The 72,089-nt window shown below is 45.1% G+C and overlaps 1 protein-coding gene across 1 annotated transcript; it reads left to right on the forward strand.

The window, feature by feature from the left end:
* The first annotated feature begins 24,017 nt into the window (after positions 1-24,017).
* On the forward strand, positions 24,018-52,543 carry LOC145349436 (interleukin-5 receptor subunit alpha-like). Its single transcript, XM_080197975.1, has 10 exons — positions 24,018-24,121; positions 28,998-29,155; positions 31,385-31,532; positions 38,358-38,478; positions 38,570-38,748; positions 38,861-39,000; positions 42,423-42,564; positions 44,837-44,930; positions 48,807-48,897; positions 52,291-52,543. Exons 1-10 carry the CDS (start codon positions 24,034-24,036, stop codon positions 52,375-52,377), a joined length of 1,248 nt encoding a protein of 415 aa, XP_080054101.1. The 5' UTR covers positions 24,018-24,033; the 3' UTR covers positions 52,378-52,543.
* Positions 52,544-72,089: the final 19,546 nt, after the last annotated feature.

The raw sequence follows: 72,089 nt of genomic DNA on the forward strand, positions 1-72,089 counted from the left end.
TGGACAACTAGGAATGAGCAATAAATTCTAGCCAGCCAGCAATGCCCATGCCCCATGAATGAATAAAAAATAGTTGATGAAATATTAATAAATATTTGGAGTTCTCTACGCTAGAGGGTGATGTGTGTTCTGTCACTGCGTATATTCAAGGTGGAGATTCTTGCTCTCCTAGGGAATCAAAGAATATGGGGAATGGGTAGGAAAGGGGAGTTGAGGTGAAAGATCATCCAGATTGCATTGACGGGGGTGGGGAGATGGTTGATGTATGGCCTCGTGCGACTGGAGCTGGTTAAAGATATTGGATGGGGCAGTGGCATGATCAATTTAAACGTGTGGAAGAGAGTTCTTATTTGAGAAATATAATTGTCTGAGGAAGAAGCAGTGAGGACAATGGTGACATTGTGAGCAGGACTCTGTAGCGGATGGGATACGAGCAGCAGAGTTTTGGGGAATATGAGGATTATGCTGTATGCCAAATGGGACAGATGTATGGAGGAAGAATTCAGCAACAGAGAGGCTGAGATAGAAGTCGACAGGACAGAGAATTTTTCAATAGTATTTCCAGATTCAAATGGACCAGGCACTGAATGTAAGACCTTCCGACTCTGTGCAACTTATTATCACACTAGATGTTGTACAGGCAAACAAAGTGAACCATTTTCGATGCACCAGTTGAAGCAACAATGAGTAGTTCAATGCCATTCATAGTGTTGCGGTGTTTTTCTAAATGAATAAGAAAACTTATTTTGAGATGTTGGTTCCTATTTTAAAATGATTAGACTTAATATTCCACAAAGCTAAACAGAAGCAGAGTATAAGAGTTGGATTGTTGTGGTGAGGTTGTATAAGACATTGGTGAGGCTGAATTTAGAGTATTGTGTGCAGTTTTGGTCACCTAATTACAGGAAGGATGTTAATAAGGTTGAAAGAGTGCAGAGAAGATTTACAAGGTTGCTGCCAGGACTTGAGAAACTGAGTTACAGAGAAAGATCGAATAGGTTAGGACCTTATTCCCTGGAGCACAGGAGAATGAGGGGAGATTTGATAGAGGTGTACAAAATGATGATGGGTATAGATAGACTGAATGCAAGCAGAGTTTTTCCACTGAGGCTAGGGGAGAAAACAACCAGAGGACATAGGCTAAGGGTGAAGGGGGAAAAGCTTAAAGAGAATATTGGGGGTGGGGTGGGGTGGTTCTTCACACAGAGAGTGGTGGGGGTGTGAAATGAGCTGCCAGATGAAGTTGTAAATGAGAGCTCACTTCTAACGTTTAAGAAAAACTTGGACAGGTACATGGATGAGAGAAATGTGGAGGGATATGGTCCAGGTGCAGGTCAGTGGGACTAGGCAGAAAAATGGTTTGGCACAGCCAAGAAGGGCCAAAAGGCCTTTCTCTGTGCTGTAATGTTCTATGGTTCTATGGTTTAATGTATTTTAGGAAAGCAAACCTGCCATTCTTACCTGGGCTGGCACAGTGACATAATGGTTAGCACTGCTGCCTCACAGTGCTTGGGACCTGGGTTCCGGCCTCAGGTCACTATCTGAATGGAACAAACGACAAAGAAAATTACAGCACAGGAACAGGCTCTTTGGCCCTCCAAGCCTGCACTGACCATGCTGCTGACTTAACTAAAACCCCTTACCTTTCCAGGGACCATATCCCTCTATTCACATCCCATTTATGTACTTGTCAACAGGTCTGTTTAAAGTCACTACCGTATCCGCTTCCACTACCTCCCCTGGCAACAAGTTCCAGGCACCCACCACTTTCTGTGTAAAACATCTGCCTCGTACATCTCCTTTAAACCTTTCCCCTCGCACCTTAAACCTATGCCCTCTAGTAATTGACTCTTCCACCCTGGGAAAAAACTTCTATCCATTCTGTTCATGCTTCTCATAATCTTGTAGACTTCTATCAGGTCACCCCTCAACCTCCCTCGCTCCAGTGAGAACAAACCAAGTTCCTCCAACGTCTCCTCATAGCTAATGCCCTCCGTATCAGGCAACAACCTGGTAAATCTTTTCTGTACCCTCTCCAAAGCCTCCAAATCCTTCTATAGTGTGGCAACCAGAACTGAACACTATATTCCAAGTGAGTCTTAACTAAGGATCTATAAAGCTGCGTTCTCCGGTTTCCTCCCACAGTGAAAAAATGTGTGGGTTAGGCTCATTAACCATGCTAAATTGCCCCTTCATGTCCAAAGATGTGTAGGTTAGGGGGATTAGCAGGGTAAATACATGGGGTTGCGGGATAGGGGCTGGTTGGAATTGTTGTTGGTGCAGGATCGATGGGCCGAATGGCCTTCTTCTGCACAGTAGGGATTCTGTATGTGTGACTCCAGAGCCACAGCAATCCCGATTGGGCAACAAGTGCTGTCCAAAGACTGATTTTTTTTTTTAAATTCACTGAAATTGAGGTTAAATTGCACTTCTGTTTCTTTTGTCTCATTTGGATATGGCTCCCTCATACACATGCTGCTTAGAATATTGAAATGTTCCTTTTCCTACACTGAGCAGGCACTGGCCTCACAATAAGCTGCACCTCATTAGGCTAAAGGCATTCACTTTGAGGGCATCGTCATCCTTGCAATGGACTACCTTAAGTTCCAAATGTTTATTATTGAAAATCAGATCGATTAGCATGGCCCCTCTTCAGAACTCATGCCCAGATTATTAACTGATCCCCTCCGCCCTTTCAGTAAATCCTATTCTTGTTTAACATTCATGGTTTCAATTTCTTCTTTTAATTATCCTGGCCTTCTGCTTTCAAACCATTTTGGTGTGCAGGGAGGGCACGGCATGAATTAACATTATATTTCTTGAACTTGTATTTCCCTTCCTTTTGTAAAAGAAATCCAGTTATGGGATGTGGGAATCACTAGCTGGGCAAACAGTTATTACCCTGAAAATGAGTGGCTTGCTCGGCCATTTCAGAGTCAACCACATTGTTACTTTCGTTAGAGAGAAGAAGGTTAAGAGGTGACCTAATTGAGGCATACAAGATGATCAGATAGGGTGGACAGGGAGAGCCTTTTTCCTCGGATGGTGATGGCTAACACGAGGGGACATAGCTTTAAGGGGTGGTAATTATAGGACGGATGTCAGAGGTAGGTTCTTTACTCAGAGGGTAGTAAGGGCATGGAATGCCCTGCCTGCAGCAGTTGTGGACTCGCCAACTTTAAGGGCGTTCAAATGGTCATTGGATAGGCCTATGGATAATATTGGAATAGTTTAGGTTAGAGAGTCATTAGATTGGTTCCATTGGTCGGCGCCATATCGAGGGCCAAAGAGTCTGTACTGTGTTGTAATGTTCTATGTTCTACATTGCTGCCACACACAGGCAAAACCCAGGTAAGGATAACATTGGTGAACCAGATGGGTTTCTTAATGAACACCAAAGATGGATTCCTGTTTAATGTCAGATTTATTTTTAATTCTAATTTTTATTGACTCAAGTTCAGGGTGTGGTGGGATTCGAACCCAAATCCCCCAGCATTAGCTTGGCTTTCTGAATTACTCGTCCAATGATGATACCACAACAGTACTGTCTCCCCCTGTAAAGCACTTTGCATTTACTTCAGCCTTTATGGTAACTACAGATGCTCATGTATATCCAGTGCTCAAGTCATTGATTTAGATCAATCATTTTGTTGCAGTTCAGTTGGTGGTGTTTGGAATTTTGCTATATTAAAATGTAAAGCAAATGGAATATTTCAACGTCTTTGTTTTACCTGTACTTCCTCCCTCCATCCCTAATTCTTTTGAATATCCAGGTTCTTGGTGTAATGTTTCAGCCTATCCTTGGTACCTCAGCCAAAGGAACTGGGCAAATAAATGTTACCAAATGCTTTACGTTAAACAGTAAACATGGTGGGCACTTCTCGATTCTGCTTGCTATCCAATTTGATTTAATTTGGTTTATGATTGTCATATATATTGGAACACGGTGAAAAGTATTGTTTCTTGCACATTATGCAGATAAAGCTTACCATATATAGAGAACATAGGGTGAAGGAAAGAAGAAAGTGCAGGATATAATGTTACAGCCATAGCTAGGGTGTAGAGAACAATCAACTTATTGCGAGGTAGGTCCTTTCAAAAGACTGATGGCAACAGCGAAGAAGCTATTCTTGAGTCGGTTGGTACGTGACCTCCAGACTTTTGTACCTTTTTCCCAATGGAAGATGATGGAAGAGACAATGTCCGGGGTGCATGGGGTCCTTGATTATGCTTGCTGCTTTTCCCAGGCAGCTGGAAGTGCAGACAGAGTCAATGGATAGAAATTTGGTTTGTGTGATGGATTTGGCTTCATTCATGACCCTCTGTAGTTTCTTGCAGTCTTGGGCACAACAGGAGCCATACCAAGCCGTGACACAACCAGAAAGAATGCTTTGTATGATGCATCTGTAAAAGTTGGTGAGAGTCATAGCGGACATGCCAAATTTCCTTGGTCTTCTCAGAAAGTAGAGGTGTTGATGGACTTTCTTAACTGTAGTGTTGGCATGGGGGATCAGGACAGGTTGTTGGTGATCTGGACACCTAAAAACCTGAAGGTCTTGACCACTTTGTCCCCACTGATGTAGACACGGGCATGTTCTTCTTTATGCTTCCTGAAGTCAATGACAATCTCTGTCGTTTTGTTGACATTGAGAAGATTATTGTCGTCACGCCAGTTCACCAGATTCTCTATCTCATTCCTGTGCTCTGTTGTGACAATTTTTGAGATCCGACCCACTACGGTGATCTCATCAGCAAACTTGAAAATTGAATTGGAGGGGAATTTGGCCGCACAGTCGTAGGTGTGTAAGGAGTATAGTCAGGGGTTGAGGACACAGCCTTGTGGGGCACCGGTGTTGAGGATGATCGTGGAGGAGGTGTCCTTAGTGATTGTAAGGCAATGTAAGGAATGTAGGGCAAAGGGAATATTTCAACATCTTTGTCTTACCTCTATTTCCTCCGTCTATCCACAATTCTTTTTAATATCCAGGCTCCTGCTGTAATATTTCAGCCTGTCCTTGGTACCTCAGTCAAAAGAACCGGGCAAATAATTGTCACCAAATGCTTTGCATTAAACAGTAAACATGGTGGGCACTTCTTGATCTTGCTGGGTATCGATTTTTGTTTTGATTTGATTTGATTTATTATTGTCATACATTGGGATACAGTTAAAAGTATTGAAGCAAATTAATGCAGATGCTGGAATCTGAAACAAAAATAGAAAATGCTGGATAATCTCAGCAGGTCAGGTAGGATCTGTAAGGAGAGAAAAGAACTGACGTTTTGAGTCGATATGACCCTTTGTCAAAACTAAAAGGCATAGAAAGTGGGAACTACTTATACTGCAGGGTAAGGGAATGAAAGATGGGTTATTGCCACAGAAACCAGGGGATAGGCTGCTAACGGCAGTCCACAGAGAGGATAAAGGGTGTGAATGGCCAAACAGCAGAGAAGCTAAAATCAGAGGGTAAGCTGTAACAGGGCAGCACAGTGGTTAGCACTGCTGACTCACAGCGCCAGGGACCTAGATTCAATTCCAGCTTCGAATAACTGTCTGTGTGGAGTTTGCACATTCTCCTCATGTCTGCGTGGGTTTCCTTCAGGTGCTCAAGTTTCCTCCCACAGTCCAAAGATGCGTGGGTTAGGTTGATTGGCCATGCTAAATTGACCCTAGTGTCAGAGGGGGTAAATGTGTGGGGTTCCGAGAGCGGGGCCCAGGTGGGATTGTGGCTGGCGCACACGCGATGGGCTGAATGGCCTCGTTCTGCACTGTAGGGATTCTGTGACTCTACTCCATGAAACAAAGATGTGGGGGGAAGGGAGGACAATGGGTGTCACGAGTAAGCTTACATTAACGCTGCAATGAAGTTACTGTGAAAATCCCCTCCAACATCTGTTCAGGTACACTGAGACAGAATTTATCATGGCCAATGTACTTAACCAGCACATTTTGTGGACTGCTAGAAGAAACCAGAGCACCCAGAGGAAACCCACACAGACACGAGGAGAATTTGCAGACTCCACATAGACAGTGACCCAAGCCAGGAATTGAACCCAGGTTTCTGGCGCTGTGAGGCAGCAGTGTTAACCACTGTGCCACCGTGCTGCCATAAACTTAGGCCTAAGTCTCTGGCTTACTAAGCAAATGTGCTAACCTCTATACCACAAGACTAGAAGGTCCACCTGTACCAGTGAGTTCTCAATCTCTCCCCACTTAAATAATATATTGCTTTTCCTTTCCGTCTTCCAAAGTGGACAAGTTCATGGTGCCCCATATTTTACTCCATTTGCCAAAATTTAACTCACTCTCTGAATCTATCTATTGTAAGTAGTATCACAATATCAGGTTAAAGTCCAACAGGTTTGTTTGGTAGCCAAAAGAGAAAATGCTGGAAAATCTCATCAGGTCTGACAGCATCTGTAAGGTGAGAAAAGATGACCCTTTGTCAAAGCTTTTGGTTTCAGATTCCAGCACCTGCAGTAATTTGCTTTTATCTAGATTTATTTGGTAGCAGGAGCTCTCCGAGCACTGCTCCTTCATCAAGTGAGTGATCACTCATCAGATGAAGAGGCAGCGCTCCGAAAGCTCGTGCTACCAAATAAACCTGTTGGATCTGATGTTGCAAGACTAAATACTGTGCCCACCCCAATCCAACACTGGCATCTCCAATATGCCTATCTATTGTAACCTATCCCTTTGTAGACTCTTTATCTCCTCTTCACAATTTACTTTCCTAGCTATCTTGGTGTCATCGTCAAATCTAGCTACCATACTTAAGACCCCTTCATCCAAATCATTGATGTAGATTGCAAATAGTTGAGGCCCTAGCCCTGATCCCTGTGGCACCCTACTAGTTATAGCTTGTTAACTCAAGAATGATCCATTTATCTCTACTCTCTGCCTGCTGCTCGATTATCTCATGAAGTGGCCTAAGATGGATTATTTGACAATGTTCCTGTGAAATTGGGACGTTTTATGGCATTAATGCTGCTTTATTTTTTGCAAATTCTTGTTTTTAATAGACATTAATTGGATACCACCCTTGCCTCTGTCATTCCTTCTACTGCCATTTCCCAAAGAACTGTAGCTTTGAATTAGAATTCCTAGTTCAATTCGAGCTTTAGAACCTGGGCCTGCGTTCCTCTGCCTGACTCAAATTCTCACCACCACAATGAACACATCAGGGGGATAAGTCATTAGAATGCAATATGGATGACCTTTTTTTCATATCTGCACCTAATAACTTACTTGGGCAGCACGGTGGCACAGTAATTAGCACTGCTGCCTCACAGCACCAGGGACCCGGGTTCAATTCCCAGCTTAGCTCACTCTCTGCGCAGAGTTGGCATGTTTTCACCGTGTCTGTGGAGGTTTCATCTGGGTGCTCTGGTTTCCTCCCACACTCTGAAAAATGTGCTGGTTAGCTGCATTAAATAAGCTAAATTTTCCCTCATTGTCCCCAAACAGGCGCTGGATGTGGAACTAGGGAATTTTCACAATAACTTCATTGCAGTGTTAATGTAACTCTACTTGTGACACTAATAAATAAACTTTAAAATTTAAACTTGAGACTACATTGTTCATGATATGTACAGTTGCCCTTGTTTGTGATATTAATAATAATAGACAACATAGAACATTATAGCGTAGTGCAGGCCCTTCAGCCCTCAATGTTGGGCCGACCAGTGGAACCAATCTAATGACCCTCGAACCTAAACTATTCCAATATTATCTATATGCCTATCCAATGACCATTTGAATGCTCTTAAAGTTGGCGAGTCCACTACTGCTGCAGGCAGGGCATTCCAAGCCGTTACTACCCTCTGAGTAAAGAGCCTACCTCTGATATCCGTCTTATATTTAGCATCCCTCAATTTAAAGCTATGTCCCCTCGTGTTAGCCATCACCATCCGAGGAAAAAGGCTCTGACTGTCCACCCTATCTAATCCTCTGATCATCTTGTATGCCTCAATTAAGTCACCTCTTAACCTTCTTCTCTCTAAAGAAAACAACCTCAAGTCCCTCAGCCTTTCCTCATAAGACCTTCCCACCATACCAGGCAACATCCTGGTAAATCTCCTCTGCACCCTTTCCAATGCTTCCACATTTTTCTCATAATGGGGCGACCAGAACTGTACACAACACTCTAAGTGCAGCCGCACCAGAGTTTTGTACAACTGCAACATGAATAAATGTCTACTGTAATGACTAATATTTTGTGTTGCGTCTCATGTTTTGGAGATTGATAGGGTAGAGGAGTGCTTTACGTTCAGCTTCATTATATCCCACACTTCTCTGCAAATTTGGAATTTTCCAACCTTCCCCCCTTGGTAGGATCTTCTGAGATCTCCCTGTAGCAGGTTCCTCTGTGACAGGCCAGATAATCCATAAAAAGCGCTGTAGACATTGACAGGATTGGAAGGTCCCTCCAGTGGTGAATTATGAACCACCTTTGTTACTGAAAAATATGGTGGGGTGGGGGAGGGGGGTGGGGCAGGAGGAGGGAGGGTGGGGGGGTCAAAAATCCTACCCATTGCTTCTCATAGTCTGAAACTTATCTTCAATAGTTTAAGAAAATCTGCCTCCAGTCTGATATCATGAACTAAAAATAACTAGCTTGCATTTATACTCATCCCAAAGCACTGGATGGCACGGTGACACAGTGGTTAGCACAGCTGCCTCACAGCACCAGGGACCCGGGTTTAATTCCAGTCTTGGGTGACTGTCCGTGTGGAGTTTGCACGTTCTCCCCATGTCTGCATGGGTTTCCTCTGGGAGCTCCCACTTCCTCTCAAACCCTGAAGATGTGCTGGTAAGGTGGATTGACCATGCCCCTCAGTGTCAGGGGGATGAACAGGGTAAATATATGGGGTTAAGGGGATAGGGTCTGGGTGGGATTCTTGTTGGTGCAGGCTTGATGGGCTGAATGGCCCCCTTCTGCGCTGTAGGATTCTATGATTTCACAACCAATAAATTGCTTTTTAACTGCAGTCATTGGTGTTGTATGAGTAAACAGAGTGGCCATGTTTGCTTATGGCATGGGTCTGATAAGCAGCAATGCAATAAATGATCATTAATAACTTTGCTGACCTTGTTTGAAAGGTGAATTTTTGACAAACCATTGGGGTAATTTGCTATTATTCTCTAGCTAGTGTCATCAAATCATTTAAAGCCAGCTGAACAAAAAGATAGTCTTGGTTCAACATCCCATCTGAAAAGTAATGACTCTAACATTGTAGTAATCCTCCTGTAATGCACAGAAAATCCGAATGATTTCCCCACACAATTTTTGGCATGCAGGAATCTTGACTTGGTCTGTACCCAATGGCTTGGAGATTGGTATCTCATCAATTTAGCTTTGCCTTCTCATTTACCCATAGATAGTATTGGGCTGTGTACTCCTACCCTGCAGGGTGCCCCTGTGCTCAGCAGGAAGCCGAACCGTGTGTATTCATAACTTGTATTTAAAGGCTCTTAAAAAGTGGGAAGGTGATGGATTAGTGGTACTATCGTTAGACTATTAATCCAGAAACTCAGTGAATGCCTCGGTGACTTCGGTTCGAATCCCATCATGGCAGATGGTGGAATTTGAATCCAATGAAAAAAAATCTGGAATTAAGAATTTACTGATGGACATGAAACCATTGTCGATTGTCGTAAAAACCCATCGGGCAATCATAGAATCCCTACAGTGCAGAAGGAGGCCATTTGGCCCATTGAGCCTGCGCCAAACACAAACACACGCAGGCCCTATCCCTGTAATCCATATATTTACACTGCTAATCCCCCTGACACTAGAGTCAATTTAGTATGGCCAATCAACCTAACCCGGCACTGTGGCACACTGCTGCCTCACAGTGCCAGGGACACAGATTCGATTCCCAGCTTGGAGCGTGGAGTTTGCACATTCTCCCCATGTCTGCATGGGTTTCCTCCCACCATCCAAAGATAGTTGGATTGGCCATGCTAAATTTCCTCTTAGTATCAGGGGGACTAACTAGGCTAAATGCATGGGGTCAGGGGGATAGGGCCTGGGTGGGGTTGTGGTCAGATCAGACTCGCTGGGCCAAATGGCCTCCTCCTGCACTGTAGGATTCTATGATTCTATCTTTGAAAACCGGAGCACCCGGAGGAAACCCATGCAGACACGGGGAGAATGTGCAAATTCCACATTGACAGTGGTTTACTGATGTCCTTTGGAGAAAGAAATTTGCAGTCCTCACCTTGTCTTTCCTCCATGTGACTCCAGAGCCACAGCAATGTGGATGACTTTCAACTGCTTTTGGGCAACTACAGATGGGCAATAAATGCTGGCCAGTCAGCGATGCCCACGTGCCACGAATGAATAAAAAAGTGAAGCTGAACTGAATCTGCTGCTGAATATTATTACTGCAACCCTAAATGAGGAAAATGAAATACTAAGGCAGAGAGAGAGAGAGAGAGACAGAGAGAGAGAGGGAGAGAGGGTCACAGATGAAGTTCTGGGAGCCTTTGTAGTGAAGGGGGTCTGAGGGATATGTTTCTTCAGGATTCAGGAGATGCCCAAGGACTATCCTCAGAAGGGATTGGGAAGAGATAGTCATGGAGGTAAATTCCCAATTTCTGGATCTGAGCATCTTCCAGCACTGCCACTTGAAGTCTAATGAACTCACGTGGTCATGCTCAATGAATGTATCTTCGCATGACATCTCCTACACATATCACCACTGGTCTCCCATGTTGCCTGATGAACTACATCGCTATCACCCAGCTATCACCAGCACTGGCAGCTAGGCCTCAGGCCCTATTTTCAGGCATTCCACTTCACTTTCGCATGCTTACCAATGCTGCCAGTTTCACGCCAGCTTATCCATACTTTCACCTTTTCTGATATGCAGCTTTCCAAGGCAAAGTGTACATTGGCAGAAGGAAGTTTGGCTCTGTCCTGCCTTTTCCACTGGCAGTATGAATTTCACATTCAAAATAATTGGCTTAACCATGAAGTTTTTTTGGACCACAGATAGCGATCAACTCATTTTAAAAATAATCTATGTTAGCCAGACTTTGGGCTGAATGGCCTCCTTCTGTTGCACTGTAACTTTTTTTATTCATTCTTAGGACATGTGCATTGCTGTCTGACCAGCATTTAGTGCCCATCCCTAACCACCCTTGTTCAGAGAGCAGTTGAGAGTCAACCGCACTGCTGTGACTCTGGAGCAGGTCAGGCAAGGTAAGGATGGCAGATTTCATTCTCTAAAGGACATTAATGAATCACGTGGGTTTTTCTGACAATCATAGAATCTTACAGTGCACAAGGAGGCCATTCGGCCCATCAAATCTTAGCTGACCAAAATCCCATCCAGGCCCCATCCCCATAACTCCATGCACTTACCCTATTAAGGGACAATTTAGCCAAGCCAATCCACCTAACCGACACATCTTTTGACTGTGGGAGGAAACTGGAACACCTGGAGGAAACCCATGCAGACATGGGGAGAATGTGCAGACTCCACACAGGCAGTCACCGGGAATCAAACCCATGTTCCTGGCGCTTTGAAGTAGCAGTGCTAACCACTGTGCCATCATGCTACCCCAGTCTCATCTGACAATGGCTTCATGGTCATCAGTAGATTCTTAATTCCAGATATTTTTGGATAAGAACATAAGAAATAGGAGCAGGAGTCGGCCATCTAGCCCCTCGAGCCTGCCCCGCCATTCAATAAGGTCATGGTTGACCTGAAGTGGATCAGGTCCACTTTCCCGCTTTCTCCCCATAACCCTTAATTCCCTTGCCTACCAAAAACCTATCTACCCGTGACTTAAATATATTTAGCGAGGCAGCCTCCAGAGAATTCCAGAGATTCACCACCCTTTGAGTGAAGAAGTCCCTCCTCAACTCTGATCTAAACTGCACCCCCCGCCCCCCCAACCCCTTATCTTGAGGCTGTGTCCTCTAGTCCTATTTTCTAATTTGGTTTTCTATTTGGACATAAGGCCTGTTGGCTTCTAGTCACAGGCTGATCATACAGAAACTTCTGAGAGTCAGCAAATGCAACTGTCTATGTAGTGTGATATTAATCCTTACTTTGGGTAAACATTAAGTTTGAGAGATCACAACAATTTATGTAATCTGTGGCTGTTTTCATTGGGTTTCAAAATGGTTCAGTAGGCCACAAGTTTAGCTGAAGTCTTTGAAGTATCATGTTGTTTTTTAGTGGAAGTCACCTCATCCGCGATAACAAAGGAACAGGAAGTCTAGCATTGTCTGCATTTGAAGGAAGGCATCACATGCGCACAAGACTCTACTGCTGTTCTCATCATCATCCAGTGTAGCGCAGATCGGAGATGCCTGTGGCAGGGGTCAGGTTTCAGTCATGGTGAACTTTTAGCATGGAAGCTTTTCCTTAACTCCAGGCAGCACATCCACTCTATATCAGAGTTTATTCAAAAGCACAGTCAAAACCTGATAACGTCACCTTGTCATTAAAAAGACCAATTCTGCATCAGATCAAGAAACAGCACAGGAACAGGCCCATCAGCTCACAGTGTTGTGTCGAACATAACACCAAATTAACATAATCCCTTCTGCCTGCCTTTGGTCAATATCCCTCTATTCCTTGCATTTTCATGTTTTGATTTGACTTGTTATTGTCACATGGATTGGTGTACAGTGAAAAGTATTGTTTCTTGTACGTTATACAGATAAAGCATGCTGTACATAGAGAAGGAAACGTGAGTATGCAGAATGTTGTGTTATAGTCATAGTTAGAATGTAGAGAAAGATCAATTTAATGTGAGGTAGGTCCATTCAAAAGTCTGATCTAAAATCCCCTTAAGCACCCTGATTGTATCTGCCTGAAACACCACCACTGGCAGTGTGTTCCAGACACCTACCACTCTCTGTGTAAAAACCTACCCCTCATAGCTCCTTTGAACTTTCCCCTCTCACCCTAAGTGCATGCCCTCTAGTATTAGACATTTCAACTCTGGGAAAAAGATTCTGACTGTCAACCCCGATCTCTGCCTCTCATAATTTTATAGACTTCTGTCAGGTTTCTCCTCAGCCTCCACCACTCAGAGAAAACAACCCTAGTTTGTTCAGCCTCTCCTTATAGCTCATACCCTCTAATCCAGGCAGCATTCTGGTAAACCTCTTCTGCACCTTCTCCAAAGACTCCACATCCTGCTGGTAATGTGGCAACTGGAATTGAACGCAATACTCAAAGTTTTATAAAGCTGCAACACGACATCTTGACTCTTGTACTCAAAACCTCAACCAATAAAGCCAAGCAAGCCATATGCCTTCTTTACCACCCTATCTATTTGTGTGGCTACTTTCAGGGAGCTATGCAAGATCCCTCTGTACATCAGTGCTGCTCAGGGTCCTGCCATTAACTGTATACTTACCCTGAACATTTAATCTCTGAAAGTGCATCATCTCCCATATGCTCAGATTAAACTCCATCTGCCATCTCTCTGCCCATGATCATTATGTCAACTTTAACTACAAAGACAGGTCAGGGGCTAGGAATTCTGTGGTGAATGGCACACCTCCTGACTCCCCAGGCCTGTCCACCATCTACATGGCAAAAGGGGTGGCACAGTAGCACGGTGGTTAGCACTGCTGCTTCACAGCTCCAGGGACCTGGGTCACTGTTGGTATGAAGTTTGCACATTTTCCTTGTGTCTGCGTGGGTTTCCTCTGGGTGCTCCAGTTTCCTCCCACAGTCCAAAGATGTGCGGGTTAGGGTGATTGGCCATGCTAAAATTGCCCCTTAGTGTCCTGAGATGCGTAGGTTAGAGGGATTAGCAGGTAAATATGTTGGGATAGGATCTGGGTGGGATTGTGTTTGGTGCAGACTTGATGGGCCAAATGGCCTCCTTCTGCACTGTAGGGTTTCTATGATTTCTATGAAGTCAGGACTGTACTGGAATACTCATCACTTGCCTGAATGAGTGAAGCTTCAAACCACTAGGACAAAGCAGCCCACTTGATTGACACCCCATCCACAAACATTACCACTAATACACAGTTGGCAGCAGTGTGTACCATCTACAAGACATGTAGCAAGGCTCCTGAGACAGTACCTTCCAAACCCACGACCACCGCTATCTAGAAGGACAAAAGCAGCGGACACGTGGGAACACCACCACTTTGAATTTTCCCTCCAAATTACTCACCTCCCTGACTTGGAAATATATCACCATTCCTTCACTGAAAATCCTGGAATTCCCTCCTCTTGGAACACTGTTTCACTGGAAAGACTGAGGCTGAGGGGAGACTCAATAGAGGTCTCCAAAATTATGAGAGGGGCGGACAAGATGGATAGTCAGCGGTTTTTCCCAGGGTAGAGGTGAAAATTACAAGGGGGCACAGGTTCAAGGCGAAAGGGGGAATGTTTAAGGGAGGTGTGCGGGGGAAGTTTTTCACCCAGAGAGTGGGGAGTGCCTGGAACGCGCTACCAGACAAGGTGGTGGAAGAAGGCACTTTAGTAATGTTTGAGAGGCAGCTGAATGGGCACATGAATAGGGAGAGAATAGAGGGATATGGCCTGAGTAAGGGCAGAAGGCTTTTAGATTAGTTGGGGCATTTTGATCAGCACAGACTTGGAGGCCCGAAGTCCCTGTTCCTGTGCTGTACTTTTCATTGTTCTTCTTTGTTCTAACAGCACTGTGGATGCACCTACACTTTAGGGCATGCAGCGGTTCAAGAAGGCAGTTCACTACCATCTTCTCAAGGGCAGCTAGGAATGGGCAATAAATGCTGGTCTTAGCCACATCTGTGAATGAATCAAAAAAAAAATCCTTTCGTTATCTCGGTCTCTTGAATATTTTATAAAGCAGTAATTACATTGTCAAAGAGTTACTGAGACTGACAGAAAATGTGACCTGAATGTCATCACTGGCGATAGTTATTAACCCAAACAACATGGCATAGTTGCATTGAAATTATTGTTAGCAATATTTGAGGATGAATACATTTTAGTGACATTTTGCTGTCTATTTTCACAGATGTGGATGTGCCGGCGTTGGACTGGGGTAAACACAGTAAAAAGTCTGACAACACCAGGTTTTCGGTCGGACTAAAACCTGGTGTTGTCAGACATTTTACTGTATTTTCACAGAGCCAGACTAACAACTGCTTTACAAATGATTAACCAAAGATTGTTGTGCGGGAGCATTAGAACTTCATTAATTAACAGTAATTTCTTCTTTTTAACCAGCAACTGCCTGCATTTATATAGCACCTTTGACATAATAAAACATTATAACACAAAATTTGATGCTATGCCACACAAGAAGGCAGTGGTCTAGAGGTATTATCACTAGACTATTAATCCAGAAACTCAGCTAATGTTCTGGGGGGCCTGGGTTCGAATCCTGCCATGGCAGGTGGTGGAATTTGAATTTAATAAAAAATATCTGGAATTAAGAATCTACCGATGACCATGAAACCATTGTCAATGGTCGGAAAAACTCATCTGGTTCGCTAATGTGCTTTTGAGGAGGAAATCTGCTGTCCTCACCTGGTCTGGCCTACGTATGACTCCAGAGCCACAGCAATGTGGCTGACTTTCAACTGCCTGCAGTTAACAAGGGATGGGCCATCAATGCTGGCCAGCCAGTGATGCCCATGTCCCACAAATTAATAAAAAGAGATAACCGGACAGAAACCGTAAGACTTGTAGATTTAAAATAACTTGAATAACTTTTTTGTTTCTGTCTTCACGGAGGAGGACGTGAATTATTTGCCAGGTGTTAGCGATGGAAAGGTGGTAGGACTGGAGGGTCTTAATGACGTTACTGTTACTAGAGAGGCAGTGCTCGACAGACTGGAGGGGCTGATTGTGGAGAAGTCCCCAGGACCGGATGGAATGTATCCGAGGGTTCTGAAAGAAATGGCGGAGGTGATAGTGGATGCCTTGGTGGTTATTTTCCAGACGTCGCTGGATTCCGGGGAAGTGCCGGAAGATTGGAAAACGGCTAATGTTACGCCGTTGTTTAAGAAGGGTGCCAGGCAAAAGGCGGGGAATTATAGGCCGGTTAGTTTAATGTCTGTAGTAGGTAAAATGTTAGAATCCGTCATTAAGGAGGAAATTGCGAGGCATCTTGAAGGGAATTGCTTGATAGGGCAGACGCAACACGGTTTCATTAAAGGGAAGTCGTGTCTGACAAATTTACTGGAGTTCTATGAGGATGTGTTTAGGGCGGTGGATAGAGGAGAGCCGGTGGATGTGGTCTTTCTGGATTTTCAGAAGACGTTTGACAAAGTACCTCACAAGAGGTTATTGCAGAAGGTCGGGGGACATGGAGTTGGGGGTAGGGTGTTAGCGTGGATAGAGGATTGGTTGTCAAATAGGAGGCAGAAAGTGGGGGTCAATGGGTGCTATTCGGATTGGCGGATGGTGACTAGTGGAGTGCCCCAGGGGTCGGTGCTGGGACCTCAGCTTTTTACCATTTATATAGATGATCTGGAGGAGGGAACCGAGTGTAGGGTGTCGAAATTTGCTGATGACACCAAGATTGGTGGAACGGCAAATTGTGCGGAGGGTGTGGAGAGTCTGCAGAAGGATCTAGATAGGCTGGGCAAATGGGCCAGGAAATGGCAAATGGAATTTAATGTTGGCAAGTGTGAGGTGGTCCACTTTGGTAGGAATAATGGTAGGAAGGACTATTACTTACGGGGCGAAAAACTGCAGCAGGCGACGGTGCAGAGGGACCTCGGGGTCCTTGTGCATGAGTCGCAAAAACCCAGCTTGCAGGTGCAGCAGGTGGTCAGGAAGGCGAATGGGATGCTGGCCTTCATAGCGAGGGGGATTGAATATAAAAGTAGGGAGGTCTTGCTGCAGCTGTATAGGGCATTGGTGAGGCCGCAGCTGGAGTTCTGTGTGCAGTTTTGGGTGCCGCACCTGCGCAAAGATATTTTGGCCTTGGAGGGAGTGCAGAGGAGGTTTACTAGGCTGATACCGGAGTTGAGGGGGTTGAGCTATGAGGAGAGGCTGAATAAACTAGGCTTGTACTCATTAGAGTTTAGAAGAATGAGGGGAGATCTCATTGAGACGTATAAGATGATGAATGGGATGGATAGGATAGAGGTGGAGAGACTCTTCCGGCTCAGAAAAGACAGTAGGACTAGGGGGCACAGCCTCAAGATAAAGGGGGGGGCGGTTTAGAACGGAGTTGAGGAGGAACTTCTTCACTCAAAGGGTGGTGAATCTCTGGAATTCTCTGCCCGTTGAAGTGGTGGAGGCTACCTCGCTAAATATTTTGAAGAAGCGGGTTGATGGGTTTTTGATAAGAGAGGGGATTAAGGGTTATGGGGAGAGGGCGGGAATGTGGAACTGAGCCACGACAGATCAGCCATGATCTTATTGAATGGCGGGGCAGGCTCGAAGGGCTAGATGGCCTACGTCTGCTCCTATTTCTTATGTTCTTATGTTCTTAAAATAAAAATCTCAATGGCGGAGAGAGTGGTGAAGGGGTTACAATAGGAGTTCCAAAATCTTGGGGCCTAGGCAAGAAAGAAAATATCCAAGCGTGGGCAAGAGGCCAGAATTGGAGGAGTGCCGAGATCTCAGAGTTGTAGGTCTGGAGGAGTTTACAGAGTTAGCGACGAGACCACGGAGAAATGAAAATTCTTTAACAGCAAGGTGAACCGGGTGTCACTGTAAATCTGAGGGCACAAAGGTGGTGAGTGAATCAGATTAACTTTTTAGATTAGTGCAGCTCCCTACTCTGGCTGATAATAACTTTTCAAGGAAAATATTCCTGATGGTGCCAACTTAAACAAAATGAGTAGCAAAATAAATGGAAAGGAACTGAATCAAACTGAATCAAACACGCAATGTTAATTTTTAAAGTTTATTCATTAGTGTCACAGGTAGTTTTTTTTTAATATTCATTTGTGGGTCATGGGCACCACTGGCTAGTCAGCAATTATTGTTCATCCCTAGTTGTCCTTGAGAAGGTGCCTTCTTGAATCACTGCAGATTACGTGCTGTGGATTCACTCACAATGCTGTCAGGGAGAGAATTCCAGGATTTTGACCCAGCAACTGTGAAGGAACTGTGATATATTCCCAAGTCAGGATGGTGAGTGGCTTGGAGGGGAACTTGCAGGTGGTGGTGTTCCCATGTATCTGCTGCCCTTGTCATTCTAGATAGAAGTGATAGTGGGTTTGGAAGGTGCTGTCTAAGGACCTTTGGTGAATTGCTGCAGTGCATCTTGTAGACGGTACGCACTGCTGTTACTGAGCATCAGTGGTGGAGCGGCTGGAAATTTGTAGATGTGGTGCCAATCAAGTGGGCTAATTTGTCCTGGATGGTTTGAAGCTTCTTGAGTGTTGTTGGAGCTGCACCCATCCAGTCAAGTTGGGAGTATTCCATCACACTCCTGACTTGTGCCTTGTAGATGATGCATAGGCTCTGGGGAGTTAGTAGGTGAGTTACTAGCCACAGTATTCCTAGCCTCTGATCTGCTCTTGTAACCACTATGTTTATATGGTGAGTCCAGTTGTGTTTCTGGTCAATGGTAACCCCTAGGATGTTGACAATGGGGGATTCAGAGATGGTTACACCAGTGAATGTTAAGGGGCAGTGGTTAGAGAGTCCCTTATGGTGATGGACATTGTGTGGTGTGAATGTTATTTGTCACTTGTCAGCCCAAGCCTGGATATTGTCCAGGTATTTATGTTAACACTGCAATGAAGTTACTGTGAAAATGATTCTTTTCAAGTGTACTTTATCTTTTCAAAGTGAATTGATCTTGAGGAATTCATTGGGGAGGTGATGGTCTAGTGATATTATCGCGAGATTATTAGTCAAGAAACTCAGCTAATGTCCTGGGGACCCGGGTTCACATCCTGCAATGGCAGTTAGTGGAATTTGAATTCAATAAAAAAAACTGAAATTAAGAATCTACTGACGACCATGAAACCATTGTCGATTGTCGGAAAAACCCATCTAGTTCACTAATGTCCTTTAGGGAAGGAAATCTGCCATCCTAATCTGGTCTGGCCTACACGTGATTCCAGAGCCATAACAATGTGATTAACTCTCAATTCCCTCCAAGGGTAACTAGGGATGGGCAATAAATGCTGGCCAGCCAGTGATGCCCACGTCCCATGAGCGAAGGAAAAAAAACTAGAATCATATAGTGCAGAAAAGGCCCTTCAGCCCATCAACCTTGCACTGGTATGTGAGAAAAACCTGTACTCCCACATAATCCCATTTACTAGCTCTTGGCCGATAGCCAATAAAGTGCTGTCTGCAAGTTCTTCCTTACAAATATACCATGTGGTGTTATAGATTTCATTAATATATTTGATAGCATCATTTACACTTGGCATTATTGCCATAGGGACATAGGAAATGCCCCACTGTAAAGCTCCCACTTTCCCCAGCACTGGTGCCAATGCTATGATAGTTCATTTGTGGCTAATTCCAAAACATTGAGGTTAATGCCTCTAAAAGTTTAAGTTTTAAGTTTAAGTATATTTATTAGTATCACAAGTCAGCTTACATTAACATTACAATGAACTCACTGTGAAAATTCCACCACATTCCCATGCCTGTTTGGGTAGACTGATGGAGAATTTAGCGCGGCTAGTGGACCTAACCACACGTCTTTCAGACTGTGGGAAGAAACCGGAACACTCGGCAGAAACCCACGCAGACACAGAGAGAATGTGCAGACTCTGCAAAGACAGTGACACTGTCAGAAATTGAACCTGGGTCCCTGGAGCTGCAAGGCAGCAGTGCTAACCACTGCGCCACGTTGCCACCCTTCTCAGTGGCCGGAGACCCTTCACCAGATTTTGTTTTGATTTGATTTGAATTATTATTGTTACACGTATTAACATACAGTGAAAAGTATTGTTTCGTGCACGCTATACAGACAAAGCACACCAATCACAGAGAAGGAAAGGAGAGAGTGCAGAATGTCATATTACAGTCATAACTAGGGCGTAGAGACAGATCAACTTATTGCGAGGTAGGTCCATTATAAAATCTGATAGCAGCAGGGAAGAAGCTGTTCTTGAGTCGGTTGGTTCATGACCTCAGACTTCTGAATCTTGTTCCTGACAGAAGAAGGTGGAAGAGAGAATGTCCAGGGTGTGTGGGGTCCTTAATTATGCTGGTTGCTTTTCCAAGGCAGTAGGGAGTATAGACAGAGTCAATGGATTGGAATCTGGATGGGAGATTCTCATAATTTACAAACTCTATTCCACTCCTGGAGTGATTCAGATACAAAGTCAGAATTAAAAGAGCCAGGGGACCCGACACTCCCATACTTATATATAGTTGAGATTTCCTGAGTGGACAGTCGATTATCGCTCAGTTAAGGAGCTCATACTCCAAGAGGCCAACTTCATAGGCCTCGTGAAAGTTATTACAGTATTGTGATTCTTTTTTTCCACATAGGTAATGCACTAATAACTTCTATCCTTTTCCTGTTGAGGCATATGATTTCAATTCCTGAATCCAGTAGAGCTTTTTGAGCAGCCATGTAGAAATTCCCACAACAGAGGGGGTGCTACTGAACCTAATTTTAGAGAAAGAAGATGAGCTGATGTTGCAATTATCAGAGGGGGAGCATTTTTATGGCAGTGACCATAAGTCAATAAGATTAAAGCTATGGAAAAGGACCAGGATGGAACTGAATTGGGTGGAGGCCAATATTAATATGATTAGGTACCCTCTGGCCAAAGTCAACGAGGAGCAAAGAATTGTCGGAAATTCCCACTCGGAGTCAAAACAGAAATAAAGAGTGTGCAGGGCCAACATGTTCCTGTAAAAATAAAAGGTGGGACGAAAAGCTCCTCAGAATGCTGGGAGTCAGAGGATAAGCACAGTAAAAAGTCTCCCAACAACAGGTTAAAGTCCAACAAGTTTATTTGGCAGCACAAGCTTTTGGAGTCTTCCTCCTTCAGCTGATGAAGGAGCAAGACTTGAAAGCTTGTGCTGCCAAATAAACTTGTTAGACTTTAACCTGATGTTGGGAGACTTCTTATCGCACTTACCCCAGTCCAACACCGACGTCTCCACATTATGTCAAGGGGTATATAGGGCTGGATAAGGGAAATAAAGAGTTTGTGGCAGGTATCAGGGAGTTAAAACAGTAGATGCCTAGAGGAATATGAAAAGTGCAGGAGGGTACTGAGAAAAGGAGAGTGAAGAGGGGGCATGAAAAAACATTGGCAGGTAAGATAAAGGAAAGTCCCAAGGTGCATAACGTTTATAAAGGGCAAGAGGGAAACCAGGGAAAGACCAAAGTGCCCATTTGGTGTATGGAATGGGAAGACCTAGGGGAGGTATGCACTGAGAATTTTGTCCCTGTCTTCACATTGGAAAAGGCTAATGTAAGCATGGAAAACAAGGAGACCGTGATAGAACTGAACAGATCAGCAGTGAGATGGGGGAGGTGCTATCAGTTTTAGTGGGCATAAAAATGGATGAATCCCCAGGGCTAGATGAGATATATCCTCGGCTGATGTGTGGGATAAGGGAGGAGTTTGCAGGGACTGTGCTGCTTCTGCCCTGTCACAGAGATTTCATGTTCTTAAGCAGTTTGAGGACCAAGGTAAACCTTTTAAGACTGAGGTGAGGAGAAATTTCTTCACCCAGAGAGTGGTTAATCTTTGGAATTCACTACCCAGAAAGTCGCTGTGGTCAAAACAGTTTATGATCTCAAGAAGAAATTAAATATAGCTCTTGAGACTAAAGGAATCAATGGATCAATCAGCAGACAGCAGCTGAGGGATACATCTCATCTGGGTTTGGGGATTTAAACACTTTTAAGCCCATTAAATTTGATAGTACCTTCCCCCTCTCACTGTTAATCTGTTCAATTATATCACAATCTCCTTCCTTGTTTTCATAGAAACCTACAGTGCAGAAGGAGGCCATTCAGCCCATCGAGCCTGCACCAACCACAATCCCACCCAGGCCTTATCCCCATAACTCCATGCATTTACCCTAGGTAGAGTCCCTGACACTAAGCACGGCTGACCCACCTAACACGCACATCTTTGGATTGTGGCGGGGGGAAACCGGAGCACCCAAAGGAAACCCACACAGACACGGAGAGAACCCCACATGGACAGTGACTCAAACCAGGAATTAGACTCAGGTCCCTGGTGCTGTGAGGCAGCAGTGCTAACCACTGTGCCACTGTGCTACCCATTTTCTACACCTACATTGGCCTACAAGGGAATTCCTGCAGCATTGGTGCAGTACCATCTTATGGCTCAACAATGATTGCATCTATGCCTTTTTCAGTGGCAGAGAAGTGGAAGTCTTTTTACAATAAGTAGAAGTAGATCAGATATTATGGAATAGATTTTTAACTTTAACCTGGGAGTGGGAGAGGATTAAAACTTGGAATCAACTGGGTGTTAGCTATGGCTACGTGTTTTTGTTTTTGTTTAATTCTTGTTTATTAGTGTCAAAAGTAAGCTTTCATTAACACTGCAATGAAGTTACTGTGAAAATCCCCTAGTCGCTATAGTCCAGCACTTGTTTGGGAACACTGAGGAAGAAATTAGCGTGGCCAATGCACCTAACCAGCATGCTTTTCAGACTGTGGGAGGAAACCGGAGCATCCAGAGGAAACCCACGCAGACATGGGGAGAAGGTGCAGACTCCACGCAGACAGTGACCCAAGCTGGGAATCAAACCCATTGTCCTTGGTGGTGTGAGGCAGCAGGGCTAACCACTGTGCCACCATGCTGGCTGCCTTAGTTCTGAGTCTCAAGGTCATGGATTGAGGTTGCCTCACTTCTAGAGTTTTGAGCACAAACTGTATAGGCTGACATTAGTACAGTACTGAGGGAACGCGTGCAATGGTTGGAAATGCCACATCTGCGATTGTATAGGGGGTGCGAGAGGCCAAGGGCAACCAATTATTGGCCACTCAAAGGATGCTTCCTGCCCTGGCCTCAACTTGAGGCTGGTAGGTGGTGTTCGGTGCAGGGGAAATGGGATGAAACCCAACAGGCCACAATGACCTAGCCCCTGGTAGGGTGGGGAGGGGTAGGGGGGTGTGGGGGGCGATTGTTAGCAATGGAGTGGGGGGAAGTGGTGGTGGTAAGGGCTGTCTCTCTTTCTCCCTTTCTCTCTTTTTTCAAGATCCCCCTTTCTCCACACATCCCAATCCAAATCCCCCTTCCCCCCACCCCTCTGCCTATAAGGTCTGGCACTGTGGGTGCTCCCTCTGTTCGACCCATCCTCTCTGTTAAGACCCTTCCCCTAGTCTCCCCCCACCTCCCCCCCGCCACCACAACCCCAAGCCTGGCTTCAAATTTCCACATCACCTTGAGAATCCACCTGCCTCCCCAGTCACCTCCACCGCCATCTTTTATCCAGCTTGTTCCAACATTCAGCTGTGCACGTAGCCACCTCTGATCTACTCCTAGGTCGGTGGACTCGAAACCATTCCCCACATTGCCACCACATCCCCCTCAACCCCATCACTCCCCCATCACTCCCCGACCCCTCCAGCAACCCCAAAGAGAAGATTGCACCTTTCAGGATACTTGGCATTTTCTATTGCGTTCAAACAAGGTGGGGGGAGTGACACAGAAAATTTCCTGACTTGACCTATGTCTCTCGTAGGCAAAAATACCAGCCTACCTTTTGCACTGCATGTATTGGCTTCAGGTGACCACTGCCTTAAGTAGTTTGGTTGTTTCCGTATTTATTTTTGTTTGTAGCTTCTTCGCCTTTTTTATGTGTTAAGTCACTTGGTCAGTGTGGTTCAGCCGGTGACATTCTCATCTGTGAGTTTGTGAGATGAACTGATAATCCAGTGCAATACTGATCTGCACTATCGCAAATGCTGTCCTGCATTTCACTGCACTTAACTCCCTCGTTAGCTGTGAGTTAATGTTTTGCAAAAGGTGGAAAAAGATCATTTATTGCAAAAAATGTGCCCAAATTTACTTCCATTTTTATAAGGTGGTATTATTTTCCTTTCTTCTTTTTTCAGGGAGTTTTATCGTCTGGCATCTGAGTTTTATTTCTGAGTAGGCAGAATTTCTACTGAAGATTTCTACTATGTTCTTACTGGCAGTTTGCTTGGTGATCTCCTTTGTGTTACGAACTGCGTTAAGTGATGGAAACCCAAACTTCCGAGATAACCTGAGTAAGTACTAAGATTTCCCTTGCTACAGAGTCTGTTTCCCCATTTCCTCTTAACAATGGCAGCTCCAAGTTTTCAATCCCACTTCCATGTTCCTAAATGCCCTTCCTTCCCAAGACAGTTCCTATCTCATTTTCAAATTGTTCACTTTGCACTACCATGTTTCTACATTAATGATGTCCAAGTGCATCTTATAAGTTTCCTATTAACTAATAAGAAAATTAATGATAATAACCAATAATGAGCCAAATTGAGCTATAACTTTTATTAAGTCTCAATGACCTGAGTGACTCGATGGCACAATGTTTAGCACTGCTGCCTCACAACACCCAAGTTCGATTCTAGGCTTTGGTCACAGTCTGTGTGGAGTCTGCACATTCTCCTTGCGCCTGTGTGGGTTAGCTCCGGGTGCCCTGGTTTTCTCCCACAGTCTAAAGTTGTGCTGGTTAGGCACATTGGTCATGCTAAATTTTCAAATAGGCACCAGAGTGTGGTGACTGGGGGATTTTCACAGTAACTTTATTGCAGTGCTCATATAAACCTACTTAAACTTAAAATGACCCAAAGTGGTTTGCAGATGTTATCAAACAAAATTTAATATAGAACCATTTAAGGATATATTAGGTGAGGTGACTCAAAGTTTGGTCAAAGGATATGTTTCAAGTATCATCCGAAAAGAGGAAATCAATATAAAGAGGTGGAAAAGTTTAGGGATCAAAATGGCACTAATTATTTAAGTTGCAAAAATGTGTGCAATTTGCAGAGGTATGTAAAAACAATAAAGGGTAATAATATTAGGTGATATCATCCTCCCCAATATTAGATATAAAGTCAAGTGCATATATTCCAGAGAAGGAGGTATTGTCAGTCTTAAAGCACACCAAGGTAGATAAATCCCTGGGACCTGATGAGGTGTATCCCAGGACGTTGTGGGAGGCTAGGGAAGAAATTGCGGGTCCCCTTGCCAAGATATTTGAATCATCAATAGTCACAGGTGAGGTGCCTGAAGATTGGAAAGTGGCAAATGTTGTGCCTTTGTTTAAGAAGGGCTGCAGGGAAAAGCCTGGGAACTACAGGCCAGTGAGCCTCACATCTGTGGTGAGCAAGTTGTTGGAAGGTATTTTGAGAAATAGGGTTTACAGACATTTAGAGACACAAGGACTGATTAGGAACAGTCAGCATGGCTTTGTGAGTGGAAAATCATGTTTCACAAATTTGATTGAGTTTTTTGAAGGGCCCTCATCTACCAAGAAGATAGATGAGGGCGGTGCAGTTGATGTTGTCTACATGGACTTTAGCAAGGCCTTTGACAAGATAACACATGATAAGTTGTTGCATAAGGTTAAATCTCATGGGATCCAGGGTGAGGTATCTAAATGGATACAAAATTGGCTTCTTGATAGAAGCCAGAGGATGATTGTAGAGAGTTGATTTTTAAACTGAAGGTCTGAAACCAGTGGTGTACTTTAGGGATTAGTGCTGGGTCCACTGTTATTTGTCATTTATATTAATGATTTGGGTGAGAATATAGGAGGTGTGGTTAGTAAGTTTGCAGATGACACTAAAATTGGTGGCATTGTGAGAAAAGTTATCTCCAAATGCAACTGGATCTTGATCAATTGGACCAGTGGGCTGACAAATAGCAGATGGAGTTTAATTTAGACAAATGCGAGGTGATGCAATTTGGTAGATTGAACCAGGGCAGGACTTACTCAGTTCATAGCTCCTTGAAAGTGGAGTCACAGGTGGACAGAATAGTGAAGAAGGCATTTGGCATGCTTGGTTTCATTGGTCAGAACATTAAATACAGGTATTAGAACATATTGTTAAAGTTGTACAAGACATTAGTAAGGCCACACTTGGAATATTGCGTGCAATTCTGATCACCCTATTATAGAAAGAATGTTATTAAACTAGGAAGAGTGCAGAAAAGATTTACTAGGATGTTACTGGGGCTTGATGGATTGAGTTATAAGGAGAGGCTGGATAGACAGGGACTTTTTTCTCTAGTGCCTAGGAGGCTGAGGAGTGATCTTATAGAGGGCTATAAAGTAATGAAGGGTACAGATCAGCTAGATAGTCAACATCTTTTCCCAAAGGTAGGGGAGTCTAAAGCTAGAGAGCATAGGTTTAAGGTGAGAGGGGTGAAATATAGAATTATCCAGAGGGGCAATTTTTTTCACACAGAGGGTGGTGAGTGCCTGGAATAAGTTGCCAAAGGCAGTAGTAGAGGTGGGTACAATTTTGTCTTTCAAAGAGCATTTAGATAGCTATATGGATACAATAGGTATAGGGGGATATGTGCCAAATGCGGGCAATTGGGATTAGCTCCAGGGTTTAAAAAAAAGGCAGCATGGACAAGTTGGGCCGAAAAGCCTGTTTCCATGCTGTAAACCTCTATGACTGTGACTCTGTGGAATGGATTTCTTGAAATATGTATAGGATAATTTTTTAGGGCAATATTTGGAGGGTCCAATGAGGGAGGGAGTTGTGCTGATCCTAATTCTGGGGAGTGAATCTGGGCAGGTGGTTGAGGTGGTGATGGGAGAGCATTTTAGTGATAGTGATCACAACATGGTACAATTTAAGCTTGTTAAAGACAAAGAAATAGACAGGCATTTTGGAATGCAGGGGGAGCAGCTTTTACTAAAATAGGGCACAGTAAGAAGTCTTGTAACACCAGGTTAAAGTCCAACAGGTTTATGTGGTATCACAAGCTTTCTGAGCGCTGCACCTTCATCAGGTCCAACATGTTCCCTCTTGGGTGATAGGAAGGAGTAACAAGCCCAGAGAACCATGAATGACTAGAGATATTCATGATATGATAAAAAGGAAAAGAAAGGTGTTCAGCAGGAACAACAGTAGCAAATCAACAGACACATTAGTGGAGTACAGAAAGTGCAGGGTGGAGCTTAAGAAGCAATTAGGAGAGTAAAGTGGGGATATGAGAAAGCTCTGGCTAGTAAAACAAAAGGGAAAATCCCCAGACGGTGCAGACTCAATGGGCTGAATGGCCTCCTTCTGCACTGTAGGATCCTATGATCCTATGATTCTGTGATATTCTGCATCTATATCAATGGGAGGAGGATAATCAAGAAAAGGGTGGGGCCCCCTATTATTCCTCATTTATATAAACTACATAGATGTTTATGTGAGGGGGTAGCATTAGTAAGTTTGCAGATGACACAAAGATTGGGCGGGTGGTTAACAGTGAGGTGGAGTGTCATGGGCTACAGGAAGATAATAGATGGAATGGTCAAATAAGCGGCAGATGGAATTTAACCCTGAAAAGTGAAGTGATACACTTTGGAAAGAGCAATTTGACGAGGAAGTATTCAATGACATTAGAAAATTCTGGGGAACAAAGGGACTCTGCCGTGTTTGTCCATAGATCGCTGAAGGTGGATGGGCATGTTTATGCGGTGGTGAAAAAAGGCAGCTGGGATTCTTGCCTTTATCAATTGAGGCATAGATTGCAAAAACAGGGAAGTCACGTTGGAATTGTATAGAATTATGATGAGACCACAGCTAGAGTACTGTATGCAGTTCTGGGGTCGCCACATTATATTAAGAGTGTGCTTTCACTGGAGGGGGTGTAGCAGAGATTAACCAGGATGCTCCCTGGGATGGAACATGTAAGACATGAAGACTGGATGAATAGACTTGGACTGCTGCAGCAGAGAAGATGAAGAGGCGACCTGACTGAGATGTGTAAGATTATGAGGGACATGGATGGAGTGGATAGGGAGCAACTATTCCCCTTAGTTGAACAGTCAACCATGAGAGGACACAAGTTCAAGATAAAGGGGGAAGAGGTTTGCGAGGGGGTGGATGGGTGTGAGAGAAAACATTTTTACCCAGAGGTTGGCGAAGGTCCGGAATGCGCTGCCTGGGTGGATGGTGGAGGCAAATTGCCTTTGAAAAGTACTCAGATGAGCACTTGGCATCTCATAGCATTAAAGGCAGTGGGCCAAGTGTTGGTAGATGGGATTAGGTGGGTAGGTCGGTTAGGTAATTATCACAGGTCGATGAAAATTCGATGGGCTGAAGAGCTTCTACTGCACTGCATGGCAGAATTTCACGGGAAGTGCCCAACTAGCATGAAAATAGGAGAGCTCCTGATCTGTTTCATGGGTGAGTTTTCATGCCCAATCTAATGCACTTAGTCACTGAAAAAATGGTGTAGACTCTTTCTAGCTGCTGCAGGCAGTGGGCTGAGCTTAACTTGCCAGCCAGCCTGCAGGCGGAGCTACTGCGCGTGTACAGACCTCAGATGTAGCAGGGAAGTCACAATGGAATTGTGTAGAATTCTAATGAGGCCACAGCTAGAGTACGATATGCAGTTCTGGTCGCCACATTATAGAAAGGGTGTGCTTGCACTGGAGGGGGTGCAGAGGAGATTAACCAGGATGCTCCCTAGGATGGAGCATTTAAGATATGAAGACTGGATGAATAGACTTGCACTGTTGCAGCAGAGAAGACTAAGAGGCGACCTGATTGATGAATGTAAGATTATGAGGGGCATGGATGGAGTGGATAAGGAGCAACTGTCCCCCTTAGTTGAAGGGTCAGCCATGAGAGGACACAAGTTCAAGGTGAGGGGGAGGAGATTTGTGGGGGGGGGTGGATGAGTGTGAGAGAGGTTAAAATCAAGATGGGTAGAGTGGGAAGTCATGCAAGAATTAAGGAGAAAGATGACGCTGACAAAGTGGATAGGCTTTTCCTGCCTTGCTTTTCCTAAGAGTTATACAGAGTTCCTAGATGTACATTTTCTCTCATTGTCTGCTAGTGTCGAACCGCAGCCTGAATGTGAATTCAACTTATACATTTACAGCTTCTTTTTTCGCTCATTAATGTTTGTTTACTACCTTTAAAACAGCGGAACTTAATCCACCGACCAACATTACGATTGTAGATATACAGCTCGGAGAACTGACATTTACTTGGAATGGTGGCCTCAGTGAAGACATAAAGGAGGCGGTTGATGTTAGATATCAGTTTGAATATAAGTACCTCGATTCTGACACTTGGAAAAAAGTAAGATTTTATTCTTTTCTCTCTGCCATGTTAAAACCTAATACCAATATGTTGTCAATCATCTTAAATAGGTTCTCCACCTTTCCACCATTGAGAACAGCTTCTCTCTCCATTCACATGTCTTGCACCCCCACCACTCCCCCACCCACCACCCCCCACAGTAAGTTTGAACATGCAGGTGGGATCTCAATTTAACATCACATTCAAAGGATGGCACCTCAAATCAGGCAGGCTGACCCAGCTGGAGAGGAGGAAGGCCATTGAGGTCCCCCCAAGGATGTCAGTAGTAAGGGGGGATGCCCCTTGGTCACTGCCAACCTGGTCAGTGCCAGCCAGGCACCCTGAGACTCCTCAAAAGGAAAACTGCCCACTCGGCTTCGGGCAGTGCCAAAGAGGGCAGGGCCTTTGGAGGGGGCAGGACCAAATTGGGCCTGATCACTGGTGCCACTCTGCATTGGGAACACAGGCAGAGGGAAGGAAGAGGGCAATCGGGGTTGGCCATCCGGGTGGAGGGCAGTTCGGGACAGTCAGGGAGTGGGGGGGCGGATGCGGTCAGGGAGATCTGGGCTGGCTGGGGTGGCGGGACGAGCAAGTGGAACATAGGGGCTGGCCCGCAGAGGTCCAGGCTGTCACCGCTCGGGGGGTGGGGGAGTCAGTGGGCTAGCGATGGGGGATTGCCCGGTAGGCCAGCGATCTGCAATGAGGGGCCACTGCGCATTCGCCGATCTCTGCTCTGACAATTCGGCACATGTGCAGTAACCCACTCAGCACTGTGCTGCCAGCCTCTCAGGCAGGAATATGCCCCGAACCCAGGCTTAGTCAAGCTACAGCACTCTGTGTTGCACAGTGTGTTGGAGATTCATTCTGGAAATCACCCTAAAAAAAATTGGATTTTTTAAATTTCCCATTCATTGGGAAATTAGAATTTTTTGGGGAAAATCTTTACATTAATGCCAAAATAGGAAAATGTTTGACTCTAGTCTGGCTTCATAATCTATCTTGGGGTTTCTGATCTTAACATCCGTAAGGGCTTTTCATTATTTAGCAAAAATACATAAAAGGCACCATAAGAATCATAGAACCCTTACAGTGCAGAAGGAGGCCATTCTGCTCATCATGTCTGCTCCAAACACAATCCCACCCAGGCCCTATCTCTACAACTCCATGCATTTATCCTAGCTAACCCCCTGACACCAAGTGGCAATTTAGCATGGCCAATCCACCTAACGGCACATCTTTGGATTGTGCATGGAAACTGGAGCTCATGGAGGAAACCCACACAGAGACAGGGAGAACGTGCAAACTCCACGCAGAAATTGACTCAAGCCAGGAATCGAACCTGGTTTCCTGGCGCTGTGGCGCCGTACTTAAATAGTAAGAGGGATTACTATTTAAAGGGCGAAAAGCTGCAGCATGCTACGGTGCAGAGGGACCTAGGGGTCCTTGTGCATGAGTCACAAAAACCCAGCCTGCAGGTGCAGCAGGTGGTCAGGAAGGCGAATGGGATGCTGGCCTTCATAGCGAGGGGGATAGAACATAAAAGCAGGGAGGTCTTGCTGCAACTGTACAGGGCACTGGTGAGGCCACAGCTGGAGTACAGTTTTGGTTGCCGCACTTACGCAAGGATATTTTGGCCTTGGAGGGAGTGCAGAGGAGGTTCACTAGGCTGATACCGGAGACGAGGGGGTTGAACTATGAAGAGAGGCTGAATAGACTGGGTTTGTACTCGCTGGAGTTTAGAAGGATGAGGGGGGATCTTATAGAGACGTATAAGATAATGAAGGGGATGGATAGGGTAGAGGTAGAGAGATTCTTCCTGCTCAGAAAGGACAGCAGGACTAGAGGGCACAGCCTCAAGATAAGGGGGGCGCAGTTTAGAACGGAGTTGAGGAGGAACTTCTTCACTCAAAGGGTGGTGAATCTCTGGAATTCCCTGCCCGTTGAAGTGGTGGAGGCTGCCTCGCTAAATATATTTAAGACACGGGTAGATAGGTTTTTGGTAGGCAAGGGAATTAAGGGTTATGGGGAGAAAGAAGGAAAGTGGAACTGAGCCACTTCAGATCAGCCATGATCTTATTGAATGGCGGGGCAGGCTCGAAGGGCTAGATGGCCTACTCCTGCTCCTATTTCTTATGTTCTTATGTGAGGCAGCAGTGCTGATTGCTGTGTGACCGTGCCTTCCTTTTTGAATTGTTTTCAAAACATCAATTGTTTTACTATTTAATACAGGATTCCAGGCTTTTGGAACCAGAATATATGACAGTATTTGAATTACACAGGGGTGTTTCCGTACGAGTTAAAAATGTGCCCGTTGGTATGCAAAATGTAATTTTTAAAGAAAGTAACTGGACTGTGAAAGATATTCAACCACCACCAGGTATGGCAGCTGTATATATCATTATAATTAATGTCTAAATACGTGTACGTAGGTGTGTGTATATTATATATATTGGTTATAAACAAATCTATACATTACATAATGAGCAGACTCCTGAACATGCACAATCTTTTCTTTATATATTATGTATTCATTTGTGGGTCATGGGTGCCGCTGGCTGGCCAGCATTTATTGCCCATTCCAAGTTGCCCGAGGGCATTTAAGAGTCAATATGGTTTTGTACGAGGGAGGTCCTGCCTCACAAATTTGGCTGAGTCTTTTGAGGAGGTGACAAAAACGATTGACGAGGGACGTCGTCTACGTGGATTTTAGTAAAGCATTTGATAAGGTCCCTCATGGCAAGCTGGTGCAAAAGGTTAAATCTCACGGGATCAGAGGTGAACTGACTAGCTGGGTACAGAACTGGCTTGGCTATAGAAGACAGAGGGTAGCAGTGGAGGGGTCTTTTTCTGATGGAGGTCTGTGACTAGTGGTGTTCCACAGGGCTCTGTACTGGGACCCCTGCTGTTTGTAATATATATAAATGATTTGGAAGAAGATGTAGCTGGTCTGATTAATAAGTTAGCCGACGACACAAAGATTGCTGGAGTTGCAAATAGTGATGAACATTGTTAGAGAATACAGCAGGATATAGATAGGCTAGAAAACTGGGCGGAGAAATGGCACTTGGAACTTAATCCAGATAAATGCGAAGTGATGCATTTTGGTAGGTCTAATGCAGCGGGGAGCTATACAATAAATGGCAAAACCATTAGGAGTACAGACACACAGAGGGATCTGGGTGTGCAAGTCCACAGATCCTTAAAAGTGGCAACACAGGCGGAAAAGGTGGTGAAGAAGGCACATGGCATGCTTGCCTTTATTGGACGGGGCATAGAGTATAAAAGTTGGCATATGATGTTGCAGTTATACAGAATGTTGGTAAGGCCACATCTGGAATACTGCGTCTACTTCTGATCACCACACTATCAGAATGACGTGGAGGCTTTAGAGAGAGTGCAGAAAAGGTTTACCAGGAGGTTGCCTGGTATGCCTTAGCTATGAGGTGAGATTGAGTAAACTAGGGCTGTTCTCCCTGGAAAGATGGAGGTTGAGGGGCGACCTAATAGAATTTTATAAAATTATGAAGGGCGTAGATAGGGTGAACAGTTGGAAGCTTTTTCCCAGGTCGGAAATGACAAACACAAGAGGTCACAAGTTCAAGGTAAGGTGGGCAAGTTCAACACAGATATGCGAGAGACTTATTTTACACAAGGGCTGGTGGGGACCTGGATTGCAATATCTAGCAAGATGGTTGAGGCAGACACGTTAGGATCATTTAAAACTTATCTAGATAGCCACATGAACAAACTGGGAATAGAGGGATACAAACAAATGGTGTAGTTAGGAACACATGATCGGTGCAGGCTTGGAGGGCCGAAGGGCCTGTTCTTTGTTCAACCACATTGTTGTAGCTCTGGCTAGAACGCCTCTCACCTAATGGAGGAATGGAGCTCTGAAAGCTCTTGATACCAAATTAAACTGTTGGATTTTAACCTGGTATTGTGAGACTACTTACTGTGCCCACCCCAATCCAATGCCAACATCTCCACATCGTTGAACAGCTAGATAGTCAATGACTTAGAACTTAGCATTTGGAATATAGTGTTCGATTCTGGTTGCCACACTACCAGAAGGATGTGGAGGCTTTGGAGAGGGTACAGAAAAGATTTACTAGGATGTTGCCGAGAATGGAGGGCATTAGCTATGAAGAGAGGTTGGAGAAATCAGTTTGTTCTCACTAGAACGACGGAGGTTGAGGGTTGACTTGGTAAAAGCCTATAAGATGATGAGGGGCATGGACAGAATGGATAGTCAGGGCTTTTTCCCAAGGTGGAAGGGTCAATTTCTAGGGAGCATAGGTTTAAAGGAGATGCACAAGGCAAGTTTTTTACACAGAGGATGGTGGGTGCCTGGAACTCACTGCCGGGGAAGGTAGTGGAAGCAGATACGATAGTCAGTTTTAAGGGGCAAATAGATGAATAGGATGGGAATGGGGGGTTACGGTCCCCGGCAGGGTAGGGAGTTTTAGTTAAGTCAGGCAGCATGGTTCATGTAGTCTTGGAGGGCCTATAATTTTCTTTGATCTTTGTTCTATCTTTTCTCAAAGGTAAGGGAGTCCAAAATTAGAGAGAATAGTTTAAGGTGGGAGGGGAGAGATACAAAAGGGGCCAAAGGCGCAGTTTTTTCACACAGAGGGTGGTGAGTCTGGAAAAATGAGAGAGTGCAGAATGTAGTGTTACAGTCTTAGCTAGGGTGTAGAGAAAGATCAACTTAATGCAAGTCCACTCAAAAGTCTGACAGCAGCAGGGAAAGAGCTGTTCTTGAATCAGTTGGTACGTGACCTCAGAACTTTGTATCTTTTTCCCAAGGTGGAAGAGGGAATGCCTGGGGTATATAGGGTCTTTAGTTATGATGGTTGCTTTACCCAGCAGCAAGAAATGTTGACAGAGTCAATGGATGGGAGATTGGTTTGCGTGATGGATTGGGCTACATTCATGATGTTGTGTAGTTCCTTGCAGTCTTGGGCAGAGCAGGAGCCATACCAAGATGTGATAAAACCTTAGTCTGAGAAAGTAGAGGCGTTGGTGGGCTTTCTTAACTATAGCGTCAGCATGGGGGGACCAGGACAGGTTGTTGGTGATCTGGACACCTAAAAACCTGAAGCTCTCAACCTTTTCTACTTTGCCCCCATTGATGTAGACAAAGTTTACCCTATCTTATGATCATATGGTCTAACATAGGACTATAAGGGGGCATGTTCTCCTTTACGCTTCCTGAAGTAGATGACAATCCTTCACTTTGTTGACATTGAAGGAGAGATTATTGTCGCTGGATCAGTTCACCAGACACTCTCTCATTCCTGTACTCTGTCTCACCATTGTCTGAGATCCAAGCCACTACGGTGGTGTCGCCATCAAACTTGAAAATCGAATCGGAGGGGAATTTGGCCACACAGTCATTGGTGTATAAGGAGTATAGTAGGGAGCTGAGAACACAGCTTTTTGGGGCATCAGCATTGAGGACATTCATGGAGGAGGTGTTGTTGCCTACCCTTTCTGACTGTGGTCTGTGAGTTAGGAAATTCAAGATCCAGTTGCAGAGGGAAGTGCCGAGGCCCAGGCCACGGAGTTTGGAGATGTGTTTTGTGGGAATAATAATGTTGAAAGCTGAGCTACAGTCAGTAAGTAGGAGCCTGACATAGGTGAACTTATTATTTAGGTGTTGCAGGGTTGAGTGCAGGGCCAGGGAAATGGCATCTGCTGTGGACCTGTTGACAAACCGTAGTGGATCTAGGTAATCCGGGATGTTGGAGTTGATTTGCGCTGTGACTAGCCTTTCGAAGCACTTCATAATGATGGATATCAGAGCCGCCAGCCAATAGCCATTAAGGGACGCTGCTTGGTTTCTCTTAGGTACCGGGATGAAGGTGAATTGGGTTCCGTTGTTGCATATTATTCTTTCAGGAATCCCTAGCTCAATGAACAGAGCTCGTACTGCTGAGATCTTCCACTGTGCGGATAAAAAGGAATGTTGAGTGGTTGTCTGCAGTTCCGAGCTGTTGCATTCTTGATTGTGTGTCGATAATTCAGTTTCCACAGTATGCCCTTGTTTGGGTGGTACTTCAGTAACTATCAGTTCCTCTTTCTGCTGTGTGTACTCGCAACAAATTGAATATAGAAATCCTGTGATGCTTTTGTTGAAGGTTATCCAGCTTGCGGCTGATCTGGCCCTGAGCAAACACTTTTCGATTCCTGTGTGGTATTCACAGAATCATAGAGGCTTACATCATGGAACAAAGCCCTTTGACCTTACTTGTCCATGCTGCCCTTTTTCTTAACCACCATGCTAGCCGAATTACACCCATTTGGCCCATATTCCCCTATACCCGTCTTACCCACGTAACTGTCTAAATGCTTTTTAAAAGACAATATTGTACCCGCCTCTACTATTACTTCTGGCAGCTTGTTCCAGAACTATGTGTATTATGTAAGACCATAAGACCATTAGATGTGGAAGCAGAATTAGGCAAATCACCCATCGAATCTGCTCCGCCAATCAATCATGGCTGATATTTTTCTCATCGTAAGAAGTCTCACAACACCAGGTTAAAGTCCAACAGGTTTATTTGGTAGCAAAAGCCACTAGCTTTTGGGGCTCTGCCCCTTCGTCAGGTGAGTGGGGAGTTCTGATCACAAACAGGGTATATAAAGACACACACACAGTTTACAGAATACTGATTAGAACGTGATTCTTTACAGCTTATCAAGTCTTAAAGGTACAGACAATGTGAGTGGAGATAGCATTAAGCACAGGTTAAAGGGATGTGTATTATCTCCAGACAGGACAGTAAGTGAGATGTTGCAAGCCCAGGCAAGTCATGGGGGTTACAGATAGTGTGACATTATCCCAAGATCCCAGTTGAGGCCGTCCTCATGTGTGCGAAACTTGGCTATCAATCTCTGCTCAGCGACCCTGCACTGTCGTGTGTCGTGAAGACCGCCTTGATGAAGATGAACATCTTGCCAAGGCTATCCCCACACTCCCACTTCTTGCTTTCAAACAACCGCACAACCTCAACAAACCATTGTCTGCCTCCAGGAGAACAGTGACCAAGACACCACACAATCCTGTCACAGCAACCTCTACAAGACATGCCAGATCACCAATATGGATGCCATCATCTCATGTGAGAACACCATCCATCAGGTACACGGTACATACTCTTGCAATTCGGCCAATGTTGTCTACCTGATACACTGCAGGAAAGGGTGTCCCGAGGCATGGTACACTGGGAAGACCATGCAGAGGCTACGACAACAGATGAATAAACACCACTCGACAATCGCCAGGCAAGAGTGTCCCCTTCCTGTTGACGAACACTTCAGCGGTCCTGGGCATTAGGCCTCTGATCTTCGGGTAAGTATTCTCCAAAGCGGCCTTCATGACACACGACAATGCAGAGTCGCTGAGCAGAGACTGATAGCCAAGTTCAGCACACGTGAGGACGGCCTCAACCAGATCTTGGGTTCATGTCACACTATTTGTAACCCCCATGACTTGCCTGAACTTGCAACATCTCACTTACTGTCCTGTCTGGGGACAATACACATCTGTTTAACTTATGCTTAATGCTCTCTCCACTCACATTGTCTGCACCTTTAAAACTTGATTAGCTGTAAAGACTCGCATTCTAATCTGTATTTTGTAAACTGAGTGTGTGTCTTTATGTGCCCTGTTTGTGATCAGAACTCCCCACTCACTTGACGAAGGGGCAGCTACCCGAAAGCTAGTGGCTTTTGCTACCAAATAAACCTGTTGGACTTTAACCTGGTGTTGTGAGACTTCTTCCTGTGTTTACGCCAGTTCAACTCTGGCATCTCCACATCATTTTTCTCATCCCCATTCTCCTGCCTTTACCTCATAACCCCAGTCCTCTTATTAATCAAGAACCTATCTATCTCTGTCTTAAAGACACTCACTGATCTGGCCTCCACAGCCTTCTGTGGCACAGAGTTTCACAGATCCACCACTCTCTGGCTGAAGAAGTTCCTCCTCTGTTTTACAGGATATCTGTTTTAAAATCTCTGTTTTACAGGATTGTCCCTTTATCCTGAGGTTGTGCCCTCTGATTCTAGTTTTTCCTAAAACATTCTCTCCACGTCCACTCTATTCAGGCCTTGCAGTATCTTGTAAGTTTCAATAAGAACTTCCCCCCTCATCCTCCTAAACTTCAACGAGTATAGACTCAGAGCCCTCAACAGTTCCTCATACGACAAGCTCTTCATTCCAGGGATCTTTCTTGTGAACTTCCTTTGGAGCTTTCCAAGGCCAGCACATTCTTCCTTAGACATGGGGCCCAAAACTGCTCACAATATTCCAAATGGGGTCTGACCAGACCCTTGTACAGCCTCAGAAGTACATCCTTTCTCTTGTATTCTAACCCTCTCGACACGAATACTAACATTACATTTGCCTTCCTAACTGCCGACTGAACCTGCATGTTAACCTTACTGTGTGTGGCCTTCCCAAAGCTTTATATGGATTCAGCATTTTGTACACAACATGCACCCAAGTTATCCTGCCACCTTCAAAGATCTATAAAGACGCACACACAGATGCACTTGTTCAAAAAGAAGGTTCGGCACAACCTTCTCAATTGCAATAAACATTACCCTTGCCCATGGCACCAATATCCCAAGAATCATATTAAAGCGAACCATAAATTGTTAAAGCAAGGATCTGGGGAAATTCTTATTTGTTCTCCCACACTATTTAAAATTTTGGACCAGCACTTTTTGTTTTATATTAATCATAGAATCCTTACGGTACAGAAGGAGGCCATTTGGTCCATCAAACTTCCCACTGACAACAATCCCACACAGGCCCCATCCCTGTAGCCCAACATATTTACCCTGCTAAACCACACCCCCAATACTATAAGGTAATTTAGCATGGCCAATCCAACTAACCTGCACATCTTTGGACTGTGGGAGGAAACCGGAGCACGCGGAGGAAACCCTCAGGGAGAACGTATGAACTCCACACAGACAGTCACCCGAGGCTGGAATCGAACCTGGGTCCCTGGCACTGTGAGGCAGCAGTGCTACCCACTGTGCCACCGCGCTGCCCAGAGTTAATTTTCTGAGCGAAAATGTTTTTGGTATAATTTCTTTCAATTACATCAGAACAAAAATTATTGTTAATTTGCCACACTCATCACAATAACTTTTAATTAAAATCCTGCTTATTTTGTTAACACAGGTGATCAACAAACATTGATTTCCAACTTTTTGTGCATTTTGTATAATCATTCATCCATGAATTGTACATGGAGAAGGGGTAGCAAAACACCACTAGACACCAAGTATGTAATGTATTACAGGTAAGTGTCAAAATGTGGGTCCATAATAAGCTAAAACAACTCCAAATTTTCTGGGGTTTTTTGTACTAATTTAAAATTTTTTCCCTTTAAGGCAGAGCGAGACCACCCGGCGATGTATTCATTATTTTACAGATGTGAACGGGAGATATGGCTGTCAAGTTAATCAAGCCATATATGATGTCGAGGAGACAATTCTAATACGTGTCAATGGATCAAGTAATACCAGAACGATTCGACCATATTACACAAGCATCGACCCATGGGAATATGGTATGATATAACTATTTTCCTAATGCATTTATATCTTTTGGATTGCTGTGTTTCTCATAACATTAAGAGTTCAATTAAACGTGAATGGTTTTTTGGTGCCCTTAACTTTCAGAGATATACAACCCACCAGTAAACCTTAAGGTTTTACCAAATCTGACTGTGAAATGGGACATGCCTCCAGGTTATAACATCAATACTGACTGCTTTGCATTTGAACTGAAAGTCACAGATTTGGAAGAGGGTTGTACTGAGGTAAAGTTTATGTGTTCATCTCTTCATTCCCTCGTGCGTCCCTAACAATTGATACATTTTTATATCAACCATTATGTTTGTGGACCATTTAAGTAGAGATCAGTGTGGCAGAGTGGTTAGCACTGCTGCCTGTCAGCTCCAGGGACCCAGGATCGACTCCTGGCTTGGGTTACTGTCTGTGCACAGTCTGCACATTTTCACTGTGTCTGCGTGGGTTTCCTCCAGGTGCTCCGATTTCCTCCCACAGTCCGAAAAATGTGCTGGTTGGGTGTATTGACCATGCTAAATTCTTCCTCAGTGAACCCAAAAAGGCACGGGAGTGTGGCGACTAAGGGATTTTCACAGTAACTTCATTGCAGTGTTGATGTAAGCCTACTTGTGACATGAATAAATAAACTTAGTACTTAAATGTATTCAAAATCCTGGAACATTGATGGCCTGGCAGCTCTATGCTTCATATAATCTTGAACCATCCCAACCTCAGCTCATCCTCTAAGCCTTGACATTCATTACTTTATCCCTCATGCAATTATCCATCATTACCATCGATGCATCTTAGTTGTTCTCCCAACTGTAGGTCTGGTGAAAATTTCCCCTGAAATGCTTGTTAACAGCCGTTTATTCCATTTCCTGACAACTTTGTTCTTCCCTCAACTGGGGTTCTGTCAGGAGTTGGGTAGAAGTTCTATAGGATTTCAGAGGCAACTAATTATCACCATCAAGTAAGAGTCAGGGAAGGCCTATGAAATGGAGATTCCACGATAGACAACACAGTAGGAGGCCATTTGGCCCACGGTACCTGAACTGGCTCTTTGAATAAGTTATAGAGTCATAGAGGTTTGCAGCATGGAAACAAGCCCTTCAGTCCAACTTGTCCATGCCGCACTTTTTTTATATAACCACTAAACTAGTCCCAATTGCCCACATTTGGCCCATATCTCTCTATACCCATCTTACCCATGTAACTATCTAAACTGTCATTTTAAAAGACAAAATTGTACCCACCTCTACCACCACCTCTGATAGCTTGTTCCAGACACTCACTGCCATCTATATGAAAAAAATGCCCCTCTGGACCCTTCTGTTTCTCTCCCCTCTCACCTTAAACCTATGCCTTCTAGTTTTAGACTCCTCTAAAATTGGGAAAAGATGTTGATTATCTAGTTGATCTATGCCCCTCATTATTTTATAGATCTTTATAAGATCACCCCTCAGTCTTCTACGTTCCAGAGAAAAAAACCTCAGTCTTTTCCAGCCTCTCCTTATAACTCAAACCATCGAGTCCCGGCAGCATTCTATTAAATCTTTTCTGCACTCTTTCCAGTTTAATAATATCCTTTCTGTAGTAGAGTGACCAGAACTGTACATAGTATTCCAAGTGTGGCCTTACCAATGTCTTGTACAACTTCAACAAGATGGCCCAATTCCTGTATTCAAGCCACCTGATTGATGTTTAAAGTGTATTTATTAGCATTGCAAGTAGGCTTACATTAACAGTGCAAGTAAATTACTGTGAAAATCCCCTTGTCCCACACTCCGACACCTGGTCAGGTAAATAAAGAAACAAAGAGTAGTACAGCACAGGAACAGGCCCTTCGGCCCACCAAGTCTATGCCGGTACAGATGACTCTCTAAGCTAATATTTTCTTGTGACAATGTGGTCCATATCCCTCTATTCCCTGCCTCTTGAATGTTGTTATGGAATCTGTTTCCATCACTTTCCTCGGCAACGCATTCCAGGCTGCATGAAAAGCTTGCCCCTTACATCTCTTTTATATTTTTCGCTTCTCACTTTCAACCTATGCGCCTAAGTACTGTACCTTTCAACCCTGAGAAAAAGACCCTGACTATCCACTCTATCCAAGCCTGTCATAATCTTGTAAACCTCTATCAGTTTCCCCTACATCCTTCAATGCTCCAATAAAACAACCCAAGTTTGTTCAACCTTTCTTCACACTCCATTTCCTCCAATCCTGGTATAACTTTTCTGTATCAACATTGTACACTGAGGGAGAATTTAGCAATGCAAATGTACCTAACCAGCATGCCTTTCAGCTTGTGGGAGGGAAACTGGAACATGCAGAGTAAAGCAAAGCAGACAAGGGGAGAATGTGCAAACACCACACCGACTGTAATCCAAGCCCGGAATTCCTTGGCGCTGTGAGGCAACAGTGCTAACCACTGTGCTACCCGGGCCCTGTTCCCTTGTTCTTTCCCCATAGCCTTGCAAAAGTTTTATTTTTCAAATGTGCTTCCAATTCTCTTTTGAAAGTTACTGTTGAATTTGCTTCCTGACTCCTTTCAGGTAAAACATTCCCAATCATCCTAACTCGGTGCGTAGAAAAGAAAAATGTTTCTCAACTCTGCTTTCTTCATAGGCTGTTGTATTGCACAAAGTCCAATTTGATTTGATTTGATTTATTATTGTCACGTGTATTAACATACAGACAAAGGATGCTATACAGACAAAGCATACCGTTCACAGAGAAGGAAAGGAGAGAGCACAGAATGTAGTGTTACAATCATAGTTAGGATGTAGAGAAAAATCAACTTAGTGCGAGGTAGGCCCATTCAAAAGTCGGACAGCAGCTGGGAAGAAGCTGTTCTTGAGTTGGTTGGTACGTGTCTTCAGACTTTTGTATTTTTTTCCCAACAGGAGAAGGTGGAAGAGAAGAAGTCTGGGGTGGGTGAGATCCTTGATTATGCTGGCTGCATTTCCGAGGCAACGGGAAGGGTAGACAGTGGCAATGGATGGGAGGATGGTTTGAGTGATGGACTGGGCTTCGTTCATGACCCTTTGTAGTTTCTTGCGGTCTTGGGCAGCGTAGGAGAAATACCAAGCTGTGATACATCCAGAGATGATGTGGACATGCCGGCGTTGGACTGGGGTAAACACAGTAAAAAGTCTGACAGCACCAGGTTTCAGTCCAACCGATTTATTTGATAGTAAATTCACTAGCTTTCGGGTTAGCCCCTTCGTCAGGTGAATGGAGAGTTCTGGCCTCAGACAGAGCGTATAAAGCACAGACAGTTTACAGATTACTGATTAGAATGCGAATCTTTACACCTAACCTGCTGTACAAGTCTTGTGTATTGTCTCCAGACATCTCTTTAACCTGTGATCAGTGTTCCTTCCACACACATTGTTAGCCACTTTAAGACTTGTACAGCAAGTTAGGTGTAAAGATTCGCATTCTAATCAGTAATCTGTAAACTGTCTGTGCTTTATACGCTCTGTCTGAGGCCAGAACTCTCCATTCACCTGACGAAGGGGCTAACCCGAAAGCTAGTGAATTTACTATCAAATAAATCGGTTGGACTGAAACCTGGTGTTGTCAGACTTTTTACTGTGTATACATCCAGAGAGAATACTTCTTATGTCCCTAATTGTTTTGTCTTCATGCCTAACTGTTTTGCTTTAGCATTTAAACATCCAAGGTGAAACAGAGTATGTTCTTGTCAACCTCAACCCAACAAAACGGCACTCTGTGAAAGTAAGGATGAAATTACAACATTGCAAAGAAACTCGGTTCTGGAGTGAGTGGAGCAATGAGGATTTTATTGGTAAGCTTTGTCTTTCCTTGAACCATTGTTATGCCTGTTGAGGGTTTCTCATCCTTTCTGTTGCTGCAATGGGTTAAATAATTCTGAAACCTGTACATTTTCATCACTGATGCCAGCGAGAATGCGGCCTAGTTTTTATTATTTGCCCTTTATTTGTTTTTCAGCTTGAACATGGCATTAGCGAGAAAAAAAACCCAATCAATAAACTTATCTTCGACTTTCCCTCTACCCCTCCCACTCCTGAAGACAGCCTGAAATGATTTGTGAGAAGGCCATGTCTCTCTCTCATAGAGTCATAGAGGTTTACAGTATGGAAACAGGCCCTTCGGCCCAACTTGTCCATGCTGCCCCTTTTTTAAACCCCTCAGCTAATCCCAACTGCCTGCATTTGGCCCACATCCTTCCATACCCATTGTACCCATGTAACTATCTAAATGCTTTTTAGAAGATAAAATTGTACCCGCCTCTATTACTACCTCTGGTAGCTTGTTCCAGACACTCACCACCCTGTGTGAAAAAAATTGCCCCTCTGGACACTTTTGTATCTCTCCCCTCTCACTTTAAACCTATGCCCTCTATTTTATACTCCCCTACCTTTGGGAAAAGATATTATCTATCTTGTCTATGCCCCTCATTATTTTATAGACATCGATAAGGTCACCCCTCAGCGTCCTACACCCCAGGGGAAAAAATCCCAGTCTATCCAGCCTCTTCCTATAACTCAATCCCATCAATTCCCAGTACCATCTCCCAGGGGCTTTACTCATCTATATACATCCCAGGAGGGACCCCAACAACAGGATCACATCATCCGGGTAAACCTGGTGTAAACCTCACCAAGATAATGTGACGTCAGCAAAATCTGAAAGGACGAAATCTGGTGGGGAGGTGGGGTGGGGGAGCTGTTAATCATACTAAAATAAATGCAAATTCGTTAATAGTAGGTTCTTGTCCTTTGATGGCCTGAACCTCCCATTGAGAGGGGCGGGGAAAATCACGGAACATGATCTCTCTGTAGAGAATTGATTTTCCCAAATCCCTCTTAATTTGATTTTCGTTTCACTCTTTGACCACTAACTCAGGCAGAAAATCACTCCCCATATGTCTGAACATACTCGAACTAATAAATATCACTCTCTGTCGCATTGCAACTCCTTCTGAGGCGACTTTCACATCTTTTGAAACAATGAATATCATTTGATTTGATTAGATTTAATTTATTATTGTCGCATGGATAAGTATACAGTGAAAAGTATTGTTTCTTGCAAACTATACAAGCATACAGTACATAAGGAAGTGGGAGGCACGGTGGCACAGTGTTTAGCACTGCTGCCTCACAGCTCCAGGGACCTGGGTTTGACTCCTGGCTCGGGTCACTGTCTCTGTGGAGTTTGCACATTCTCCCCATGTCTGCATGGGTTTCCTTCAGGTGTTCCAGTTCCCTTCCACAGCCCTAAGGTATGTGGGTTAGGTGCATTGGCCATGCTCAATTGTCCCTTTGTGAACTGGGATGTGTAGGTGAGAGGGATTAGGTGGGTAAGTATGAGGGGAGATCTCATTGAGATGTATAAGATGATGAATGGGATGGATAGGATAGAGGTGGAGAGACTCTTTCTGCTCAGAAAGGACAGTAGGACTAGGGGGCACAGCCTCAAGATAAAGGGGGGGCGGTTTAGAACGGAGTTGAGGAAGAATTTCTTCACTCAAAGGGTGGTGAATCTCTGGAATTCTCTGCCCGTTGAAGTGGTGGAGGCTGCCTCGCTAAATATTTTTAAGACACGGGTTGATGGGTTTTTGATAAGCGAGGGGATTAAGGGTTATGGGGAGAGGGCGGGAAAGTGGAACTGAGCCACGACAGATCAGCCATGATCATATTGAATGGCGGGGCAGGCTCGAAGGGCTTGATGGCCTACTCCTGTTCCTATTTCTTATGTTCTTATATTCTTATGTGGGACTGCTGGGTGGGATTGTTGTTGGTGTAGTCTCGATGGGCTGAATGGCCTCCTTCTGCACTGTAGAGTTTCTATGATTCTATGAAGGGAGAGAGTGCACAATGTAGGATTACATTCATAGCTAGGCTGTAGAGAAAGATCAAACTCATGCATTGGAGAGATTAAAAATGTTAGGATAAAGATTAGTAAGCATAGAACAAGAGTAAAAGATAGAATTAGAACGTATGCTGAGCACAGCTTGCAAGAAGTCATCACACTGCAGAATCATCTTGGATGGATCATTATTTGTGATTGATAATAACTGGCTTGTTTATTTGCAGAACCTCTCCATTTGCCTATTGCAAGATGGGTGTTGCTAACTCTGGCCATAAGCACAATAATGATAGTGCTGCTTCTGCTGTTTGCATTCAGATGGTAAGTTTCCATCCAGTTATTGGGTTCTAATCAGGATCAAGATTCGCCCACTACCTGTCCTGATGGCACTGACTGGCATCAGAATTCAGCTCCAACGGGTTTCAGCTCCCTGCCCTCTCTTGTTTAAAGTCAGGACTATTAAAATTCAGCAGGGTTTCTCCCAATCTCCCACCACAACGTGGGACCAGCTGAACCATGGCACAGTGGCACAGTGGTTAGCACTGCTGCCTCACAGCGCCAGGGGCTTGTGTTCATCTCTCGGCTTGGGTCACTGTCTGTGCGGAGACTGCATGTTGTCCTCCTGTCTGCGTGGGTTTCCTCCAGGTGCTCCGGTTTCCCTGTGCGGGTTAGGTGTATTGACCATGCTAAATTACCCCTTAGTGTCAGGGGGACTAGCTAGGGTAAATACATGGGGTTATGGGGATAGGGCCTGGGTGGGATTGAGTAGGGAATAGGCTCGATAGGCCACCGTGGGATTCTATGATTTTATGATTCTATGAAATAAGAAGCAGTTTAACTGAAAGCTCGTGTGGAAGTTGGGGTGGGTGGTATGCACTAAACTCCTGTTAAATCATGGTGGGAAGTCCATTCATTTCTTTTTATTTGATTTATTATTGTCACATGTATACAGTATACAGTGAAAAATATTATTTCTTGCATGCTATACAAACACGGTGCAGAAGGTAGTATTACAGTCACAGAGTGTAGAGAAAGATCAACTGTATTAGCCTAATTCTGCCCCTGTATGCACAGGGTGCCGTAATGGTTAGCACACTGCTGCCTCACAAACCCAGGGATTTGGGTTTGATTCCCAGTTTGGGTCATTGTCTGTGTGGAGTTTGCAAGTTCTCCCTGTGTCTGTGTGGGTTTCCTCTGCGTGCTCCAGTTTCCTCCCACAGTCTGAAAGACGTGTTGGTTAGGTGCATTGGCCATGCTAAATTCTTCCTTAGTGTACACGAACAGGCACTGGAATGTGGCGACTCGGGGATTTTCACAGTAACTTCATTGCACTGTTAATGTATACCTATCTGTGACTAATAAATAATAAAAAAAAGAAGGTGGGTTCAAAAGTCTGATGGCAGCAGGGAAAACTGTGTTTTTGAGTCAGACGGTCTGTGACCTCAGTTTTTTGTATCTTTTTCCTGACAGAAGAAGGCGGAAGAGAGAATGTCCAGGGTGCGTGGGGTGCTTGATTATGTTGAATGCCTTCCTGAGGCAGCGGGAAGTGTAGGCATTGTCAATGGATGGAAGGCTGGTTTGTGTGGTGGACTGAGCTGTGTTCACAATCATTTTAGTTCCTTGCGGTCTTGGTCAGAGCAGGAGCCACACCAAGCTGTGATGCAACCAGAAAGGATGCTTTCTATGGTGCATCCGTAGAAGTTGGTGAGAGAATTAGCAGAATTTCCTTAGCCTCCTGAGAAAGTAGAGGCGTTGGTGGGCTTTCTTAACTATAGTGTCAGCGTGGGGGGAACCAAGACAGGTTGTTGGTATTCTGGGCACCTAGAAACTTGAAGCTGTCAACCATTTCTAATGTGTCCCCATTAATGTAGACAGGGGCATGTTCTTCTCTATGTGAAGCCAACTCAGGAGGATGGGACAAGGGCACAGCTCACCCCTGATCTTATTAAATGGTGGAACAGGCTTGAGAGGCTGAATGGCCTCCTGTTGCCTAATTCCAGTAGATTTCTTTCCCTTTGCCAACTTTCACCTTCACCTCCTCTTCTGAATATGCCCACTTGTCCCTGTTGCCAGGGTTAAATGACCATGAAGTAGACAAAGGATTTTGGCAGACCACCGTGACAATATCAGTCATTGGTATATGATGAAGAATAATACAGCTACTTGTCTTTACCTTTAGCAAGTTCATTGGAGCTACAAACTGCTTGTGGTTTCCCCCACCCCAGCTGTTCCAATTCTACTGAGTCGTTCTGGACATCTGGACAAACATATGAATAAGATGGGAATAGATGGATTGCAATCCTTGGAAGGGCAGGGGGCTTTAGTTCAGATGGGCAGCATGGTCGGTGTAGGCTTAGAGAGCCAAAGGGCCTATTCCTGTGCTCTAATTCTCTTTGATCTTTGTTCTTTGAAATTAGTAACCATTTCAATCAAAGGGACAAAAGAAAAAGGGGTGTTCCTTTAAAAAGATACTGCCTTAAACAGAAATAAATCACAAATGAAGCTTAAAATGTCAAAATGAAATATGATTAAAGGGATCATACAGGCACCCCAGCCCCTACGGTTCCCACCGAGAATCGAAGACCTTAACAATGCCGACGGACACCTCTTCCTGGGACACCTGGCTATGAATGTCACCACTGTAAATAAATGAAATGTTGCCACAGTCCCAGAGGTCACTCTCCCTTTGAAAGGGAGAGCTGACTGATGGTGTTTTAATCAGAGGTTCACCACACCTCGGATAAAGGGCAAGGGTCAAGAGTTGGGGTCTTCATGAATAATGTTGGCTGCCATGGGAGTGAGCCTGCAATTTTGGCATTCTCCACATCACAAACCAGTCATCCAGCCAACTGAGCTAACTAACCTCCTACCTTAACTATTCCAGCATCTGCCCATTAATATTCCTTCAGAGATAATGCCAATAACTATCATCCGCCTTTAATAAGGCAATTAGCTTAACAATGTTTTTTCTTACTCATTTGTGGGACACAGGCATCGCTGGCTGGCCAGCATTTATTATTCCGTTTATAGTTGGCCAAGGGGAGTTGAGAGTCAACCACAGTGCTGTGTCTCTGAAGTCACATGTAGGCCAGACCAGGTAAGGCCAGCAGATTTCCTTCCCTAAAGGACATTAATGAACGACAAGGCTTTTTCCGACAATTGGCAATAGTTTCATGGTCATCAGGTTCTTAACGCCAGATTTTTTTTTATTGAATTCAAACACCACCATCTGCCGTGGTGGGATTCGAACCTGGGTCCCCCAAAACGTTAGTTGCATTTGTGGGTTGAAGAGTCTAGCAATAATGCCACTAGTCCATCATCTCCCCTAATGTAATTGCCAAAGTATGCACTTACTCATACAGTGACATGTTACACTGTGAGGCATCATCCTGGAGCCCAGCTAACACCTCCAAATGTACAATTTGCTGGACCTGTCATTGCCCTGTTGCTGATTGTGATTGGTGTTCCATTCCCTGACTTCAGGTCACTGTGACTAATAGCAATAGTGCAAAAAAAGTCTGAATCAAGGCTCCATTCAGAAAAATATGCTCTTGTTTAAAAGAAACACTATAGAATCAGTGGTTATGCTAATATGACGTAATTTCCTATGGGGTGATGTATCAATCATATTAACTGGCTTTTAAGATTCATTTTAACACCAAAAGGTAGATTTTGAGTTTGCGTGATAGTGTAAAATGGGTGATAATGAATTGCAGCTCATTTTATGCTTTCCAATTGATTGGAGATAGTTTAAAAGTTTATTTATTAGTCAGCTTACATTAACACTGCAATGAAGTTACTCGGAAAATCCCCTGGCTGCCACACTCCAGCACCTGTTTGGATACACCGAGGGAGAATTTAGCACAGCCAATGCACCTAACCAGCACACCTTCGAGACAGCGGGAGGAAACCAGAGCACCCGGAGGAAACCCCACACAGACACAGGGAGAGCATGCAGACTCCGCACAGTCACCCAAGCTGGGAATTGAACCTGGGTCCCTGGCGCTGGGAAGCAGCAGTGCTAACCACTGTGCCACCTATGAAATGAGGTCAGGCCAGTGCCAGACTGCTGACCAGGTATCAGGCATTTTTCACAATTACATAAAGCCATTATCTACCCCAAATAGTCTTCTATATTTATAGGTAAGAAAATATCAAGCTTATGTGGGTTTAATTAATGTGTTTGACATTGTTTAGGTACAAAATGTTGGAAATTGTATTCAAACCAATCCCTGACCCTCAAAAGAAGTTCAAAGAATTGTTTGAGGAATATAACGGTGATTTCCAGGTAGGCAGGCACTAAATAAATGCCATTGCCACAATTCTCCAATCCCACTGCGGGGGTTCGGTAATGATCTGCAGAATTCGCGCGAGAGTTTGCGCCCCGCTAACATCTCCCAGCACTGGATTTCTGGTGTGGTCTGCTCCACGCTGGAAATCGGCGGGGTAACATTTAAATTATATTTTAAATGTCATTTAAGTGCTATTAGTGGGCCCAGAACTGAATTCTCCAGACCCACTGACCCCTCCCATTCTGTGGAGATGTCAGCATTGGACTGGGGTAGACACAGTAAGAAGTCTCACAACACCAGGTTAAAATCCAACAGGTTTATTTGGTAGCAAAAGCCACTAGCTTTCGGAGCACTACCCCTTCGTCAGGTGAGTGGGAGTTCTATTCACAAACGGGGCATATAAAGACACAAACTCAATTTACAAAATAATGATTGGAATGCGAGTCTTTACAGGTAATCAAGTCTTAAAGGTACAGACAATATGAGTGGAGAGAGTGTTAAGCACAGGTTAAAGAGATGTGTATTGTTTCCAGACAGGACAGTTAGTGAGATTTGGCAAGTCTAGGCAAGCCATGGGGGTTACAGATAGTGTGATATGAACCCAAGATCCCGGTTGAGGCCGTCTTCATGTGTGCGGAATGTGGCTAACAGTCTCTGCTCAGCGAGTCTGTGCTGTCGTATGTCATGAAGGCCGCCTTGGAAAACGCTTATCCGGTGATCAGCGGCTGAACGCCTGTGACTGCTGAAGTTTTTCCCGACAGGAGGAGAAGAGTCTTGCTTGGTGATTGTTGAGTGGTGTTCCTTCATCCGTTGTCATAGCGCCTGCATTGTTTCCCCAATGTACCATGCCTCGGGACATCCCTTTCTGCAGTGTATTTTCGTTGGCGGAGTTGCAGGAGTATGTACTGTGTACCTGGTGGATGGTGTTCTCACGTGAGATAATGGCATCCATGTTGATGATCCGGCACATCTTGCAGAGGTTGCTGTGGCAGGGCTATGTGGTGCCGTGTTCACTGTTCTCCTGAAGGCTGGGTAGTTTGCTGTGGACAATGGTCTGTTTCAGGTTGTGCAGTTGTTTGAAGGCAAGAAATGGGGGTGTGGGGACGGCCTTGGTGAGATGTTCGTCTTCATCAATGACATGTTGAAGGCTCTGGAGAAGATGTCGTAACTTTTCCACTCCAGGGAAGTACTGGACGATGGAGGATTCTCTGCCCACTGTGTCCCATGTATGTCTTCTGAGGAGGTCGGTGCGGCTTTTTGTTATGGCGCATCGGAACTGTCGGTCAATGAGTCACGTGTCATATCCTCATCTTATGAGGGCATCTTTTAGCATCTGGAGGTGTCTATTGCGATCTTCCTCATCTGAGCAGATCCTGTGTATACGGAAGCCTTGTCCCTAGGGGATGGTTTCTTTAACATGTTTAGGGTGGAAGCTGGAGAAGTGGAGCATCGTGAGGTTATCTGTGGGCTTGCAATACAGCGAGGTGCTAAGGTGACTGTTCTTAATGGAGATGCGTGTGTCTAAGAATGCAACCGATTCCAGAGGGTATTCCATGGTGAGTCTGATGGTGGGATGGAACTTGTTGATATCATCATAGAGATGTTTTGGTGATTGTTCACCATGAGTCCAAAGGGTGAAATTGTATCTAGTGTATACAATCAGTTGAAAGTCCTGTGCAGTGAAGAAGTCTTGTTCGAACCTATGCATGAAGAAGTTGGCATACTGAGATGCAAATTTGGCCTTCATGGCTGTTCTGTGTGTCTGGATGAAGAACTGCTTGTTGAAGGTGAAGACATTGTGGTCCAGGATGAAGTGGATGAGTTGCAAATTTGCGTCTGGAAACAGGCAGTTGTCAGCGTTGAGTCCTGTGACAGTTGCAGCAATGCTATCATTGTAGAGGATGCTGGTGTAGAAAGCCGAGACCTCTATTGTGACGAGGAGTGCTCTGGGTTCAACTGCTCCATGCGTGCTGAGTTTCTGCAGGACTTCTGTGGGAGTTTCTGTCGGACACTCACAGAACTATGAGTGTCGCAACAAAGGCGTACAATGGATTTCAGGATGCCCTCGACCTAGCCGAAGAGGTTCGCGCACAGGGTCCCATTGTTCGATACGATGGAACGGCCAGGTGTGTTTGCTTTGTGTATCTTCGGGAGGCAGTAGAGATCTCCAACACAGGGAGTATGTGGGATGAGAGCACGGAGGATGCTCTGAAAGTCCAGATCAAAGGCCTTGATCAGTCTGTTGCGTTGACAAGTATGTTCTTTGGTTCGATCTGCGGGTAACTGTCGGTAGTGTTTCCCAGGCAAGAGTGTTCACTTCCTGTTGGTCACAGGCATTCGGCCTCTGATCTTTGGGTAAGCGTTCTCCAAGGCAGCCTTCATGAAACACGACAGTGCAGAGTCGCTGAGCAGAGACTGATAGCCACGTTCTGCACACATCAGGATGGCCTCAACTGGCATCTTGGGTTCATGTCACACTATCTGTAGCCCCCACAACTTGTCTGGACTTGCAAAATCTCACTAACTGTCCTGTCTGGAGATAATACACATCTCTTTAACCTGTGCTTAACGTTCTCTCCACTCGCATTGTCTGTACATTTAAGACTTGATTACCTGTAAAGACTCACATCCCAATCGTTATTCTGTAAATTGAGTTTGTGTCTATATATGTCCTGTATGTGATCAGAACTCCCACTCGCCTGACAAAGGGGCGGCATTCCAAAAGCAAGTGGCTTTTGCTACCATATAAACCTGTTGGACTTAAACCTGGTGTTGTGAGATTTCTTACTGTATCTCTCCCATTCTGCCAGAGTGTTTCACTCCAGTGGGCATTACAGTAGCTCCCCATTTTCGGGGAATTTGCGGCTTGAACCCACTGGAGTGAGGGGAGGAATCGGGGCCACCTGAGGGGTCAGGCAATGGGGGGTGGTGCCCCTGGGGCATGGGCACCTGGGCAGTGCCAGCCTGTTCCCCTGGCACTGTCCAAGGGGCAAAATGCCAACGTCCCAGAGGGGGGCTCCCATAGGAACTCTGTGATCATGGGCCTCCCTCACCACAGATCTCCCTCGCCCCAGCACTGCCCTCTGCCTGCTTCAGAATCACGTTCTATGACAACTAAAGCAAATCGAAAGAATATTGACACCTGAAACAGAAAAAGCTGTAAAACCTCAGCAGGTCTGGCAACATCTGTGGAGAGAGAATAGAACCACCATTCTGAGTCTGGATCACCCTTCAGAGGTCACCCCCAGACTCAGAATTGTCACTCTCTTCTCTCTCCAAAGATGCTATCAGACTTGCTGAGATTTTCCAGCATTTTATGTTTTTGTCTCAGATTCCAACATATTTTGCTTTTAAAAGAATATTAAACTGAGCTTTTCCTTCCTCCACAGAATTGGATTAACTGTCAGGTGCCAAGCTCAAGTGCTGAAGAATGCCATCCAGTTGTCATTGAAGAAAACTCCAAGACTGATGACTGAATGGGGAAAGGGCCATCAGAACAGAGCTTTACATTCAGCAGAATGCCACCATCCTGTGTGTACAAACCAGTGTCCAGAGTGCTTCCGTTTTCCCATGCCTTATCCATTATAAGCTGCTTGTCATTGCCAGTCAGTGTTTCCACGTGGCTCGGGGTCGGTTCTGGAGTAAGGTCAGTAACTGGAGGCATTGGAGTGAATTTTCCTGACTCCGAGGGCCGTGGACAACGGAAATAGTTGGGAGCTGCATCGGAGTGTTTTCCGGGCAAGTTCTCGATAGTGGCGAAGTCGCCCAGGGATAGTGTGGGAACCTTCACCGCAGGGCCCCCCGCAGGCAATTTGGATATTTAACACCGCAATTTGGGACAGTTTCAAAGATTTGACTGCTCTTTGCAAATTGTGGAACAGCCCCACCTCCTGGTACAAAGGCTGCCAGTTCGAAAAGAGGTGAACACTCTGTCGCAATCTTGGAACAAGAGGCTGCGTGCTGGCTATATGTGTGAAAGGCCCACATTTGAGGTTGAGATAGATGCAGTGGAAGGTTTTCACCTACACAATGGCCATCAGTGCAGATTTAATACTTCACGTGTAGGCCAATGAGGGCACCTCCATGGTCTGCATCTGCTGCATGCAACGCTCCCACTGGGCAGTTGCACCTGTAGAGAATTCAGCCCTCTGATTGGGCCAACAGCATTGAAATCCGGGCCAGAATCCTCAGTGAGATGGCGAACTTGGACACAACCAATTAAGCAGGCTGCTTCTGAGAATATTAACATAAGAACATAGGAAATAGGAGCAGGAGTAGGCCATTTAGCCCCTCGAGCCTGCCCCACCATTCAGTAAGATCATGGCTGATCTGAAGTGCATCAGTTCCACTTTCCCGCTTTCTCCCCATAACCCTTAATTCCCCTGTCTATCAGAAACCTATTTACCCGTGACTTAAATATATTCAATGAGGTAGCCTCCACCACTTCAACGGGCAGAGAATTCCAGAGATTCACCACCCTTTGAGTGAAGAAGTTCCTCCTCAACTCCGTTCTAAACTGCCTCCCCCCTCCGTTATTTTGAGGCTGTGCCCTCTAGTTCTGCTATCCTTTCTAAGAGTAAAGAATCTCTCTACCTCTACAATATCTAGCCTCTTCATTATCTGGTAAGTCTCTATAAGATCCCCCACTCAGCCTTCTAAACTCTAACGACCCAGTCTATTCAATCTCTCCTCATAAGCTAACCCCCTCATCTCCAGTATGGTGAACCTTCTCTGCACTCCCTCCAAGGCCAATTTATCCTTTCGCAAATACGAGGACCAAAACTGCACATAATATTGCAGAGCAAAGGCCTAATTCTTAGCAAGTGCACTGGGGTGGCATGGTGGCACAGTGCCTCACAGCGCCAGGGACCCGCATTCGATTCCTGGTGTTGTGTCATGTCTGTGCGGAGTCTGCACATTCTCCCCATGTCTGCAAGGGTTTCCCCCAGTGCTCCAGTTTCCTCCCACAGTCGAAAGATCAGGTGGATTGGTCATACGAAATTTCCCCTTAGTGTCAGGGGCACTAGTTAGGATAAATGCATGGAATTAAGGGGATAGGGCCTGGCTAGGATTGTGGCCGGTGCAGGTTAGATGGGCCAAATGGCCTCCTCCTGCACAGTAGGGATTCTTAAGTTCTATGAAGTGCAGTCTCAGGGTTTCCATTGTTTGCTACCTCTCTTTTCACAAATTCTGTCAGGCCTGAGAATTAGTTATTTTATTCCAACCTATTCTGTTATGCTTATAGATCACCCTCTCCTGTCATTAATACATAGCTATTTCAAGCAAAGAGTATACATTTATCAAACCTTTGCTTCTTCAGTTTCTTTTTATATTTTATATTTTTATATATTTGATCCATTTTGTTGCCTCTCTATGGGTTCTGCTCGCTGCTGGAGTAGCGTGTAAACAGTTACGCATAGATATAAATAACAGTGAATACTGCAGTTTAACATGCATTACCTCGCCTCAAACCGTGGGGATAGGCGCTGTAAATAATCAGAAAGGTGATGGAAAGTTGGGGAATTACTAGGGTAGATAGAGAGAAATTATTTCCACTGATTGGGGAATCTACAATCAGATATTTTAGTTTAAAAAGCTAGGTTGAAAAGCCACAAAAAACCTCAACAGCTGTGTACACGTCAGTTCAATACATAGAACAAAGATCAAAGGACAGTACAGCACAGGAACAGGCCATTCGGCCCACCAGCTCTGTGCCAGCACAGATGCCTCCCTAATCTAATATTTTCTTGCCTCTATGTGGTCCATATCCCTCTATTCCCTGACTATTCACGTAACTATCCAGCTGCCTCTTGAACCTTATTATAGAATCTGCTTCCACCACCTCCTCCGGCAGCGCGTTCCAGGCACCCTCTGTGTGAAAAACTTGCCCCTTACATCTCCTTTACACTTTCCCCCTTTCAAACTATGCCCCCGGGTAATTGACCCTGGGAATTATATTGTTTCTTGTGATTAGGTCAATAAAAAGGTGAGGTCAGTTTGGTATTTTTCCATCCCGTTGCAATGAAGGGAGATTTGATCGGTTGCCAAATTCTCCGACTTTGTCACAGAAGGAGCGTGCTGTGTATGGCCAGTAAGATTGTGACCCAAAACTCTTAATCATTAAAATTAGAGACAGCCCTTTCAGGAAAGTAGAAGTTAATGCCCTCCCATGAGTCAGGTTTGTGACAGGGTGGTATTTAATTGGGCAGGAAGGTAGTGGGTAGGGTCCCAACTACATTCCTCGACTCGATCCTGATTAAGTCCAGGTCAGGGAGCCTCGTGGAAGGCCTCGCCACTAACAACCAAAAGGCAATAAGAGGTTTGAAACTCTCTTCTGAAAATAGAACCCCTACAGTGCAGAAGGAGGCCATTCAGCCCGTCAAGTTCTGCACACTTCCATTTTTATCTTATTAATCAATACAAAGTATCTTTTTTACAGAAAAGTGTTTACTTGTTAAAAATGACGGTAGATGTTTGAAATAGACCAAAACTGTTAGTTCATATCAGACTTTTCAAGTTATAAATAATCTGTTCCTGATATTAGCAGTGGGAGACATGGTGCCACAATGGGTAGCACTGCTGCCTCACACCACCAGGGACCTGGTCTTGAGTCACTTTCTGTGTGGAGTTTGCACATTCTCCCCGTGTCTGCATGGGTTTCCTCCGCGTGCTCAGGTTTCCTCCCACAGTCCAAAGATGTGTGGGTTAGGTTGATTGGCCATGTTAAATTGACTTCAGTGTCAGGGAGTTAAGCAGGGTAAATATGTGGGGGGTGCAGGAATAGAGCCTGGGTGGGATGTTGGTTAGTGCAGACTCAATGGGCAGAATGGCGTCTTTCTGTACTGTAAGGATTCTATGGTACCACTCGGACATGACCTCCCTATCAATTATGATAGTTGATTGGTTAGAATTCAGGTCTTCAGTTCATATTTAGGCTATCATCAAGCAAAATGTTTGCGTTTTCTCTGATATTAGTTTTATGATCTTGTGTTGTTAAGAGGATGGTCATGTGTTTTTGGACAGTTTTTTTTCAGTGAGTTTGAGGTTTCACTTTCTGTTTGGCTATCATTATATTTGAAGTTTTAGAAGGGACAGCAAGCCAAAAAAATAGTGTTTTCCCTCTCTCTCTGTTCTTTCTTTATTCTTTGAAAATCCTCTTGTTTTTCTGAGGGGTGGAAATCTGTTGTTGTTGGGGGCTGGGCCAAAGTTTCCCTGGTGCTTTGGGAAGCTATCTTATCTTCAACCTGTTCTGAGGGAATCAAGACTGAGAGTTTTCAATTCTTCAACCAAAGGACTCAATTTTCAGTATCACGTGAGCATTAGTCTTTGCTGCGTTGAACTTGTTAAAAAGGATTTTTTCTGTGGAAGGATGTGGGTTTGACTGGAACATTGTAGATATCTTTGTTAAAGATTATATATTTTCATGATTGTTTGTTTCTTGTTTGTAATTGATAAAAGTTCTTGCAAATTTTCTTACTATGCATGTTAACCATATTCCTAAATAAACTTTATTTGATAAAAGCTCCCTAGTGGGTCACTTGAATCATACCTAGCCACATTCAAGATGCAAAACCTCTGATTCAGACAGGGTCTATAAAACGCTCTGATGTTTCTGACCTGAACTATAACAACTTGTACCACAGAAACTGATTCAAACTTCATTTCTGTAGCACTTTTCACGTCATGAAGGGAAGCTTTGATGCAACAGCTGTTCCTATGTAAAGGATTTTATGAGATATAAAAAGATATCAGCGTGTGTTGAGAAGATCATTGTTACAACAATAAGTCATGGTGCACAGTGGCACAGTGGTTAGCACTGCTGCCTCACAGCGCTAGGGACCCAGGTTCAATTCCGGCCATGTCTGTGTGGAGTCTGCATGTTCTCCCCGTGTCTGCGTGGGTTTCCTCCGGGTGCTCCAGTTTCCTCCCACAATCCAAAGATGTGTAGGTTAGGTTGATTGGCCATGCTAAATTGCTCCTTACTAGCAGGGGGATAGGGCCTGGGTGGTATTGTGGTCAGTGCAGCCTCAATGGGCCAAATGGCCTCCTTCTGCACTGTTGGAATTCTGTGATTTTTAAACGAAATCCTCTGACGATAGTTATTTATTGTCGACTATCTCGAACATGATTGCTATTATTAATTCAAGTAATTTTTAAAGCAGGCTTGCAGCCCGCTGGCAGAGAAATGTGCAAAAGGTTCAGGGATGTATGTTGTTTTAAAGATTAATCTTTGCGACACATGAAAATCTTATAATGCATTAGAGATTTTATGTTTTATGATAGCCTGAACTGAATTATGGGCTATTTAGTTTCTTATGTTAAGCGAATAGTCACGTGGTAAATTAACACTGTCTAAATGAAGTTTAATGTTCATGGAAAGTGATCCCAGATATTGACGGGAGTTTTCCCATTCAGCCCACCATGGAAATCGCAGCAGGTGGGGGATTCATTAACCTGGGGCAGGATTTTCTGGTTTTGAGGTGAATGTGGCTGGAAAATCCCATCCATTTATTTCTATGGCAAAGTGATAAGTATATTCATTTGTTCTAATGATTTTTTACTGAAGTTATAGGGGATAATTTTGTGAATTCGCGTTTCTTGTTCCTGAGCTGTGACATTCTTTGTCAACAGATTCCCGTATGAACAAAGCGGTGCAATGGTTAGAACTGTTGCCTCGCAGCACCACGGACCAGGGTTTGATTGCTGGCTTGGGTCACTGTCTGTGTGGACTTTGCACGTTCTCCCCATGTCTGGTGAGTTTCATAAGAACATAAGAACATAAGAAATAGGAGCAGGAGTAGGCCATCTAGCCCTTCGAGCCTGCCCCGCCATTCAATAAGATCATGGCTGATCTGTCGCTGCTCAGTTCCACTTTCCCGCCCTCTCCCCATAACCCTTAATCCCCTCTCTTATCAAAAACCCATCAACCCGCGTCTTAAACATATTTAGCGAGGCAGCCTCCACCACTTCAACGGGCAGAGAATTCCAGAGATTCACCACCCTTTGAGTGAAGAAGTTCCTCCTCAACTCCGTTCTAAACCGCCCCCCTTTTATCTTGAGGATGTGCCCCCTAGTCCTACTGTCTTTTTTGAGCGGGAAGAGTCTCTCCACCTCTATCCTATCCATCCCATTCATCATCTTATATGTCTCAATGAGATCTCCCCTCATTCTTCTAAACTCTAACGAGTACAAGCCCAGTTTATTCAGCCTCTCCTCATAGCTCAACCCCCTCAACTCCGGTATCAGCCTAGTAAACCTCCTCTGCACTCCCTCCAAGGCCAAAATATCTTTGCGCAGGTGCGGCGCCCAAAACTGCACACAGTACTCCAGCTGTGGCCTCACCAATGCCCGATACAGCTGCAGCAAGACCTCCCTACTTTTATATTCAATCCCCCTCGCTATGAAGGCCAGCATCCCATTCGCCTTCCTGACCACCTGCTGCACCTGCAAGTTGGGTTTTTGCGACTCATGCACAAGGACCCCGAGGTCCCTCTGCACCGTCGCCTGCTGCAGTTTTTCACCCCGTAAGTAATAGTCCTTCTTACCATTCTTCCTACCAAAGTGGACCACCTCACACTTGCCAACATTATATTCCATTTGCCATTTCCTGGCCCATTCGCCCAGCCTATCTAGATCCTTCTGCAGACTCTCCACACCCTCTGCACAATTTGCCGTTCCCCCAATCTTGGTGTCATCAGCAAATTTCGACACCCTACACTCGGTTCCCTCCTCCAGATCATCTATATAAATGGTAAAAAGCTGAGGCCCCAGCACCGACCCCTGGGGCACTCCACTAGTCACCATCCGCAATCCGAATAGCACCCGTTGACCCCCACTCTCTGCCTCCTATTTGACAACCAATCCTCTATCCACGCTAACACCCTACCCCCAACTCCATGTCCCTCGACCTTCTGCAATCACCTCTTGTGAGGTACTTTGTCAAACGCCTTCTGAAAATCTAGAAAGACCACATCCACCGGCTCTCCTCTATCCACCGCCCTAGACACATCCTCATAGAACTCCAGTAAATTTGTCAGACACGACTTCCCTTTAATGAAACCGTGCTGCGTCTGCTCTATCAAGCAATTCCCTTCAAGATGCCTCGCAATTTCCTCCTTAATGACAGATTCTAACATTTTACCTACCACAGACGTTAAACTAACCGGCCTATAATTCCCTGCCTTTTGCCTGGCACCCTTCTTAAACAACGGCGTAACATTAGCCGTTTTCCAATCTTCCGGCACTTCCCCAGAATCCAGCGACGTCTGGAAAATAACCACCAAGGCATCCACTATCACCTCCGCCATTTCTTTCAGAACCCTCGGATGCATTCCATCCGGTCCTGGGGACTTGTCCACAATCAGCCCCCTCCAGTCTGTCGAGCACCGCCTCTCTAGTAACAGTAATGTCATTAAGACCCTCCAGTCCTACTACCTTTCCATCGGTAACACCCGGCAAATTATTCACGTCCTCCTCCGTGAAGACAGAAACAAAAAAGTTATTCAATACCTTAGCCATATCCTCATCCTCTACCACTAGGTCCCCTTTCTCATCCTCTAAAGGACCAACATTCACCCTAGCCAGCCTCTTCCTTTTTATATATTTATAAAAACTCTTGCTATCCTTTTTTATATTAAGCGCTACCCCAGCTTCATAGTTTCTCCTACCCTTCTTTATCAACTTCTTTGTCAATCTTTGTTGACATTTAAACCTCTCCCAATCCTCTTCTCGCCCACTACTCTTAGCTACTCTAAATTCCTCCGCTTTTAATTTAACACTTTCCTTCACCTCCTTCGTTATCCACAGCTTATTACCTCTCCTCCTACTATCCTTTTTGACCATCGGAATAAATTTCCGCTGAGCACCAAGAAAGATCTCCTTTAAGATCCTCCACTGCTCCTCAACAGACCCTCCCTCCAACGCGCTCCCCCAGTCCACATTCGCCAATTCTTCTCTCATCCTACCGTACTCCCCTCTATTCAAACAGAGGACGCGTGTCCGGGAACCCACTTTCTCCTCCTCCATCTGCACCAGAAACTCCACCATACAATGATCACTCTCCCCAAGAGGATCCTTCACCACAAGGTCCCTAATTCTACCCGCCTCATTACATAGCACCAGATCCAAGATAGCTCACTCCCTCGTTGGCTCCAACACACACTGTTCGAGGAAACTATCCCGGCAGCATTCCAAGAACTCTTCCTCGAGCCCCCCGCGTCCAACATGGGTCGACCAATCAATATGCAGATTGAAATCCCCCATAACTACGGCCGTCCCATTCCTGCACGCTGCACTTATTTGCGCGTTAACAGCCCGCCCCACCTCCAGATCATTATTCGGGGGCCTATATACGACACCCACCAGCATCTTCCTCCCTTTGCTGTTCCTAATCTCCACCCACAATGATTCCACCCTCTGCTCCTTGGCTCCAATATCATCCCTTGCTACCACCGTGATGCTATCCTTAATCAGCAGAGCTACGCACCCCCCTTTTCCCTCCTGCCTATCCTTCCTAAACACTTGATAGCCCTGTACATTCAGCTCCCAGTCCCTGTCACCCTGCAGCCACGTCTCTGTAATGGCCACCAGATCGTATCCATTTGTGTCGATCTGCGCCACCAGCTCATCCATTTTATTCCGAATGCTTCGTGCATTCAGATAAAGCACTTTCATCCCAGCCTTCACCTGGACCCTATTTGCCGTAACGCCACCAACCATACTCACGCCCCCTACTCCCTCTATTATTGGGACATCCTCAGCCTCTTCCCTTACATGTACACTCTCCTTAACTTTAGACCTCGTAACATCACCTACCCTCGCACCCTCCCCCCCCCAATTAGTTTAAAGCCCTGTCTACAGTCCTCTTTACTCGATTCGCCAGCACTCTGGTCCCAGCATGGTTCAGACCAACCCCATCCCGCCCGAACAGGTCCCACCTACCCCAATACTGGTACCAATGCCCCATAAATTCAAACCCATTCCTCCCACACCAATCCCTGAGCCACCCATTCACTTCCTTAATCCTGTCAACCTGACGCCCGTCTGCACTCGGTTCAGGCAGTAGCCCAGAGATAACCACCTTGTCGGTTCTACTTTTTAATTCCATTCCCAGCTTTTCATACTCCCTCCCCAGATCCTCAGTCTGCATTTTGCTTACGTCGCCGGCACCCACATGTACCACAACGACCGGATTCTCACCCTCCCACTCCAGGTTCCTCTGCAGCCCAGCTGTGACATCCCGTACCCGAGCACCAGGCAGACAACACACCCTCCTGTGCACTTTGTCATTGTGACAAAGTAGAATCTCTACAGTACAGAAGGAGGCCATTCACCACGTTGAGTCTGTACCAACCATGATCCCACCCAGGCCTTATTCCCATAACCCCATACATTTACCCTGCTAATTCCCTTGACACGAGGGCAATTTTAACATGGCCAATCAACTTAACCTGCACATCTTTGGACTGTGGGAGGAAACCAGAGCACCCGGAGGAAACCCACACAGACACAGCGAGAATGTGCAAACTCCACACAGATCATGACCCGAGTCCGGAATTGAACCTGGGACCCTGGCACTGTGAGGCAGCTGCGCTAACCACTGTGCCACCGTTTCCTCTGGATGCTGCAGTTTCCTCCCACAGTCCAAAGATGTGTAGGTTAGGCTGATTGGCCATGGTAAATTGCACCTTAATGTTGGAGGATTAGCAGGGTAAATGCATGGGGTTAAGGGGATAGGGCCTGGCTGGGATTGTGGTCAGTGCACAGTCAATGGCCTGCATTGTAGGGATTCTATGATTCTATGAATTCACCTGGCTTGAGGGCGAATAGGCGGTCACTCCTGTGCCTATTCCAGCTACTGCAGTGGTTTGAATGGTTGGACTGGAGAGCTGCCCAGTGGGGGCGGCAGTCCCACTTTATGCCAATCAATGCTCGCTGGAGTGTAAAACGGCATCAGGGCTGGCAGAGTCGATGGGGATGTATACCTTGCGCGCTCTTCAGGTGGCAGGAACCAAAGCTCTGATATTCTAAAGATTCAGGCCTATGTTTTTAAGTGAAAAATATTCATACTGGAAGGCATTTGATTTCAAACTGTGTGGTATTTTGAATCATTAGTCTTTAGCATAGTTAGAATTTCATTAGGCAACAGTTTAATTATTTAATTCAATCTAATTAAAACATGAATTGCAGAAGACATTACTTCTGACCTGGGGACAGTATATGGAGAGATCACAGCTTTCCTTGATCAATATTTATAACATCGACCTGGATATACAGGGCACAGTTTCAACATTTAAAGATGATGCCGGATTTTTTAAAGTTTTTTTAAATGTTTTATTTATCAGTATCACAAGTAGGCTTACATTAACACTGCAATGAAGTTGCTGTGAAAATCCCCTAGTTGCCACAAGCCAGTGCCTGTTTGGGTACACTGAGGGAGAATTTAGCATGGCCAATGCGCCTAACCAACTGTGGGTGGAGATGGGGGAAACCCATGCAGACATGGGGAGAACGTGCAGACTCCATACAGGCTGTGACCTAAACCGGGAATTCAACCTGGGTCCCTGGCACTGTGAGGCAGCAGTGCTAACCAAAGTGTCATCGTACCACGTCCTTGGAAGGATTGTGAACTGTGAGGAGGGTAATGATAGACTTCAGGAGGATTAGGACAGACTGGTGGAATGGGCAGAAATGTAGCAGGTTAAATTGAACATACAGAAGTGTAAAATAATATATTTTGAACAAAGAACAATACAACACAGGAAACAGGCCCTTCAGCCCTCCAAGCCTGTAGCAATCATTGGTCCAACCAGACCATTCGTTTGCATCTCTCCATTCCCAGTCTGCTCATGTGGCTATCCAGATAAGTCTTAAATGATCCCAGCGTGTCCACCTCCACTAGCCTACTTGGCAGTGCATTCCAGGCCCCCACCACCCTCTGTGTAAAATACGTCCCTCTGATATCTGAGTTAAACCTCAACCCCCTCACCTTGAACCTGTGACCCCTCGTGATCGTCGCCACCGACCTGGGAAAAAGCTTTCTAAAAAGAAGATAGATTCCTATCTATGCCTTTCATAATTTTATACACCTCTATTAGGTCTACCCTCATTCTCTGTCTTTCCAGGGAGAACAGCCCCAGATTACCCAATCTCTTCTCATAGGTAAGACTCTCCATACCAGGCAACATCCTGGTAAACCTCTTCTGCACTCTCTCCAAAACCTCCACGTCCTTCTGGTAGTGTGGCGACCAGAACTGGACGCAGTATTCCAAATGTGGCCTAACCAACGTTCTATACAGCTGTAACATCAGATGCCAATTTTTATACTCTATACCCCGTCCCATAAAGGCAAGCATGCCATATACCTTCTTCACCAACTTCTCCACCAAGGGTGGTGTTTCAAATCTGGATCAGGAATCTGCCTGTCGGGCTGGTTGGGTTCTCACGGTGCATCGTGACAATGTCACTGACAATTTGCAAATGCAGGTGAGCTGATTGGCTCTGGGGAATGAGTTGCGTGCTCAATCAGGGACACCGGAAGAGACAAGGGGGTGGGACATAAGGGTCCTTTGAGCAGCCATGATGTGGAGTTGCCGGCGTTGGACTGGGGTGGGCACAGCAAATAGCCTCACAACACCAGGTTAAAGTCCAACAGGTTTATTTGGTAGCAGGAGCTTTCGGAGCACCACTCCTTTATCAGGTGAGCCAACTCGCTGTGGAAATGCCAGCGAAGAAACCTGATCGGGATCGGCCCCGTGCTGGCAGGGGCAAAATACCACCAGCACTCCCGGTATTTACAATGCCTCGCTGATCAAGGCTGTTGCCGAGAGATTTTGTTTCAAACCTCCAACCAATATTCCACACGCTCTCCCACCCACGACAACACAGAAAAGTAAAAGGTGCGTGACTGGAGATAGTGGTGAAAGGGGAAGGCCAGAGATGGTTTTAGCAGGAGGGTGTGCTGACAATTGGAGGTGATGATGAATTTCACTGGCCAGGGATTTCCAACCCCAATGCAGCAGGTCCTGCTGCAGCAGATACAATGAGCCATTCAAAACTTCATTGACTTTGGTGGGATTAGAAGATTCCACTGGCAGGAGGAACTGGAAAATTCCTGCCTTTGTCCAAGACTGCCTTCATCAAGAGGAGGCTGCCAAGAATCAGGATCTCAGCTTTCATCTTAATTAACAGGGGGTAGACACTTTGCTGTGGGGACTAGTTGGAAAAGGACAATAGTCTTTTAGATGTTTGATGAAAGGCCCATTTTCTCAATTGCTTCGGAGAATGAGCTGAGAATGACCTGAGTAGCCAGTTTCCAAGTGTGCTGCCGATGACACTTAAGAGGCTTGATACCTTTCAGGACAATACCTGCTTGAATGGCATCTCATCTACCACCAATCTCTCCCCATCGGACAGTCCCACCAACCCAATGTCAGCCTAGTGAAGTTCCATTGCAGTCCTGCTTTGGAAAGCATATCCTTTCTTAGGTAAGGAGACCTAAACTGCAAGCAATACTCCAGGTGTGGTCTCAACAACACCCTGTGAGACATCTTCACTTCTGAACTGAAATCTCCTTGCAATGAAGGCCAACATACCATTTTCCTTCCTAATGCTTGCTGCACCTGCCTCCCCACTTTCATTGACTGGTGTACAAAGACACTTAGATCTCTTTGTACATCCACACTTCCCAATATATCACCATTTAGATAATACCCTTCCTTTCTATTTTTCACACCCAAGTATACAATTTCACATTTAGCCTTGTTGTTCAGCATCCGCCATGCCTTTGCCCACTCACTCAACTTGTCTAAATCACCTTGAAGCTTCCTTGCATCCTTCTTACAATCACTGGGATTGCAGCAGTTCAAGAAAGCAGCTCACATCGGATCATAGAATGGTGCAGGACAAGATCGTTCGGCCCATTGAGCCTGTACTGACAACAATCCCACCCAGAATCGATCCCTGGAACCCCACGTATTTACCCTACAAATCTCCCTGATACTAAGGGTCAATTTAGCATGGCCCATCAACCTGACCAAGTCACTTTTGGTTTGTGGGAGGAAACCAGAGCACCCGGAGGAAACCCATGCAGACATGGGGGGAATGTGCAAGCTCCACCCAGACAGTGACCCAAGCTGGGAATCAATCACACGCCCTTGCCACTGTGAGGCAGCGTTGCTCACCACTGTGCCACCGTGTTGGCCCCATCAACTTCTCATGGGCATTTAGTAATGAGCAATAAATGCTGACCAAGCCAGAAACGTTCACATTCATTGAATCAATGGGAAAATGAGCGTTTTTGTGGTTGTTGTTGATTTCTGGGCTTCCAAACTGAACTAAGAATGACTATCAGATATTACTGTGCTTTTGGGAACGTTTCCAACATTGTGAATGATGCTATTTCTGCAATGGGGAAATCCTGAAAGGCACGCCCTAACAATTAAGACTTGAAAAGTGACTAACCATGCCACAAACAACACATAAAAGCTACACGTAAGTCAGTTCCTGTATTGCAGGAACAGAGCAGCATTCATTAGTGTTGCGGTTCAGCCAGTGTTCAGTCATAAAGGTACATTATTGAATATTCTGGATGTTGGCCAGTCAGCCAGTGTTACTTAGGAGCAATGGGAAAAGGAGACAAAAGGTCAGCAATGGGGTAGGTCAGTCAGGGCAGTTAAGTGACCAGGGTGTGTCCAGATCAATAATAAGTTTTTAAAGTTTGTTTATTAGTGTCGTAAGTGGGCTTACATTAACACTGTAATGAAGTTACTGTAAACTTCTCTTAGTCGTCACAGTCCAGCACCTGTTCGGGTACACTGAAGGAGAATTTAGCATGGTCAATGCACCTAACAAGTTTCGGACTGTGGGAGGAAACTGGAGCACACAGGGCAAACCCAAGCAGACACAAGGAGAACGTGCAGACTCCGCAGAGAATGATCCAAGCCAGGAATCGAACCTGGGTCCTTGGGACTGAGGTAGTAGTGCTAACCACTGTGCCACCATGCCACCCCAGGCAAGAAGGAAAAGAAACAAAAACTGTCATAGAAATCGGACCAGAACAGATAATAACAGACCAGAAATAATAGCTCCATAAAAGCACAGGGAAGCAGCTACAGCAATATACATCCCAGGTGTTACTGGAGAAGGCAGTTAAAGGGATCTTGTTAGAATGTCCACAAAATTCCCGAGTTTGAACTGATGTGAAGCTATCTGAATTCAAAATATTCAGCGATGAGCAGAGTGATAGCTTCTTAATCCAGGTTTATCCGAAAGAAACAATAAGACATAAAGATTTGCCAGCAATTGGGAATGAAGGTTGACAAAGACTGTAAACACCAGGGCTGATGGCATATGAGCTGAGGAGACCCCAAAGGATATGGATTACATTGGAAGACCGGCTCAGAATCAAGATAAACTTGCATGTTGATTGATTAGAATCACGGAATAACAGAGTGCAGAAGAGGGTCTTCGGCTCATTGAGTCTGCACTGATAGGCGAGAAACACCTGAACTTTCACCTAACCCCATCCACCAGCACTTGCCCAATACCCTTGAATGTTATGAAGTGCCGAGTGCTCATCCAGGTGTTTTTTAAAGGATGTGAGGCAACCTGCCTCTACCACCCTCCCAGGCAGCACGTTCCAGATATCACCACACTCTGGATAGAAAAGTTTTCCTCCCATGCTGCTAAATCACCTGCATTTCACCTTGAACCTATGTCCCCTTGTGACTGGCCCTTCAACCAAGGGGAACAGCTGTTCCAGCTCAACACAAAATAAAAACAAGCTTCCCCAACCTATCTTCATAATTTAGACAGTCCATCCCAGGCAATATCCTGGTGAATCTCCCCCGCACCCACTGCAGTGTGAGCACATCCTTCCTACAATGTGCCAACCAGAACTGCACACAGTACTCTAGCTGTGGCCTCATCAAAGTTCTATACAACTCCAACATAACTTCTCTGCTTTTGTAATTTATGCACAGTGGTTAGCACTGCTGCCTTACAGAGTCATGGAATCCCTACAGAGCAGAAAGAGGCCATTTGGTCCATTGAGCCTGCACCAACAACAATCCCACCAGGCCCTATCCCCATAACCACACATATATATACCTTCCTAATCTCCCTGACACTAAGGGACAACTGAGCATTGCCAATCAGCCTAACCCGAGCATCTTTGGAGCATGGGAGGAAACCAGAGCATCTAGAGGATACCCATGCAGACATGGGGAGAATGTGCAAACTCCACACAGACTGGAATTGAACCTGGGTACCTGGCGCTGTGAGGCAGCAGTGTTAACCACTGTGCCACCATGCCGCCCACAGCGCCAGGGGCTTGAGTTCAATTCTGGCCTCGGATCACTGTTTGTGTGAGGTTTGCACATTCTCCCCATGCCTGCATGAGTTTCCTCTGGGTGTTCCAGTTTCCTCCCACGCTCTAAAGATGTGCTGGTTAGGTTGATTGGCCATGCTCAATTGTCCCTTAGTGTCAAGGGGTTCAGGAGGGTAAATACGTGGGGTTGCAGGAATAGGACCTGGTTGGGATTGTTATCAGTGCAAGCTCGATGGGCCATATGGCCTCCCTCTGCACTGTAGATTCTATGATTCCAAGACTCAGCCCCATCCAGGAAAAAATCAGCCCACTTGATTTGCACCCCATCCACGACCTTCAGCTTTCACTCTTGCCAGCACCAGGCAGGAGTGTGTCATCAGAAGATACAGTGCAGCATTTCATCAAAACACTTTCAATAGCGCCTTCCAAACCTGCCACCTTCCCCACCTAGAAGAACAAGAACAGTAGGCACATGGAAACAGATTCCCCTCCAAGCTACGCACCATTCTGACTGGAACCATAATTGCCATTTTTTTGTTGCCACTAGGTCAAAATCCTGGAACTCCCTTCCCAACAATGCTGTAAGCCTTCCTACACCAGATGGACTGCAACAGTTCAGGCATGGCAGCAAGGTTAGCACTGCTGCCTCACAGTGCCAGGGACCTGGGTTTGATCCCCGGCTTGGGTGAGTGTGTGGAGTTTGCACATTCTCCCCATGGCTGCGTGGGTTTCCTCCGGGTGCCCCAGTTTCCTCCTACAGTCCAAAAATGTGTGGGTTAGGTGGAGTGGCCATGCTAAATTGCCCCTCAGTGTCAGGGGGACTAGCTAGGATGAATGCTTGATGGGCCAAATGGCCTCCTTCTGCACTGTAAAATTCTATGATTCTTTGAGGAGGGTGGGTTATCATGGGCAACAGCTGCTGATCCTGCCAACTCCTGACATCCTAAGAATGAACAAAATTTTAAAAAATACAGACAGAGGGAGGAATTTTAAAGAATTATTTTTTCCCCTTAGATGGCGCCGGCGACGTCTTGCGTTCTATACCCAGCATACTCTCAAATTCTATCTTTGACTCTCATTCTATGATTTTGAAACTGTCTACGCCTGTAATGCTGGATTCAGCACCCTCTCCTTTCCTTCTTCCCTAAGTAATCTGTGTACCATATGCTTTGCCTGCATAGCGCACAGGAAACAATCATTTTCACTGTATACTAATACATCTGACAGTAATAAATCAAATCAGAGGGATATTTCTGCTTTTCTGACAAATGGTATGGCTGTAGGAGATTGGGGTTGAGATGGAACCATGGCAGAGCATTGGGGAGGGAGACAAGGTGCTGTTTTGTAGGATGTTTTTAGTTATAATGCTTCCATCAGCAAGGCTAAAATACCCTCTCTCTTCTCAATGGGACCGTTAGCCCTGACCTGCCATTTTCTACCTGTCATTCCCCTATCTTGTTAAGATCGGGCCCATCCCTGATGCCCTGCACTGGTAAATGTTCAGTTGACTTTCTGTTAACCAGGAGCTTGTCTGCCCAGATAACATGGAGGGGAGCCATCCCGCCCACATTGAGAATCTTAGAGGGCGAGGGGTGGTCCATTGCAAAAGTATGTTGACCTCAGGTGGAATTTTCCAGTTTTGGGGTGAGTTTGGCCGGAAAATCCCGTCCATGGTCTACAAGGTGTTGATGCATGCCGGAATAGATAGGTAAAACTGGGAGGGTAGAGATCCAAACCTCCCCCCCACCAACCATCACCTTTTAAGTCCAAAATGAATCCTCTGAACACCAGTATCGAAGGCATCAACCGGATCAACTGTCTGCACTTCCAGCTGCTTCGGAAAAGCAGCCAGCATAATCAAAAACTCCACGCATCCCAGGCATACTCTCTTCTATTTCCTTCCTTCCGGGAAAGAGTGCAGAAGAGATTTACTAGGATGCGACCTGGACTTGATGATTATAAGGAGAGATTGGATATACTGTAACGTCTTTCTCTGGAGCGAAGGAGGCTGAGGGGTGATCTTATAGGGATTTATAAAATAATGAGGGGCATAAATCAGCTGGCGAGTCAATATCTTTTCCCAAAGGTAGAGGAGTCTAAAACTAGAGTGCAAGGTTTAAGGTGAAAGGGAAGAGATACAAAAGGGTCCAGAGGGCAATTTTTTCACACAGAGGGTGGTGAGTGTCTGGAACAAGCTGCCAGGGATAGTAGTAGAGGCGGATACAATTTTGTCTTTTAATAAGTGTTTGGACAGTTACATGGGTATAGAGAGATATGGGCCAAATGCGGGCAAATGGATTATTTTAGTGGTTTTAAAAAAAGGGCAGCATGGACAAGATGGGTTGAAGGGCCTGTTTCCATGCTGTAAATCTCTACGATCTGTATGAAAAAGGCTCAAAAGTCTGAGATCACCAGCCAACCAACTCAAAAACAGCTTCTTCCCTGCTGCCAACAGACTTTTGAATGGACCTAACTTGCACTAAGTTGGCCTTTCTCCACACCCAAGCTATGATTGTAACACTACCTTCTGTACACGCTCCTTTCCTTCTCTATGAACGATATGCAGAGAAGAAGCTGTTTCTGAGGCGGTTGGTACGTGATCTCAGACTTTTGTATCTTTTCTCCAGACAGAAGAAGTGGAAGAGAGAATGTCCAGGGTGCATAAGAAACAATACTTTACACTGCACACTAATACACGTGACAATAATAAATCAAATCAAATCCATGACTTGAAAAGCCACACAACTTGCTCAAATGGAGAAAAACACAACACTATTTGTGGCTAACCAAACAGTAAAACTGGCAAGTGACTTTAAACCATGCTGGGGACAGGCCAAGAGTGTGAATGCAGTTCTGAAAGCTCTGACTCACTCTGTGGTTCACTGACTGGTAACCCAACTTTCATTTGATCCTTTTCCTGTATTAATGAGTAATTCTGAAATTCCTTCTCTCAGCCCCTGTGCTTCTTTCTTCTCTTTCGAGGTGCTTTCTAAAGCCAACAAAGCTTTTGATTTTGTTTTGTTTTGGCTCAGTGTCAAATTTTGATACATACTCCTCTTGAGAATCATGCTGCAATCTTAAAAGGCGCTGCATAAATTCAAGTTTTTATTGTAATGTAGGAGTGAATCATAGAATCCTACAGTACAGAAGGAGGCCATTCGGCCCATCGAGTCCTGCACCAACCACAATCCCATCCACGCCCTATTCCTGTAACCCCACACATTTACCCTGCTAATATCCCTGACACTAGAGTCAATTTAGCATGGCCAATCATCCTAATCTGCACATTTTTGGACTCTTTGGAAGGAATGCAGGGATTATTGAATTTGCCAGCTATAGGGTGGCACAGTGGTTAGAATTGCTACCTCACAGCGCCAGAGATCCAGGTTCGATTCCCGGCTTGGGTCACTGTCTGTGCAGAGTCTGCACATTCTCCCTGTGTCTGCGTGGGTTTCCTCCGGGTGGTCCGGTTTCCTCCCACAGTCCGAAAGACATGCAGGTTAGGTGCATCGGCCATGCTAAATTCTCTCTCGGTATACCCAAACAGGCGCCGGAGTGTGGCGACTAGGGGATTTTCACAGTAACTTCATTGCAGTGTTAATGTTTGCCTACTTGTGGCACTAATAATACAAATGCATTAACATGACTTGATTCACCAGCGAGACTCACCACTGGTCTCTGTATCTGACCACCTTCAGATTATCTTGTAGCTGCTTGGAGTTTGCTCAGATGATCAGTTGTGTGCCAGTTGCTGGTAAATTGTGAGTAGATAATTGTGTGCATTTCCTTTGTGTCTACAGAAGAAACTGCTCTCATTTATATATCCTCCCCCCTGAGCGGGAGATTTTTTTGTTAGATTTAGTGCTTCCGATTTCCTGTTGCATTTGGCTCCAGTGCCTCTGCCCATGTCAGATGCTCACTTCTTGAGTGCCACGTGTAATTCAGCAATTCTGAGAAAGTGGTCTATTTACACTTCAAATGTAGATTTCAGTTCCATTTTTAACACTTTCATTTCTCTTCTATCGCAGTTTGTTTTTCTATGCAGATGTTAGTTATTGCAGCTTATTGATTGCTTGAGTCTTTGTGTAACCGCTGGACTCTTGTATGTGAACTCATGATTACTCCAGAACCTCTTACGTTCCGCAGGACCGGATCATCCAAATCACCCCGTGGATATTCATCGGCTTCTGATCCGGAAATTCTTCGATTTTAAAATTCTCCTCTTGGTTTTTTGACCGCTCCGTGGCCTTGTCCCAATCTATCCCTGTGATCTCGCCCCCGATCTATCCCTGTGGCCTTGTCCCAATCTATCCCTGTGATCTCGTCCCCGATCTATCCCTGTGGCCTTGTCCCAATCTATCCCTGTGGCCTTGATCCCAATCTATCTGTATGACCTCCTCCTTGGACCAGTAAACCTCTAAGACCTCTGAGTTCCAACAATTCTGTCCTGAATAATAGAATCCCAACAGGCAGAAGGAGGCCACTTGACCCACTGAGCCTGCACCAACAACAACTCCGCCCAGGCCCTATCCCCTTAAGCCCCCACATCTACCATGGCTAATCCCCCTGAAGGTGTAGACAATGTGAGTGGAGATAGCAATAATGCTTTCTCCACTCACATTGTCTACACCTTTAAGACTTGAATAGCAGGTTGGCTGTAAAGACTCGCATTCTAATCAGTATTCTGTAAACTGTGTGTGCCCTTCTCTGATCAGAGCTTTCCACACACCTGACGAAGGCACACCGTTTCCGAAAGCTTGTGGGTTTACTATCAAATAAACTGGTTGGATTTTAACCTGGTGTTGTGAGACTTCTTACTGTGCTTACCCGAGTCCAACACCAGCATCTCCACATCATAAT

This window comes from Carcharhinus amblyrhynchos, chromosome 10, assembly GCF_965287045.1.
Source record: "Carcharhinus amblyrhynchos chromosome 10, sCarAmb.v2.hapA, whole genome shotgun sequence".
NCBI lineage: Eukaryota > Metazoa > Chordata > Chondrichthyes > Carcharhiniformes > Carcharhinidae > Carcharhinus > Carcharhinus amblyrhynchos.

Bases quoted from the DNA above. Each gene is read 5' to 3' on its own strand.
- LOC145349436 (XM_080197975.1), top strand. From the start codon at position 24,034: ATGTTCTTACTGGCAGTTTGCTTGGTGATCTCCTTTGTGTTACGAACT. The intron at 39,001-42,422 runs GTAAAGTTTATG...GTTTTGCTTTAG, and splicing joins TGGAAGAGGGTTGTACTGAG to CATTTAAACATCCAAGGTGA. The intron at 42,565-44,836 runs GTAAGCTTTGTC...GTTTATTTGCAG, and splicing joins GAGCAATGAGGATTTTATTG to AACCTCTCCATTTGCCTATT.